A 72,089-nucleotide genomic window follows, 5' to 3' on the forward strand; every position below is an offset into this window, starting at 1 on the left:
CAGCTGAGGGTGGTGCTATATGTTTTGGGGCTGCGAGACATGCTTGACTTAGGGAGTTGTGAATTAATTGCATGGTATTTTCACTAGAGATACTCCCAAGTGAATAGAAGCTTTGTTCCCCCCCTGTGTTTGGATGATTTCCTGATAAAAAGGAAAAAGCACAATAAAGCCTATTATAATTTCACCTTATAAAGTCTCCAATTGTGTACCTCTGTGAACGTCCGTCTACACCATCCTTTTTCTTATTAGCCCCTTTTCTTTTTCCATGATGATATCTGAGTAGAGATTCCCGTTGGATTTTTTCCGCCCTTGCTAATGAGTGATCGAACAAATCCTCATTATATTGTTTAGCAAGGAATCTATTTTTAAGGAATGAAGATTGTTCATCAAAGTCTTTGATCTTTGAATCATTCCTTTTAATTCTCAAAAACTGATATTCTGAACCCATCTTTTATCATGACAACTAAAGGGGTCCAAATATGAATTAACATTTGTAGCTTTAAAATGAGTTCTAGTTTGAATAGTATTAGCTTCAATATAAATCTCTAATTCAAGGAAATGAATGCTTACATTACTATTCTCACCACTAAATTTCAAATTAAATTCATTAACATTCAAAAGAGAAACGAAGTCAAGATAAGACTCCTCACTTCCCTACCAGACGATGATAATGTCATCAATGTACCTCCTCCACAGTTTAAGCTGCGGAGGAGGACACCCAACGACCATAAGGGACTCCCTCTGTCCCATATACAAATTGGCGAACAATGGGGCAAATGTAGTTCCCATCGCCGTCCCTAAGGTTTGTAAAAAATATATAGAATCAATATTACTCAATTTAGTGGGGCACATAATAATATCATAAACGTGTTACGTAAACACTGGAATGTACTCAAAATGGACCCCATATTGGGACCCCATTTGACATCACAACCTGGTGTTGTATTCAGGCGTGCACCCAATTTGAAAAGCCTATTGGCTCCAAGTCAGATTGTTAGAAAGAACAAATCTTTTGGGGATATGCGAACTAGCCTAGGAATTACAGGCACATACAAGTGCGTTAAATGTAAGGCGTGTAATCATGTTACAAAAGCCAAATCTGTAACTTCATGTGTCACTAATCATGTCTATGAAATTAAAAGCTTTATAAATTGTCTCACTACGCATGTGGTCTGTGTTTTACAATGCAGCTGTAATTTACAGTACATTGGTAAGACCAAGAGACCATTTAAAATGCGTATGTTAGAACATTTGCGTAATGTTAAAAATATACCAAAACCTTTAGAAAAAGGTATGCCCCTTACTCCCTTACGTAAACATTTCAAAGAGGTGCATAATAAGGATCCTTGTATAAGATTTAAGGGATGGGAATGTGTACTATCCAACGTTAGACAAGGTGATAGAGATCTTCACCTATTAAAGCGAGAACAATATTGGATTTGCACATTCCAAACTAGGTATCCTATTGGATTTATCGAGTTAATTGAACTTACACCGTTCCTTAAATAAAATATGTATGAAACGGTATGTAGTAACCTTAGTAAGTTTATTAAATACGTTATTCCATGTTTTGATTGCTAATACAATGAGATATACTGTGTAGCATGCTTTACATCTGCGTTTAACATTACACCTGTTAGATTTGGATGTGATGTTGGGATATACTGTGTATAAATGTGTTGTTTTTCACTTTTCATTCTTCTGTTCTATGGTCTAGTTTGGGTATATTTGTTGCCTTTATGAAATTATAGATAGCTTTCGGGAGGACACTTACGTCTGGTATCCTATCTGTTCAAATTCACAGTCTGACATTTGATTGGCTGTTGTTCTATGTCAATACGCGTACGTGACCTTGTGCGTGACCACCTGACGAAGCAAATAGTGCGAAACGCGTAGAGGTCACGACAGGTCACTCTGCGCGTGTTCTGACAGGCTGAGACGACGTTTGCAGGAAGCTCCGGCGGTGTTCAGATCTCTGCGGTGACGTGATCCGGATCCCTATACGTTCGCCGCGGCTCCCGTCCGGAGCTTTAGTGTAAGTCTCCGTCTCCCCCTGTCACTTATAGACAGTCGTTTAACCATACTATAGTCTATTCAGATTTAGTTAATATTAACACTGTCTTTTTATTATTTTTATTGCTTATTGTGTGTTATGCTTTTGACGAACTCAGTTTTACTAGGTAGTAGTAATTAACCATAGGGTTTGGGTTCTCTGCAATCGAACTTAGTTCTGCTATGCATATGTACTGAGGTGGGGTTGGATCCCCTCGGTCATTTTATATTAATAAATAATTTACTATACTAATCCCTGGTGCGCACTGTGCGCATATTTTTCTTTAGTTTTGAAAGAACTTAGACTGGCGGTGGCTGTGAGAGTCTCCGGTAGACTGTGACTATGGCTGGGATAGTGCAGAGTATCCCAACGAATCCCACCAGATCGGACAATGAAGTCCATAAGATTTGTAAAAAACAAGACCAAGAAAAAATATATGTAAACTGTATTACATACAATAACCTTTAGCCAGTTGGTTTACAGACTTAACGTCCCCTGATGCACACGCTTATGAAGCGCTCTGTTAATTTAATAAACCTAGAATTCTGAGAATCAACGCACAGAAAGTGTAATTTTGCTTAAAATGTTTATTTCCGTACCTGTGCAGAAGGTGCCAGTGAAGAGTGGACCTCGATGCTAAAATGTTTATAGTCCACATACCCCCTCCAGGTCCTTCCATTCCCCCTCTGGGTCCTTCGATACCCCGTCCCCTTTTGCGCCGCTGCTGTGCTATGGGTTCTGGGGCGCATTTCTCTCTGCCCAATAGTGATTGACAGCCGTTAAGCAGCGAGAAGTCACGCCCCAGAATTCTTCGCGCTGACGCCCCAGCACAAGGCCCACCAGGGAAAATGTCACCAAAACGTAACATCGGGGCCCGGACAAAGAGTCACTTACGATAGTGGGCCCCAGTGCCTCGTTACACCGGATCGTGTTCTGCCCCGGAACGCATGTTAAGGTTGGTGGAGATAATTATTCAGGGAAATGCTACAAATGTATCTAACAGATAAGCACCTACATTTGATTACCATTTTTATTGATTTATTTTTCCATGTGGCACCTAAACGAATGAACAGCAACAAGAGTGCATGAGAAGTGTTGGTGTACACATCTTGGGGGTCTGCTCACATCAACCCCTATATATTTTCCATGAATCACATTCTGGCACTGAAAGGGTTATTTCCCTCAGAGGTGCAGGGGAGTGTGAAGACAAAAGCAAGAATATTACATGACATTGCAACATTACTGTAGCATGCACTGATTATACAGTAGGCAGTAAGGCAGCATGTATATTAATACTTGTTTATATGATGCAGCCAGACTGTACTGTCACATAAGCCACCTGCTGCAATGCAAAATCGTGTTTATTAACCCTTAGATGACAGATTATGATAGAACAATATTGTTTTATTTCTCCAGCTGCGTCAAAAATTATGTTTTTTCATTTGTTTTGGCGCGTAGAAATGGACTGCGCTTTGCAGACAGATATAAATAGCATTAAATGTTTAATTACATAGGTTAACCAAATGTATTATTTCCACAGTATGGCTATTATAAATTATATGACACTCCTAATTTATATTTACTAATACCAGTCATAAATAAACACAAATACACATCATTCTGTTTTATTTCAATTGTATCAGTCAGGTACAGTATTCAATATGAGAGATGCGCAGAATAATTACAAAAAATAATTTCAAACATCTATATGGAGGCTTCTACATACATACATACATTCTTCAATACATACATACATGCGTACATACATACATAATTACATCTATACTATAATTCTAAGTTGTTTGTTTGTTTGTTTGTTTGTATGTCAGAAGCATCGAAATCTCACAAACAGCACCATGTAGCACCACAAAACTTTCACTGTACATTCTGCAGCGGATTTGTAGGTCAACGCAACTATTTTGAGCTTCCAATGTCACTCACCTCCCACATTATGGGCATTCTAAGTTTCCCTCGGGTGTCCTGCAAATTCAATATTACATTCCCTGGGCGAAGCCGGGCACAAAAGCTACTACTTACCTATATATGAGACAAAAGTTACATACATGCATACATACATGCATGCATACATACCCAACGCACATTTACTGAAGTTTTGTATTGCTTTTTGCACTGACATTGTGACGCTCACATTTAATAAAAAAAAGAAATCTTAGTATGTCAGAGGTCTGGTTACTGGATAAGCCAGGCTGCCAAACTAGAGCAGAACAGGCAGCATATTTACACAAAATAAATCAAAGGAATCCAGTTGGAGTTTGTCCTTTGATACATCTGGTGCAATTATGTTACAGTAGTTTTCTCTTAATTAAAGCAGCAAAACGTGACATGTTTTTTGTTTGTTTGTTTGTTTTTTAAATAAATTGGTAAATACTTACATTTTTTTTTATTATTATTTTTCAACTCTTAATGCCATTTTTTATGGGTTTTAAAGCATCCTTTCATTTCTATAGCACGTTTAGCCCACCTCCCCAGCAGTGCAAGATAATTGTAACACTTTCCTGTTTGTGATCATTTATTGTCAATGTTCCCAGCAGTTTGAGCTGCAGACTGTAACAATAGACAATGTTACCTTAGTAATATAAGGATACATTGTAGCTGCTGAGTGACACTGACTGAAGGATTGATTGAAACTGAAAGCGGCCATTATGTTGGTCACACAATCAGGATTGTGACAGATTTATAACAGTAGCACCAAACGACTGCCAGCTTCGGTAATAAAGGAGTATTATACATTGTCACACGCTTTACATATACAGTACAAATAAGAAAACAAGGGGGAATGTAGTATTCCTGCTTTAATATTGCAACTGGGAGACATTAGTAAATAACAACCGTGGCATTGGCCGTGGTTCGGTCTGTGGTCATGTGTAAAATGAACCTTGGCCTGCCCCATGCAGATTAAGTAGCACTTCCTCCTATCCAGCAGGGAAGCCGTTAAGAGTGGGAGTATCTCACGCTCTTGCCTGCCTGTGTATTGTATAACGAGAACAGCCTGCAGTATCTGTCAGCCATGATATCCCCTGCTAGCAGGCGCTGCTTCCTCCCCCTGAGCAGGGGAAGGGGCCGCCTGCTCCTGCAGACATGGAACCAGGGGAGAGGGGTCGCAGGAGCAGCGGCAGCCACCGGAGCAGCAGAACGTGACAAGAGGATCAAGACGTTCGAGGACCTGCCGGGACCATCGCTGCTCACCAACATCTACTGGATTTTCCTGAGGGGTTACATCCTGCACTCGCATGAGTTACAAGTAAGTGTTAACCCCTTCTGTCCTGGATACAAAGAATTACACAACAGGGAAACGTACCCTGGGAGACACAAAGATCTCACCTTCCGGGGAGTTCAGACATTATAATGGGGGAAAAAAGCTGACTTGAAAGATTGAACCCTATTGGAATATATGAGAGCTGCGGTGCTGAGAGGCCTGGAAAGGGGTCACATTGTGATGGAATAGCCTCTACAGAGGTAGTAGAGCAGGGGTGGGCAACTCCAGTCCTCAAGGGCTACCAACCGGTCAGGTTTTCAGGATATCCCTGCTTCAGCACAGGTGGCTCAATCAGCGTCTCAGTCGAATACACCTGGCTTGCACAGTGTATTACCTTGTCAGGGTGCTGGGTCCGTGCAGCTGGGTGTTGAGGTAGAAAAGATGGGCGCCGGGAACTTTATAGTTACAAACAGGACAGGCTTTGTTTACAGAGTTTGAGGACGAACAACTTCCTCAGGTGAATTACTTAATTCCTGGAGAGGCACATGCTTGGAACAGTGGGGGTAGTTGTTTGGTCATAAAGGATAACTTAGTCATCATATAGCATACTCTTCTGGGTCCCTGCTTGGGCTGCCCCTTTATATCTTTAGTACAGAGAGGTCTTAGATCTCTATCTGGTTCTACGCGCACTTGATGACAAAGAGCTTGAATACTTGTTTTGCCCTTATCCTATCATTCCCATTTTTCACCATCTCCCAAAGATCCACAAGACATTGGTCTCCCCACCTGGGAGGCCAATAGTCGCTAGTATTGGATCTTTGGGAGATGGTGTATCCAAATATGTTGATCACTTCCTGCAGGCCATAGTGCAAACACTACCATCATATATCAAGGACAGCGGTGATCTCATGATTCAACTTGACTCCATCACATGGGAAACAAATTTTATTTGGCTTAGTCTTGACATCACATCATTGTACACAGTGATAATACATGAGCATGGGCTGGCAGCTGTCAGATTTTATTTACAAAAATCAGAACTTTCACCTGCACAGAGCACGTTTATTCTTAATGCAATTCAATTTTTGTTAACACATAATTACTTTATGTTCGATGGGGATTTTTATCTCCAAACACGTGGTACCGCTATGGGTACCAGCTTTGCTCCATCCTATGCGAATTTATTCCTAGGATGGTGGGAGTCGGTCCACGTGTTTGGAGAAAGAAATCCCTATAGACACTTTATCACTTTTTACAGGCGTTATATTGACGACCTTATTTTTATTTGGCACGGGGATGCACATTCTCTTTCTTTATTCACAGAATATTTAAATAATAATGAATTTAATTTGAAATTCACCTCCACTCACAATGCTCACCATATTCACTTTCTAGATTTATTTCTTTCAGTTAATATGCACAAACAAATTATCACTACAGTGTATCGCAAAGAAAATTCACGTAACACATTTTTGCGAGCTGACAGCTGCCACCCCAAATCCTTGTTAAAAGGAATACCAAAAAGCCAACTCATTAGATTAAGAAGAATTTGTACAAATGATGAGGACTTTGCAAAACAATCCGAGGAGCTGATGGAGCGTTTTGAAGCTAGAGGTTATCCAAAAGACGATCTCAAAAAGACACTCAGGGAGGTGAGAAATTTGGATAGATCTGTTTTGCTCAAAAGAGTGCAAAGTAAGAAAGACAAAAAATCTTTCCAATTTCCATATTTCGTTACTCAACATAACAATCAATCTAAAAACATTAGAGAATCCATTCACAAACATTGGGGAGTGTTAGCAGCAGATCCCTTATTAAAAACTATATACGATGAGGGTCCTAAAATAGTATTCAGCAAAGCCAAAACCATTGCGAACTTTGTATCTGGCAGCTTGTTCACTTCAGACAAATCAGTGATCAAGAAATTACCTAAGGGTAACTATGCATGTTCAAAATGTAAAATTTGCAAACATATGGATATCAAAAAAGATTTCGTTTCTTTTAAAACTGGTAAAAAATATTATGTGAATTCATTTATCAATTGTGATACCAATTTTGTGGTATACTTGTTAAGTTGCGGTTGCGGGAAACAGTACATTGGTAGGACTGTAAGACACTTGAAAGTCCGTATACTCGAGCACCTGAGATTAATTATCAAAAAAGATTTGAGTCATCCCGTATCTCAACATTTTAGTCACTGTAACATGGGTGACTCAGATAATTTGTGTGTTCAGGGTATTGAACATATATCGAATCCGATCAGAGGTGGCAATAGACTGGGTATATTAAACAGAAGAGAACTATATTGGATATTTACTTTACAAACACGTATCCCTTATGGTTTAAACTCAGATTGGGATATTGGTACTCTTCTGTTTGATACCTAGCTTTGCGCAGACACTATTTTCTGTGTGTGATTAAATAGACTATATGCTTAATATGTATTAGATTGTCAGACTCTAGACATGTATATAAATCATATTCATTATGTAGACATTGTAAAGAAGGTCTCTGTTTTCATTATCTCTCTGGGCTGTGGAGCTTACACTTTATGTATACCAATTTGTTATTATAAGATGTCTCCACTATGCCCTTACAATATCATACAACCTAACTATGAGGATCTTGAAATACTGTTATCAAAGGTTACTTCTAATTGTTTTTAATTCATTTCTTTATTGGTTTTATCATTATTATGCTTTTCCTCATTAGGAGTGTTTTTATATTTTTTTTTGTTTATGTTAATAAAGATGTGTTTGTTTTGTATAACATACTCCAGGACGCACTGGGCTCGTTGCCTAGCTACGCTTAGCATTTGACCTTTTTGGTCACATGTCTGTGACGGAGTGACGTCATGCGCTATTTTTTCAAGAAGTGGGAGGCACTAGCATCGGGTGCATGTGCTCATGCGCGTGCAGTGATTCTCCCACCTCCTTCGCGCATGGCGCGACTACCGGGGCACGCATTATGCAGCGTAACCACGCGACCATACGTCACGGGTCAGAGGTCATCTACGCGACCCGCGTGACGTATGCGGATATGCTCCGTGATTGGGCTACATGCTTGTTAAGTGAGTATAAATGGCGCTCCATAACTTATGGTTGTATTCACCTTGATAAAGGACTGTAGAGGTCCGAAACGCGTAGGTGTGTTGTTACTTTGCCTGGATCCTATTAAATAGCTTATTTTTGGTACGTATCCATGTTGGTGTTATTGCTATTCTACAGCTGAACTTGGTGCTTCGTTTTTCTTCCCTGTTCTACATTCTAGTTACAAACAGGACAGGCTTTGTTTACAGAGTTTGAGGACGAACAACTTCCTCAGGTGGATTACTTAATTCCTGGAGAGGCACATGCTTGGAACAGTGGGGGTAGTTGTTTGGTCATAAAGGATAACTTAGTCATCATATAGCATACTCTTCTGGGTCCCTGCTTGGGCTGCCCCTTTATATCTTTAGTACAGAGAGGTCTTAGATCTCTATCTGGTTCTGACCATCTTTTTAGTAGCGCTTCAATGCTGGGATGCAAGAGGTGATCCCTTTCTATTGGGCTCAATATTATACTCCCCTGGGATGCTCCTAGCAGGAGGGTGCCCACGGCTACCTGGTCCCCTGTGCTGTGAGAGCAGAGGAACCCAGGAACGGCAGGAACAGAACTCCGCAGAAGGCTCAGCCAGGACGGGTCTTCTTGACTCAGCAGAATAATAAGAGACTGAGCAGGAGCAGATATGTAATCTGTGCTACTTCATTTCACATCAATCCTGTGTTGGGTGATATTCACAGGCTTTTTGTACTGCTTCCAGTTATTGATTACTTATTTGTACTTTTGTAAAGCCCTGTGCATATATTTGTCAGCTGTGCACACTGCTGAAGCTGCAGGTTTGGTGAGGAAGGCCGTGATTATACCGGAAATCTCACGCGACGCAGCGCAGCTTCAAAACAATAAAGTGCAATGAAAGCGCACATACCAATCGCGACGGTAGCGCCACGACGTGCTGCAAAGCTTCTGTCACATGAAGAGATTTGAAATGTTGTTTTTCACAGGCGACTGTCACAGCCAATCACAGTGCATCTTAAACAAAACACACACACACGTACTTCAGTATTAGGTGATACCTTTATCACCTAATGCTGAAGTACTCATTTATTTTGTACTATCGCAACAGGACTAACACGGCTATTTCTGTTTTATAGTGATACCATCCGGTATCTCTAGGTGCTGGAACAGTGCAGTAAGTGTGCTTTCCGGTCTACACAGAGTTAATCTTCCCCAGAGTAGCCAGTAACAGCTGCTGCCTAATTGAGAAGGCTGAACTCCTGATTGCTCACAGAGTTTTAATAGTCAGGAAGGGACTACAGAGAGCTGCCAGAGAGACAATGCTGAGTCACAGAGTGAGAGATTGCTGTCGCAGAGAAGGGGACAGAGAAGTGCTCCCCAGCTAAAGAAGGAAGGCTGGCACAGCCCTTGACAGTGGACCCACAGAGGAGAATTTCTCTGAGCTCACGTGGGGCCAAGTTCCCCTAGGAGGAAAGGACGCAAGACCGTGCTGAAGAGGATACATCTGCTCCAAACAGATAAGGAAAACACTTTATTGTTGTCTACAGAGACTGTCTACATGGTTGCTTATGCCAGGGCATGTTTTGGGTGTGGGAACCAGCTTACCTGGCCATCTAAGTAGTGAGGGCGACAGCTACGGTGTAGTTAGCTTTCCATAAAGGGAATAGTTATTTTATTTTATGATTTGTTTGACTTAAAGGGCAGGTTGGTGTATGATTTAATCCCTTTAAATAAAACCCCATATAGAGAAATACAGTATTTCCGGCCTTAAATTGGGACTAAAAGATACTGCAATGTGGTGTGGGCATAAATATATATATATATATATATATATATATATATATATATATATATATATATATATATACACATGAAGGTCAGTCAGCACACTGTAGTAGAAAAGGTTGTAATAGCAGATGCTAGTCCCATAGAGAATAAGTATGATACGAACCAATCCAAAGACCAGTAAAGAGACAGCAGACCGCACGGGGTTAATCCAAAAATCTATATTCACAACATGAAATACACGTAAGCCAACGTTTCGGTCCCACAGAGAGACCTGCCTCAGGGCCGCACGGCCCTGAGGCAGGTCTCTCTGTGGGACCGAAACGTTGGCTTACGTGTATTTCATGTTGTGAATATAGATTTTTGGATTAACCCCGTGCGGTCTGCTGTCTCTTTACTGGTCTTTGGATTGGTTCGTATCATATATATATATATATATATATATATATATGCAAATATAGCTGTATGCTCATCTGCATGTCTTAGGCAGGTCTGCAACCCCGCCTTTCCCCATTATCACCCAGCATACAGCACTTCCACTGCAGCAAGGGATTCTGGGAAATGACATGCAAATGAGCACACAGTGTCACTTTTTGCCTCAATAACCATTTTTAACATGGTTCCCTATAGGCTTAAGCTTGCTGCATGGTCACAGCTTTGAGCACAGCCAGGGTTAAGGTGCATACCCAGAAAACCACCCACAGACAGCTGTTTCGACCTTGATGGGTCTCATCAGTGTGGGGTTGATTTTACTGGGATGCAAGAGAGGCTATATATATATATATATATATATATATATATATATATATATATATATATATATATATATGTATAACAGAATTCCTTGCCAGGCAGACCAGGAGATCCAAGACCTGGTCTGTCTGGTAAGGAATTCTGTTACCTATTGTAACAGGGGACTTATCCCTGTTCACAAATGTGCCTCTAATCCAGCAGTGTGGTGGTTAACTGCTGGTAGCAAATTAACTAACACCACCTGCCTGATTAGAGGTGGTAGAAAAAGCCTGCCTTTGAGACAGGAAGTAACTCCTTAGCTCTGACTGAACTTGGGAGAGAGAGCAGAGATTGTCTTTGACTCTCACAACAGTCTTGAGCCCTGCCAGAAGAAACAGCAGAGCTGCTTACAAGACACAGGGAAAACTTCTGAACCTGAAGCTGACACACCCTGAGGGAAGGGAGCTGAACCAGAGAAGATTTTCCCTCCAAGGAACAGATAAGACTTTTATTCTTAAGAGACTGCTTATATCTGCTTATTTCATGCTATATGTTTTGGGGCTGCGAGAGATGCTTGACTTAGGGAGTTGTGAATTAATTGCATGGTATTTTCACTAGAGATACTCCCAAGTGAATAGAAGCTTTGTTCCCCCCCTGTGTTTGGATGATTTCCTGATGAAAAGGAAAAGGCACAATAAAGCCTATTATAATTTCACCTTATAAAGTCTCCAATTGTGTACCTCTGTGAACATCCGTCTACACCTATTCATTCCTATGGGACAAGAACCTACCTTCAATGCTTATGTGAGTGCCACCTGTTTCTGTACCTTCTCCTCAGCGTCCAGTCATCGTGGCTCTGTGACGTGAAATGGCATCGCGTTGACATGACCCTGCGGCGTCACAGTGTCATGGCAACGTGGCCCCACAGGGTGTCCATTTGTCATAGCAGCGTGATGCCGCATGGCGTCGTGACATCCCGTTGTCATGGCAATGCGACACCATTTGACGTCACAGTGCCATGATGATAAGACCCTGCAGGAGGAGATGCCGTCGGAGAAGGTAAGAGAGTTACCAAGGCCCCGCGCCCTCCCCCGGCAATCAGTTTAATTGTTGTGGGGGAGAGCACGGACGTCTGTAACTGGTGGGGTTTGGTGTGACGGCAACGCCATCAAGCCGGCCCAGCCATCGAGCCGGCCCTGCCATCAAGCCGGCCCTGCCCTCAAGCCGGCCCTGCCATCAACCGGCCCTGCCATCGAGCCGGCCCTGCCATCGAGCCGGCCCTGCCATTAATCCAGCCCTGCCATTAACCGGCCCTGCCATCAAGCCGGCCCTGCCATCAATCCAGCCCTGCCATTAACCGGCTCTGCCATCAAGCCGGCCCTGCCATCAAGCCGGACCTACCATCAACCGGCCCTGCCATCGAGCCGGCCCTGCCATCAAGCCGGCTCTGCCATCAAGCCGGCTCTGCCATCAAGCTGGCCCTGCCATCAAGCCGGCCCTGCCATCAAGCCGGCCCTGCCATCAAGCCGGCCCTGCCATCGAGCCGGCCCTGCCATCAAGCCGGCTCTGCCATCAAGCTGGCCCTGCCATCAAGCCGGCCCTGCCATCAAGCCGGCCCTGCCATCAATCCGGCCCTGCCATCAAGCCGGCCCTGCCATCAAGCCGGCTCTGCTATCAAGCCGGCCCTGCCATCAAGCCGGCCCTGCCATCAAGCCGGCCCTGCCATCAAGCCGTCCCTGCCATCAAGCCGGCCCTGCCATCAAGCCGGCCCTGCCATCAAGCCGGCCCTGCCATCAATCCGTCCCTGCTATCAAGCCGGCCCTGCCATCAAGCCGGACCTGCCATCAGTTATACCAGACGCTCCCCCCGTCTCCAGCAGCCCATTTGCCAAGTCATGAGTACTATTACCCATTGAGGAGTGTTCTGATACTATACAGCGGAACTTCTGCCTTATTTTCTTATCTGTGAGTGACTCTTGAGCACCGGTTTCCTAGAGCACAATATGCTCTGATATCAATCCGGCCCTGCCATCAAGCCGGCCCTGCCATCAATCCGTCCCTGCCATCAATCCGGCCCTGCCATCAATCCGGCCCTGCCATCAATCCGGCCCTGCCATCACGCCGGCCCTGCCATCAATCCGTCCCTGCCATCAATCCGTCCCTGCCATCAATCCGGCCCTGCCATCAAGCCGGCCCTGCCATCAATCCGGCCCTGCCATCAATCCGTCCCTGCCATCAATCCGTCCCTGCCATCAATCCGGCCCTGCCATCAATCCGGCCCTGCCATCAAGCCGGCCCTGCCATCACGCCGGCCCTGCCATCAATCCGGCCCTGCCATCAATCCGGCCCTGCCATCAATCCGGCCCTGCCATCAATCCGGCCCTGCCATCAATCCGGCCCTGCCATCAATCCGGCCCTGCCATCACGCCGGCCCTGCCATCAATCCGGCCCTGCCATCAATCCGTCCCTGCCATCAATCCGGCCCTGCCATCAATCCGTCCCTGCCATCAATCCGGCCCTGCCATCATGCCGTCCCTGCCATCAATCCGGCCCTGCCATCAATCTGTCCCTGCCATCACGCCGGCCCTGCCATCAATCCGGCCCTGCCATCAATCCGGCCCTGCCATCAATCCGGCCCTGCCATCAATCCGGCCCTGCCATCAAGCCGGCTCTGCCATCAAGCTGGCCCTGCCATCAAGCCGGCCCTGCCATCAATCCGTCCCTGCCATCAATCCGGCCCTGCCATCAAGCCGGCCCTGCCATCAATTCGGCCCTGCCATCAAGCCGGCCCTGCCATCAAGCCGGCTCTGCTATCAAGCCGGCCCTGCCATCAATCCGGCCCTGCCATCAATCCGGCCCTGCCATCAATCCGGCCCTGCCATCAAGCCGGCCCTGCCATCACGCCGGCCCTGCCATCAATCCGTCCCTGCCATCAATCCGTCTCTGCCATCAATCCGTCCCTGCCATCAATCCGGCCCTGCCATCAATTCGGCCCTGCCATCAAGCCGGCTCTGCTATCAAGCCGGCTCTGCCATCAAGCCGGCCCTGCCATCAAGCCGGCCCTGCCATCAAGCCGGCCCTGCCATCAATCCGGCCCTGCCATCAATCCGGCCCTGCCATCAATCCGGCCCTGCCATCAATCCGTCCTTGCCATCAATCCGTCCCTGCCATCAATCCGTCCCTGCCATCAATCCGTCCCTGCCATCAATCCGGCCCTGCCATCACGCCGGCCCTGCCATCAATCCGGCCCTGCCATCAATCCGTCCCTGCCATCAATCCGGCCCTGCCATCAATCCGTCCCTGCCATCAATCCGGCCCTGCCATCAATCCGGCCCTGCCATCAATCCGGCCCTGCCATCAATCCGTCCCTGCCATCAATCCGTCCCTGCCATCACGCCGTCCCTGCCATCAATCCGGCCCTGCCATCAATCCGGCCCTGCCATCAATCCGTCCCTGCCATCAATCCGTCCCTGCCATCACGCCGGCCCTGCCATCAATCCGGCCCTGCCATCAATCCGGCCCTGCCATCAATCTGTCCCTGCCATCACGCCGGCCCTGCCATCAATCCGGCCCTGCCATCAATCCGGCCCTGCCATCAATCCGGCCCTGCCATCAATCCGGCCCTGCCATCAAGCCGGCCCTGCTATCAAGCCGGCTCTGCCATCAATCCGTCCCTGCCATCACGCCGTCCCTGCCATCAATCCGGCCCTGCCATCAATCCGGCCCTGCCATTAATCCAGCCCTGCCATTAACCGGCCCTGCCATCAAGCCGGCCCTGCCATCAATCCAGCCCTGCCATTAACCGGCTCTGCCATCAAGCCGGCCCTGCCATCAAGCCGGACCTACCATCAACCGGCCCTGCCATCGAGCCGGCCCTGCCATCAAGCCGGCTCTGCCATCAAGCCGGCTCTGCCATCAAGCTGGCCCTGCCATCAAGCCGGCCCTGCCATCAAGCCGGCCCTGCCATCAAGCCGGCCCTGCCATCGAGCCGGCCCTGCCATCAAGCCGGCTCTGCCATCAAGCTGGCCCTGCCATCAAGCCGGCCCTGCCATCAAGCCGGCCCTGCCATCAATCCGGCCCTGCCATCAAGCCGGCCCTGCCATCAAGCCGGCTCTGCTATCAAGCCGGCCCTGCCATCAAGCCGGCCCTGCCATCAAGCCGGCCCTGCCATCAAGCCGTCCCTGCCATCAAGCCGGCCCTGCCATCAAGCCGGCCCTGCCATCAAGCCGGCCCTGCCATCAATCCGTCCCTGCTATCAAGCCGGCCCTGCCATCAAGCCGGACCTGCCATCAGTTATACCAGACGCTCCCCCCGTCTCCAGCAGCCCATTTGCCAAGTCATGAGTACTATTACCCATTGAGGAGTGTTCTGATACTATACAGCGGAACTTCTGCCTTATTTTCTTATCTGTGAGTGACTCTTGAGCACCGGTTTCCTAGAGCACAATATGCTCTGATATCAATCCGGCCCTGCCATCAAGCCGGCCCTGCCATCAATCCGTCCCTGCCATCAATCCGGCCCTGCCATCAATCCGGCCCTGCCATCAATCCGGCCCTGCCATCACGCCGGCCCTGCCATCAATCCGTCCCTGCCATCAATCCGTCCCTGCCATCAATCCGGCCCTGCCATCAAGCCGGCCCTGCCATCAATCCGGCCCTGCCATCAATCCGTCCCTGCCATCAATCCGTCCCTGCCATCAATCCGTCCCTGCCATCAATCCGGCCCTGCCATCAAGCCGGCCCTGCCATCACGCCGGCCCTGCCATCAATCCGGCCCTGCCATCAATCCGGCCCTGCCATCAATCCGGCCCTGCCATCAATCCGGCCCTGCCATCAATCCGGCCCTGCCATCAATCCGGCCCTGCCATCACGCCGGCCCTGCCATCAATCCGGCCCTGCCATCAATCCGTCCCTGCCATCAATCCGGCCCTGCCATCAATCCGTCCCTGCCATCAATCCGGCCCTGCCATCATGCCGTCCCTGCCATCAATCCGGCCCTGCCATCAATCTGTCCCTGCCATCACGCCGGCCCTGCCATCAATCCGGCCCTGCCATCAATCCGGCCCTGCCATCAATCCGGCCCTGCCATCAATCCGGCCCTGCCATCAAGCCGGCTCTGCCATCAAGCTGGCCCTGCCATCAAGCCGGCCCTGCCATCAATCCGTCCCTGCCATCAATCCGGCCCTGCCATCAAGCCGGCCCTGCCATCAATTCGGCCCTGCCATCAAGCCGGCCCTGCCATCAAGCCGGCTCTGCTATCAAGCCGGCCCTGCCATCAATCCGGCCCTGCCATCAATCCGGCCCTGCCATCAATCCGGCCCTGCCATCAAGCCGGCCCTGCCATCACGCCGGCCCTGCCATCAATCCGTCCCTGCCATCAATCCGTCTCTGCCATCAATCCGTCCCTGCCATCAATCCGGCCCTGCCATCAATTCGGCCCTGCCATCAAGCCGGCTCTGCTATCAAGCCGGCTCTGCCATCAAGCCGGCCCTGCCATCAAGCCGGCCCTGCCATCAAGCCGGCCCTGCCATCAATCCGGCCCTGCCATCAATCCGGCCCTGCCATCAATCCGGCCCTGCCATCAATCCGTCCTTGCCATCAATCCGTCCCTGCCATCAATCCGTCCCTGCCATCAATCCGTCCCTGCCATCAATCCGGCCCTGCCATCACGCCGGCCCTGCCATCAATCCGGCCCTGCCATCAATCCGTCCCTGCCATCAATCCGGCCCTGCCATCAATCCGTCCCTGCCATCAATCCGGCCCTGCCATCAATCCGGCCCTGCCATCAATCCGGCCCTGCCATCAATCCGTCCCTGCCATCAATCCGTCCCTGCCATCACGCCGTCCCTGCCATCAATCCGGCCCTGCCATCAATCCGGCCCTGCCATCAATCCGTCCCTGCCATCAATCCGTCCCTGCCATCACGCCGGCCCTGCCATCAATCCGGCCCTGCCATCAATCCGGCCCTGCCATCAATCTGTCCCTGCCATCACGCCGGCCCTGCCATCAATCCGGCCCTGCCATCAATCCGGCCCTGCCATCAATCCGGCCCTGCCATCAATCCGGCCCTGCCATCAAGCCGGCCCTGCTATCAAGCCGGCTCTGCCATCAAGCTGGCCCTGCCATCAAGCCGGCCCTGCCATCAATCCGGCCCTGCCATCAAGCCGGCCCTGCCATCAATCCGGCCCTGCCATCAAGCCGGCCCTGCTATCAAGCTGGCTCTGCCATCAAGCCGGCCCTGCCATCAAGCCGGCTCTGCCATCAAGCCGGCCCTGCTATCAAGCCGGCCCTGCCATCAATCCGGCCCTGCCATCAAGCCGGCCCTGCCATCACGCCGGCCCTGCCATCAAGCCGGCTCTGCCATCAATCTGGCCCTGCCATCAAGCCGGCCCTGCCATCAATCCGGCCCTGCCATCAATCCGTCCCTGCCATCAATCCGGCCCTGCCATCAATCCGGCCCTGCCATCAATCCGGCCCTGCCATCAATCCGGCCCTGCCATCAATCCGGCCCTGCCATCAAGCCGTCCCTGCCATCAATCCGGCCCTGCCATCAATCCGTCCCTGCCATCAATCCGGCCCTGCCATCAATCCGTCCCTGCCATCAATCCGTCCCTGCCATCAATCCGGCCCTGCCATCAATCCGGCCCTGCCATCACGCCGCCCCTGCCATCACGCCGGCCCTGCCATCAATCCGTCCCTGCCATCAATCCGTCCCTGCCATCAATCCGTCCCTGCCATCACGCCGGCCCTGCCATCAATCCGGCCCTGCCATCAATCCGGCCCTGCCATCAATCTGTCCCTGCCATCAAGCCGGCCCTGCCATCAATCCGTCCCTGCCATCAATCCGTCCCTGCCATCACGCCGGCCCTGCCATCAATCCGGCCCTGCCATCAATCCGGCCCTGCCATCAAGCCGGCCCTGCCATCAATCCGTCCCTGCCATCAATCCGGCCCTGCCATCAATCCGGCCCTGCCATCACGCCGTCCCTGCCATCAATCCGGCCCTGCCATCAATCCGGCCCTGCCATCAATCTGTCCCTGCCATCAATCCGTCCCTGCCATCAATCCGGCCCTGCCATCAATCCGGCCCTGCCATCAATCTGTCCCTGCCATCACGCCGTCCCTGCCATCAATCCGGCCCTGCCATCAATCCGGCCCTGCCATCAATCTGTCCCTGCCATCACGCCGTCCCTGCCATCAATCCGGCCCTGCCATCAATCCGGCCCTGCCATCAATCCGGCCCTGCCATCAATCCGGCCCTGCCATCAATCCGGCCCTGCCATCAATCCGGCCCTGCCATCAATCCGGCCCTGCCATCAAGCCGGCCCTGCCATCAATCCGTCCCTGCCATCAATCCGTCCCTGCCATCAATCCGGCCCTGCCATCAATCCGGCCCTGCCATCAATCCGTCCCTGCCATCAATCCGGCCCTGCCATCAATCCGGCCCTGCCATCAATCCGTCCCTGCCATCAATCCGTCCCTGCCATCAATCCGTCCCTGCCATCAATCCGTCCCTGCCATCAATCTGTCCCTGCCATCACGCCGTCCCTGCCATCAATCCGGCCCTGCCATCAATCCGTCCCTGCCATCAATCCGTCCCTGCCATCACGCCGGCCCTGCCATCAATCCGGCCCTGCCATCAAGCCGGCCCTGCCATCAAGCCGGCCCTGCCATCAATCCGTCCCTGCCATCAATCCGGCCCTGCCATCAATCCGGCCCTGCCATCAAGGCGTCCCTGCCATCAATCCGGCCCTGCCATCAATCCGGCCCTGCCATCAATCCGGCCCTGCCATCAATCCGGCCCTGCCATCAATCTGTCCCTGCCATCACGCCGTCCCTGCCATCAATCCGGCTCTGCCATCAAGCCGGCCCTGCCATCAAGCCGGCCCTGCCATCAATCCGTCCCTGCCATCAATCCATCCCTGCCATCACGCCGGCCCTGCCATCAATCCGTCCCTGCCATCAATCCGGCCCTGCCATCACGCCGGCCCTGCCATCAATCCGGCCCTGCCATCAATCCGTCCCTGCCATCAATCCGGCCCTGCCATCAAGCCGGCCCTGCCATCAATCCGGCCCTGCCATCAATCCGGCCCTGCCATCAAGCCGGCCCTGCCATCAATCCAGCCCTGCCATCAATCCGGCCCTGCCATCAAGCCGGCCCTGCCATCAATCCGGCCCTGCCATCACGCCGGCCCTGCCATCAATCCGGCCCTGCCATCAATCCGTCACTGCCATCAATCCGTCCCTGCCATCAATCCGGCCCTGCCATCACGCCGTCCCTGCCATCAATCCGTCCCTGCCATCAATCCGGCCCTGCCATCAATCCGGCCCTGCCATCAAGCCGTCCCTGCCATCAATCCGGCCCTGCCATCAATCCGGCCCTGCCATCAATCCGGCCCTGCCATCAATCCGGCCCTGCCATCAATCCGGCCCTGCCATCAATCCGGCCCTGCCATCAATCCGGCCCTGCCATCAATCCGGCCCTGCCATCAATCCGTCTCTGCCATCAATCCGGCCCTGCCATCAATCCGGCCCTGCCATCAATGCGGCCCTGCCATCAATCCGTCCCTGCCATCAAGCCGTCCCTGCCATCAATCCGGCAGTGCCATCAATCCGGCCCTGCCATCAATCCGGCCCTGCCATCATGCCGCCCCTGCGATATGACCATTCCAACTGGCTGTTGTTTGAATCTGCTTCTCTCACTGGGTATGTAATTTAGTACAAGATATTCTCATTGACAGGACCAATTAAACAGTGTTCTTCACAGCTAAAAAAAACTGGTAACAAGATATTTTTAGGTCCTTAGTGGTTTACGTTAGAAGCTATTTTAGAAACACTGTAACACTTAAATAATTGTATTTATATTTCAATGTCCCCTTGTCCGCACTTGCTATTTTACTGCTGGCAGAGCTGAGCTCGCCGCTGTTATTGTGCCCGTTATCTGTCTGTGCAGCTAGACGTCAAAAACTTCTTTCAAATAGTCTTTGGCAACAGATCCGGACTCCATTTTGCTGGCAAATCTGCTTTGGGAAAAAAAAGCACAAAATGCATGTATAGATCTGCCAAATCGGAAGTAGTATAATGCATTGTCGCCGGCGCTTATTGTGGACGCGACGGAGAGACAGCGCTACCAAAATTCTGGTAGTCAGTCGAATTTGATTTTTGGAGAGACAGTCTCCACATGTGACTGGCTATAAGCCAATCAGAGAGCTTCTGCGCCCTCACTGCCTTCCCCCTTGCTGACGTCACTGGCCTTGCAGCCAGCGATGTCTCCAAAATATACAATACAACTTTCGCAATGGCGACGGCAACGGGTGACTTCATCGGTTGTGTCGCCAGCTGTATAAGCGCAGCCTAAACCTCTCCGGCTAAAAGTGTTGAGGGAAATGTTGTTAACTTGTTTTTAAATGTTTCATTTAAAGCAGCAGTAAGAACAAATAAAAGTTGGATGTGCTTATCAGGAGATGCATGATACATGGGGAGGCATTCTAGTAGCCGTGAGTTCCATGCGGAAACAGCTCTGTCCAAACCGTGCAGGAAACAGCCCTGTCCAAACCGTGCGGAAAAGGGTTTACTTTTTTTGCAGCGTTTTCATTCCAGCTGTGCAAATCCGGTGGGAATGACCAAAAAGGTTCAAACGCGCATTTGTTGACAACTAGCTGAATTGGTAGGTCCGCTAAGTGCAAAAGACAAAACCGCTTGTAATAACTTGTATTTATTTCTCGCGTCCTTCAGAGTGAGTGGCGAGATTGGTCTTGCGAGTTTCATTCAGAGCCGGAAATATGGGTTTTGCCAAGAGAGAGCAAACCCATATCTCGGCAGAACCCCATATCTCGGCAGAACCCCATAAGTCAGACTGGGGATGGAGTTAGCATTATCTCAGGTCATGCCACTTCACAAGCCCCTACAATCTGAGTGTATGGGCTCTTAAACCGCGCGGTTTGTCATTTTTAATAGACGCGGTTTAAACAATGCGATTTGTAATACAGAATATGGATTTTTGGCTAGTTGTAATCCGCTACTTTGGACCATGTCAAACCGTGTGGTTTTACAAGGGCAAGCTCGCAGTTACTAGAAAATCCCCCCACAGTTTGAATCCCCACCGCGGAGAAATGACAAGGTCTTCGTGTTCTGCTGACTTTCTTTCACTTGTATCTTTCAGTTTATCTATAAGAAGAATTACGGCCCCATGTGGAAGTCTTCTCTGGGACAGTACACAAGTGTGAACATTGCTGATGTAGAAATTCTGGAGACTTTGCTGAGGCAGGAGGGGAAGTATCCCATGAGGAGTGATATGGAGCACTGGAAGGAACATCGGCGCCAGAGGGACCTGTCTTACGGACCTTTCACAGAGTAAGTTCCCGGCATTAATATTACCAAAGCAAACTTCAAAGAGGACAGGACCTGTAAATACATAAAGAGAAAGAATCCATGTGAACAAGCACTCTTCCTCCAGTAAAATAAAATAAGAAATTGTTTAATGTGGAAAAGAAAACAAAAAAGTTCAAACCTATAAGATGCGAAAAAGCTACCACCCATTCTGTGCCAAATGTAAGTGGTACAGAAATACGGATGCCACGTGTAAATGACACTGATTTGTGTTCCTGTCTTCTATAGGATAGAGGCAGACACTGGTAACTACCACAGGTCAAAATATATTGAACACTCTTAAATATCTTACCCTGAAAAAGGATGTTTTAAGTCACTCTATATAGTGTATATGCATCACTGCATATACTGACGTGACAGTGATCTACAGATCTAATTCTGATCCCTTACAGTGGTAAATCACCCAATTGGGCAGACAGCCTCATAGACCACTGGGTTGACCCACTAATTGAGGAGAGTGATCATGTAGGTAACCAGTATGTAGTAGATTAAACAATGCTACCCCTGTTCAGGCAGTAGCTTGATGTTTGCTGCTAAGCACAGAATATATGCATGAGAGTGAGTGCTGGCACACAAGGGCTGGAACTCAGCACTGCCTCACTGAATGTCACTTCCAGGTAGAGACCGTGGACCCCACCAATATGGTAATGTAGTACACACACACACACACATATAACTAGCTAGTGGGTGCCTCCTAGGGCCCACAACTTAGTTTAACTACCTCACAGCATGCAAGAGCGGTAGTAACACAGGGCTATTTTCGCCAAACAGGAACTCTGATGGATAGTAAAAGTACCACAGCACTGTGGTCGCATCTAGTGACGTCAGAGACTTAGCGTCATCTACACCCGACGTACGTTTCGTCCCACGTGGGGAATTCGTCTGGGGTCTTCTTTCTCAGGACTGGACCTGGTCTGAGAGCCTTGGCACTTCTAATTACAGCAGGGGTGTGCAAACTGGGGGGTGTGCATCCCAGGGGAGGTGCAAAATTTTCTGGGGGGGGACGGACCACGGTGGTTGCAGAGGTCCCGCACTGTCCCCAAAGGCATTTAAATTAAATGCCGGAGGACCGCGCGAGGCCTCTGTAACTTACTTACCTTGGCTTCTAGCGATGCGTCGTCATGGTAACGTGACATCACATGACCCCACAGCGTTATTTGTCGCGGGAGCCGAGCAGGGGGGACGAAAGCAGGCAGGGGGCGCAGGGGGAAAAGATTGTGCACCCCTGCGTTACAGTATATGAGAGTAATAGGTCTCCATAGTGGCGATTTCTTGTGATACAGAGCCAAATATCTGGAACAGAATGTGTATAATTAAATGATGCGTAAACTGAGAAGGTGCCCTGCTCCACTCAGCTTGATTCAGATTACAATTGTAAAGGAGGGGTGGGATTTAGGGTGTAGTGAAGCAGAAACAGGACCCTATTTACAGAAGTGCAGTTAAAAGACAACCTCCTAACAATAAATACAAAAATAATACATCTTTATTTCATTCCAAACTCATCGTTAGAAATTGAGCTGAAAGCAAATTCTCTGGTACTAGGATATCGATAAATGCCAGGTCTCTGTAAAATAGCAGTCCTTGTATAAATATTCAGTATTATCTCTCAATAAAATATTTATATATGTATAAGTATGAATTACTGTGTTATTTGTTGAGTTATTCAGTCTCTTCTTTAAATCTAAAAGTTTGAGCCACCAATAGTTTGCAATCGATGTGTCTCCTCGCTCAATTCTCATACTTAAAGTGCAGGGAAGTCTCCAAAAAATAAATGACAAAGGAGAGACGCTCCCAATGAATAGAACGGCTTTTCTAAGCTATACAGCGTTGTTGTTATTTATCACTAGCTGACACAACGATGAGTTTTGAATGAAATAAAGATGTATTATGTTTGTGTTTATAGTTAGGAGGTTGTCGTTTGAATGCACTGCATAGGTTCTGTTTCCCTTGGGTATACACTAATTAAACGATAGCACTGTTTTGACGTTCTGCAGCTACTCTGTGAGTGTAATTGTGCTACATACACAACTGCTGATATTGGTAACAAACCATCCAGTCAAAATACAACTATAGTCCCAGCACTCACTGACTATATGAAAAAAAAAAAAAACTGATGGAATGTCACAAGCAAAAAAATGATTTAATATAAGCACAAGGTAACTCCCAATTGGAGTGATGCTGGTACAAGCGAGTATATATGGACCCTATTAATACAGTGGAAAGTGTAATATTACACAGGGGCAAGAAGTGGGGTAAACAAAACCATAAAAGTGGGGAGAGAGGGGGGGGAGAAACAAGTTCTTGGGGGGGGTGTTAAGGTTTACAAAGGGGGCAACGACCGTTTACAAGGGGGGCAAGACCATAAGGTACTTCCCTTGACCCAATACCTAACCACCGGACCAGCACACAGTAATCAAAAACACCAATCTATTACACTAATTCACGCCCAATTGGCAAAGTCCACAGTACACAGGAGTTAAATAATGAAAATGGAAAGGGTTCAAAGCGTCAGCTTTACTGCCACTAAGGGCCTCATGCAGAGAGCAGCGGTGGAATTAATTGGAGAAAGTAAAAAATAGTACCTTTTTTGGCGTGATTTAATCTCCATATGCAGAAAGGTCATAAAACTGCATTTAAAATCCTGTCTGCATATGGAGAGTTTCAACCGGCGATATGAGCGCTGTTGAAACTTGTTGTAAAAAAATCGCTTTTTTTTTTCTCCCCCACCGGCCGCCGAGCTCCAGCTTCTTGCCAACTTTTGTTGGCGAAGCAAAATGTTGAAAATCGCGCCATTTTTTTGGGCGCGAACAGCCGCTAGATGGCGATCGCGCCTCTCTGAATACGGCCGTTTTCAACACTGGAGAGATTTAGGTTCTCGCCAGCCGCGCGGCGAGATTTGCAAATAAAAAAAAATGGCGCTTCTTTCAAAACTCGCCATTACCTGCCGTTCTAAAGGCAGATTTCGCCAAAAAATGCCGCTTTTCCTGTTAGCGCTGCTCTCTGCATGAGGCCCTAAGTCTCTCTTCTCCCACCACTCCTGCAGATGTGTGAGCAGTCAATGCTTTATCCTCTCCCAGGAGGAGCATTTAGCTCTCTGTGATATTAACCTCTAGTAACCCAACTCCTCGCTGCCCCCGCTGGCAGAACATTGGAACACTTTTCATGTTTGCCAAATATTGATCAGGTCCTGTCAGTACTATTGATTGGTGCCTTTGTACTGTCAGTGCAGTGTGTAAACCATACAGTAAGTAACATGTGCGCCCCTGAATAATGTTACACGTCTCTCTCTCTCCCCCAGGGAGGGGCATCGCTGGCACAACCTGCGCTCGGTGCTGAACAAGAGGATGCTGAAGCCAGCAGAAGCCGTGCTCTACACGGGGGTCGTTAACGAAGTGGTAACGGACTTTCTGGTCAGGCTTCGGGAGATCCGAAAAGAAACACCATCTGGGGACATGGTGAATGACGTAGCAAACCACCTGTACAGATTCGCCTTTGAAGGTACTCCAAGTTCTGCAAGGCTTTGCAGGTCCCTCCAGCACTTATGGAGTTAAAATGCAATGTATATTTTATATACAGTAGTTAAAGTACATTACACATGGGCTAAGCGCCAGCCCTCAAGCCCCCCCCCCCCCCCTTCCTCTCCAACAGGGCAGGTTTTCAGGATACCCCTGCTTCAGCACAGGTGGCTCAATCAGAGGCTCATTGAGCCACCTGTGCTGAAGCAGGGGTATCCTGAAATCCTGACCTGTTGAGGGGGCTTGAGGACTGGAATTGAGCCCCCTGCATTACATTATAAACATTTTAAATATATAGCAAGCATAATATATCAATTTGATTTTCTTCTGCATATCTTTACTGCGTGACACTACATTATAAAGCAACAGCCCCCCACAAACTGAACAATGATATCTTCAGCAACCTGGAGCCTCAGACGTCTGAGATGCAAAGGCCACTGAATAGAAAGCCACGAAATCACGTCCCAAAGACAACACCACTTTCTATTGGCCAACTGAGTCACCCGGTTATGAAAATGTTTCCATTTTCTACGATTTCTTTCAGTTTCGGGTTGCATTTGTGTATCCTTCTAAGGCTGCATCCATGGTACCTGAGACCGCGCCGAAAATAATACCTTAAGGCAGTGTTCGCGTATATGCGGCGTGCGGGCGCATGCGTGTGGAGGCAGGAGGGGGCCCGCGCTACGCGAGAATTCTCGTGCGACAGGGCGGTCACGTGAGCGGTCCACCCAATGAGGGGGCCCAATGAGGACGAACCAGCTCCGTGACATCACTAGGAACGCCCCCCACGGCTGGAGTACTATGGCCAGGGAAAGCACCCGCTTTCCCTCAGCCTCCGCGCGTCTCCGCACGGGCTGCGTCACCATGTCCGCAGCCTAAATGTTGACAGCCCCTATATATGTGTATAACTCACCTGGCTTGGGGTTTGTTATCCAAGTATGTTGAACATTACTGATCTAGATGGACTTTCCAGGAGGTTGATGCATAACCCCATAATATCCGCAATGCAATCATTTGTTTTTAACTTCCTAATTCTTTTTGGAAGTCATAAGAGAGGGTTCTGCACTCGAGAAGGAGAGAATATTGCCACGTACAATGAACATAGGACATCTGACCACCTGCATTGTCCCCCTCTTCCTTCTATATTAGGTATCTCGTACATTCTGTTTGAGACCCGGATCGGATGTTTGGAGAAGGAAATCCCGACGGAAACCCAGAAGTTTATTGATTCCATTGGTTCCATGCTGAGAAATTCTGTCTATGTCACCGTTCTTCCAAAATGGACCAAGGAGGTGTTTCCGTACTGGAAACGTTACATAGACAGCTCGGACAACATCTTTGCCTTTGGTGAGCATTGTCGCATGAAGAATATCCTTTCTTAAATAATTAGCGCTGGCAACATTGTGTTTTTGAATTTGACTACCTTGTAGTCACAGATCCCCGATTGGAAATGAACAGGCCAGCTGGGCAATGTGATTCTTACCGGGCATTAAATGTTTCTGCCTTAAGTGCCTGCTCTTCACTATTTAATTAGAACTATTTTATACTTTCCTGCAGGGGGGCTCAACTCCAATCCTCAAGCCCCCCCCCCCCCATTCCCCCAACAGGGCAGGTTTTCAGGATCACCCTGCATCAACACAGGTGTCCCCATCAGTCCCGGCATCAGCATAGGTAGCTTAATCAGTCCCTGCTTCAGCAAAGGTGTCTCCATCAGTCCTTGCATCAGCACAGGTAGCTCAGTCAGTCTATGCTACGGCTCAGGTGGCTCAATCAGTCCCTGCTTCAGCAAAGGTGGCTCAATCAGGGCCTCTGATTGAGCCACCTGTGCTGAAGCAGGGATATCTTCAAAACCTGACCTGTTGGAGGGGTTGACGACTGGAGTTGAGCACCCCTGCCTTACTGTGCAGGTTTATTTCATAAGTAAAGATAAACTAAGAAAGTTGTCCCCTCTTTGGGGTCTTATTGCTTTAGGGAAGAAGCTGATTGACCAGAAAATGGAGAAGGTTCAGGCTCAATTGGAGCGTGGTGAGGAGGTGGAGGGGGAGTACCTCACATATCTGCTCTCCAGTGGCAAACTGACCAGTAAGGAGGTGTATGGCAGTGTGGCTGAGTTGCTACTAGCCGGAGTGGACACAGTACGTAGTATGATACCCTTACATTGTTAAAAGAACCAGTGTGTACAAGTGGGATGTTGAAGGGACCACAAAGAACAGGAATAGAAGCTACCATCCTCAGTCACGCAGCATTACTACCATGCCTGGAGGAGAAGGGATTTGCATAGAGACAAGCCTGGAGATATTTATTCATTGGGTTTCTCCCTTCGATATCCTTGAAAACCAGAGGGACCAGCACTCCATTGTTATACTATAGAAACTGTAGACAGTACAACAGGGAAAGATAACAAATGATCATTTTATGCATGTGTGAGTGTTGCTCAGAACTGGAATAGTTCTGCAGAGAGGGACGGAGTGTCAGAACATATTATTATTATTATTATTATTATAATATGTCATTTTTATGTAGCACTAATATTGTATGAGCCTCCCCTTGCAGCTATGGGTTTAACAAGTGGCCTTTCGTTGTGCTTACCTTGTAATTGCGCTGTGATAACGCACTCCCCTCTCCGCAGACATCCAACACATTGTCCTGGTCCCTTTATCACCTGGCAAGAAACCCTGAGATTCAGAACGCCCTTTATCAGGAGGTGATCAGTGTGGCGCCCGGAGAGAGTATTCCCAGCGCTGAAGATATCTCCAGAATGCCGCTGCTGAAGGCGGTGATTAAGGAGACCTTGCGGTAGGTTCTCTGAGCAAACTTCACCGTTTAACAGCAGCATAAACAGACAACACATTTTATCTGGGATGATACTGCTGCCCAAAACAGCACAAAGTGTCCAAAATGTTATCGTTATGCTAAAAGTAATTAGGATTTTTGACTTTCATCAATTTTGTTATTTTTGTAAATGTATTACACAAGCTACACGATCCCAGGTGTGTGAAGGAATAACGGCTTGTCAATGTGTTATTCATGGGGGAACCAGGATATCAATGTATGAGGTGCTCTTACAGAAAATCATATCACTGTGTGAGGAGCCCCCACAAGTGCAAAAGCTGCCAGCTCCCCAATGGCTGAGCCACTGATTGAGCCGCCTGTGCTGATGCAGGGATATCCTGAAAACCTGACCTGTTGGTGGCCCTTGAGGACTGGAGTTGGCCATCCCTTGCTCTAGTGGAAAGAATGGGGTATAGGTATATCCCTCCGAAGGGAGGAAGATAAAAGTGACACACCGACCACCAGATTCAGCCAGCTCAGTTACGGTTGTTAACGCCTCTTACTGACTTGACGGGAAGATAACTTGTGCGTTAACCTCTAACGGGGCTCTCTGAATAACCCATTGAGAGAGCTATTTATCGATGTCTCCTTACTGAAAAACTGGCACAAAAACAGCATCACATTTGTCAGAGAATACAGAAAAAATATGATTTATTTGCTTCAATAACTCTGGAGCTATTTTCTTGCATCAGATTGCTAGATAATTGATCGCCTAATTTGCTCAATTGTTAAGACGAGAAACTTGATATTTGACTAAGGAACCTGCGCACTGTGGAGATTTTGAGCCATGTTTACTAAGCAGTGCTAAACCATATGGCACATTACGGCATGCACACTTTAATGGGCCTACAGGTGCCTTACTGCTTAGCACTACCTAGGACATTTGTGTCTTTAATTAGCTACTTTCAAGGGAAACAACATGGCATCCGAGTGTGCAACATTGCATGAAGAGGAATATGGCGGAGTATCACTAGTGAAAGGAAAGTGATATTTGCTCTGAAATAGGTTGTGTATGAGGTGTGGGCTACTAAAATGGAGGAGCTTCCCATTGCAAATGAGTAGGATGTTAGTTTGTGTGAATTCACGCCCATTGCACCTTCCGGCTGTATCATTTTACGATGGTAATATTTATTGAAGATTTTGGTGTTGCCATATTATTAACATGCAATCAGGATTATGAAAGTACCTTTCGATTGGTCTAAAGTTTTGATGGAATCCGTCCTGTTCCACTTTACTTCCCTTGTAGGATGTACCCCGTTGTGCCAACCAATTCCAGAGTCGCCGTTGACAAGCCGATAATCATTGGAGACTATTGCTTCCCGAAAGATGTAAGTGTGGCACTTTGAGGAGTTACGGCTGAGTTCGAGCCAGTGGTCAGAGCGTTGACAATGGTCAGCAAACATACAGAGCTCGAAGGTACTACCATTCAAAGCTAAAGGGCGGCGGAGAGGGAAAGGGAGGTTGATAGAAATATTTTGCATCATGATAAGCCAAGGAAGGGACTAACACATAAAATACATACTGTAAAGCTGCAGGGTACTTCAACATAAAAATAATCCACAATTACACTTACATAGAGTAACAAATGAGGGAGGGGGAGTACTGTGGGTAGTATTATACCTTTAATTGGACCACCAAGTAGTTTATATGTTACAAGCTTTCCAACCTGTCCGGGTCCTTCATCGGAGAACCCTGACCCTGAGAGGTTGGAAAGCTTATAACATACGTGTTATTGGACCAACAAGTCATTATCATACCTCCTACTCCTTGTCACAGGAGACCAGGACTATTGCACCAGGGATCAATTCGCCAGACAGAAACACAGAGTTTATCAAATTCATTTATTGGAAAAAGAAATATACACAACTGTACAGATACCCAACACACATACCCACTCCCCACCTTTTTTTATACCTTATATGCCACAATATTGAAACATTCAATGCCAGGTGCTGTCAATATGCACAGCCCCTGATTGGTGGGTTTAATAGCAACAGAAAGAGAGTTACTTGGAAAGGTCAGGCACCTTTGCAACATTCCCGCTGAACATAACATTAACCCCTGGTCCCTGACGTGCTGGAACCAGGCTTCATAATACATAGATATACATAATACGACTATTACTGACAGGTAAGGGTAATGGCAGGCTTGACCTTTATTAAAAGCAGTCCCGTTTACCCCTACCGCCACACTCCCTCCCCCTCCTTTGTTACTACATGGAAGAAAGGAGCGACACGGCCCCCCTTCTCTGCCCACGTTACACGGAGAAGCATTTTCTGACTACCGGAAGAAGAGCGAGAGAGCCTGTTTACATCTGTGTCACCGAACATGTAACAGTTTTAGCTGCAGTGAAAGAGGAGGCTAGTCTGTAAGAGAGGAGTATCTCATTCTGTCCCGGGTGGCTTACACCTCTGAATCACGTTCCTCCTTGGCCTGAATGAACTGAATTTGATATATTACGCTATGTGTCACTGTTGGGGCACATGATAACGATTTATTTCATATTGGCAAATTAACTGAATGTTAAATAAATATATTTGTCATTTTTACCTATCTGACACTACGTAGTTACATTTTTACATTGCTTAACCAAGGGCTCCCAAAGTTAATTATTGTAAGATTTCTCTAATCAACACTTAATTACCCAATTGACCTAAGTATCAGTAAGATAACTTGCTCATATACAGTGTGTGTTGCCCTGAAAACGTGGCCTTTCGTTTGCTCGAGGGCTTAACCGCTTAATTCCCAGAGGCATCTGCTTCACAATGAATTAAGTCAGATTAGCTTTTGAGAACTACGTTGTCCTGTTTTCCCATTTGCAGACGCTCTTTGCTCTGAGTCACTATGCCATATCCCGTGATGAGACCAATTTCCCCGAACCAAACAAGTTTAATCCCCAACGCTGGTTTCGGGACGGTCAGATGAAGCACCATCCCTTCAGCTCAATCCCCTTCGGATACGGGGTCCGAGCTTGCGTTGGGCGGCGGATCGCTGAGCTGGAAATGCACATGGCGTTATCGCGGGTGAGTTTTATGATGGTTCTAAGGGCTGAGACTGACCAGTCAAAATGTCCCTTTGAGGACCAATCACACAATCTTTTCACCAGAGGTGTCTGAACCACAGAACATTCACAAGTGGACTACACTGTTTCCTCGCACAGAAATAATGTTTTCCAGCATTGGTGATTAGGGTGAATTAGAATACAGAAGGTTACATATTTTCAAATGTATACATTCGTTGTGTTCTCCCCAAAAGTATTCTTGGAGCACTTTTTGAAGGTTTAGTCCCAAATGAACTCATTGCAGTGATAGATTTAAAGCTGCCGTTCAAGCTGCCGTTTAAATAAATAAATATATTTCCCATTCAATATGTGCATCAATACAATCTGCACACTGACAAGTGATTAGCTAAGCTGCAGATCGATCCGCTCTCCTGTAATCGTCGCGTGCTCGGGGTTATTTAATTCAGTTCTTGCACAGCATTGTGGGCAATGTAGTCCAGCAATATTATGTGATAGAGCAATTACTAGATACAATTGGTTCACTGCTAGAAAGAGGGCGGGGCTCCAGAGCCTGTCAGAAAGGGATTGGGGCTGTCACTTTGGAAATGCTTCCTACATTAGAAACATTAAAAATGTCTTTAAAACATTTTTTTTTAAAAAATTAAATGCTACAAGTATTTTCTCATAGTACAGAACTGATTTATTTAAAAAAAATACACGTAGGATATTGCCTGAACGGCTGCTTTAAAAGGTAAAATTCAGATGCCTAATGCCAATTAATTAACTTAATCAAATATGTGTTCAAATAATTATGTAAAGTTGCCCTTGAAATATCAGCAAACATTGTACAGTACATGGTTTTAGTTGCGTTATATTTTTCTTTGTGTGTTACTGCATGTTAAGTACCTGTCACCTTTCTTAGTTATCTGACAAAGGAGCAGTATGTCTCACTCTGGTTTTGTTCTGACTGGGCTGGATCACATAACAAGCAGTATCCTCCCTCTCAGAGTTCCTACCGTCAATGTGAACTTTGAAACTTTACTGTAAGATTGTAAATACTCAGACTGGGCTCACCCCCATCGCAGGCTGTAACATTACCTCCGTACAAATATAATAGGGAGGGTAAGATAAACCTGAATTAACATTAAAAGATAACTGAGTCTGAAGTATATTTTCTTAGTAACTTAGCTCTACACCTCGTGACTCTACAATATGCTTTGTGACGAAATGACAAGGCTGCTGGCTCCTGCCTCTTACTGATTCGCACGTGCATCGCTTGTGACATTCATGGAAGGCAGAGATCTCGTAATCATTGTCACTGGGGGTATTCAATACCACGTATGTTACATTGTGTGCAGGTATTACTGCACACTGCATTTTGGCTAGTGACACCGAGCTGTAGTGCAGAAAATACAAAGTCTGCACTAGGACACAACCACACCGGTTATATGGATTTACTTTTCCTTCCCTCTACCTTCGTCCTCAGATAATCCAGAAGTTTGAGCTCAGACCCGAGCCTCTGGCGGGAGAGATTAAAGCCATTGCCAGGATCGTCCTGACCCCTCAGAAACCCATCAACCTGCAGTTCCTGGAGAGAACAGCTGCAACTCGCCAATCGGCTTGACCATCCTCTTACTGCGCTGCTATAGAACAGACCTGGAACCAAGGGGTTAACAGTGGCACTTAACGCTTTCACAGCCACAGACTTTAACTCGTTTGGTGCTGAAGAGACCGTCCGTGAGGAAAACGCACAATAAAACAAAGCAATTTAAATGTAAATAACAAGTAATTTAAAAATTAGAAGTAATAAAATAAATGTATAATGTCTCTATGAGGGACCAGCCCCCTATGTAATAGGCCCCATCAAATCTGACAGATGTTTGGAAACGCTAAGTTATGGGTTTCCCCTTTCACTGCATAAACCCCCCTGTAGTGAAGGGCTAAATCCCTAACCCCCACTTAGATTGTGAGCTCTTCAGGGCAGGGATTTCCTCTTCTTTTGTCTGATTTTGTTTATCATATTGTATTATAACTTCCTGCTCTGTCTCTTTTGTAAAGCGCCGAGTATACCGTGGGCGCTATATAAATAACGATATATATATACGTCCCAACTCATCACAAATGGATGCATTTTATTAGATATTGAATTCACAGATTTAAAGTGACTTCCGGGGTGTGTGTGTATATAACAGACTAAGGAAATGGGATGCGGTAAATAAATGTGTTCATTTTAACAACGTTGGCCTTTATTCCAGTAATAATAATAATAATAAGTAGTAATAATATGATCTGCTGTGTGTATAATGGCCAGTCCTGAGGAGAGGGAATGTTCACATGGTCTTCTACAGAAATAAAGAGCCTGAGTTCAGTCTTTGACTGAGCCACTGATTGAGCTAACTGTGCTGAAGCAGGGATCTCCTGAAAATCTGACCTGTTGGTGGCCCTTGAGGACTGGAGTAGCCCACCCTTCTTAATGACATTAGCCCCTTTGATACACAGCAACTGGAATAAACCCAGTTAAAAAACTGCGCCAAATGTTACAAAGTAACACATGGCATTGCTGTTAATGTGTCGCTGTAAGATCAGTGCTGCTCTTTGAACTGGTTTTGCCTGAGTTTTGCAGTCACTTCATGAATCGGGCATGGGGAACCAACTTTACTTACGGGATATTACACCAAAAAATCACAACTTGCCTATCATGGTTTGCATGCTTAATACTGTACATAGAGATCTACCTGCTGGATCTGCTGAGCCCAATGCTGTGTGTTCATACAGCAGTGAAACGTCTTGTAGAGAGGTGCGCTGCCGGTTTCTAAGGCTACGCTTATAGTGTCGGTGATGGCGCGTCAAAACAAATGCATTGTCGCCGTCGTCGGCGCTTATAGTGCACGCGACGGCACGACCAAGTGACAGCGCTACCAAAAATCTGGTACTCACTGATTTTTTTCAGCGACGGTCTCCCCTTGCGGCCAATCAGAGAGCTTCTCCACCCCTCTGCCTTCCCCCTTTCTGACGTCACTGGCCTTGTAGCCAGCGACGTCGCCAAAACTTAAATTACAACTATCGCGACGGCGACGGGTGACGCCATCGGTCGCGTCGCCGGCAGTATAAGCGCAGCCTAAAGCAGGGTACGAGTTGGAGGTGCAAGGCACTGAACGGGTGTATATCAATAAGACGTGACTGTGGTAGTAATGCCCGGGAGAAGCTCCGAGCAGGGAAGGGGTTACTGCGGAAAAGCATCGCAAGGCTCCAGCACAGAGATAGTTAATGGGGCGAGACACCCAAGGGGGGGCTATTTATGAAAGTGAGAATCGGACAAAATTCTTGAAAACCAGGGCAATTTCCTAGAGCACCTTGTGTTTCTGCCTATCAGCATGTTCACCGCGTCTTCTCATGACTTCCCCCCTTGTTTGCCCCTGTTGCCCGAGCTAAGGCTAATTGAACCATTAGGTGATTTACTAAATGAAAAACGAGTGGTTTTGTGGGCGTAATTCTTATTTTGCCCGCTGCTGAGGTGTAAATCCTTGGGTACTTTATACAGTTTCACAGCTTTAATGTGCCCTTTGTGTGTGCCACCTCTGAGATGGTGTTAGGCTTCACTCTTCTAATATTCAGAAGTTTAACTCAGATATACTGTATGTAATGAGCTTAATATGAGTGCACTGCTTAATATGGAACAGTGGTAGGTCCAAGTAATGGAAGATACATGTGTGTATATATGTGTGTGTGTATATATATATATATATATATATATATATATATATATATATTTACACACGATAGTAGGCACCCCTCAGCATAGCAACTGTCATAAAAAAAAGCAAGTGCAAGAATCATAACAATAAAATATAAAAATACTTCACCCAAACCACATTGGAAAAAGAAGACTCTGCAATGATGGGAGTCAAAAAGATAGACATCCAACGTTCCAGTCCCACACACACCCTGAGGAAGGTCCCACTGTGGGACACACACCACCCTGTGGAAGGTCCCACGGTGGGACACACACCACCCTGTGGAAGGTCCCACGGTGGGACACACACCACCCTGAGGAAGGTCCCACAGTGGGACACACACCACCCTGAGGAAGGTCCCACGGTGGGACACACACCACCCTGAGGAAGATCCCACTGTGGGGCACACACCACCCTGTGGAAGGTCCCATGGTGGGACACACTCCACCCTGAGGAAGGTCCCACAGTGGGACACACACTACACTGAGGAAGGTCCCACGGTGGGACACACACCACCCTCAGGAAGGTCCCACGGTGGGACACACACCACCCTGAGGAAGATCCCACTGTGGGACACACACCACCCTGAGGAAGGTCCAACTGTGGGGCACACACACACTGAGGAAGGTCCCACAGTGGGACACACACAACCCTGAGGAAGGTCCAACTCTGGGGCACACACACACTGAGGAAGGTCCCACAGTGGGACACACACTACCCTGAGGAAGGTCCAACTGTGGGGCACACACACACTGAGGAAGGTCCCACAGTGGGACACACACTACCTTGAGGAAGATCCCACTGTGGATCGAAACATTGGATGTTTATGGTTCTTCCAATACAATCTTTTTGACTCCCATCATTGCAAAGCTGAGTCTTCTTTCTCCAATGTGGTTGGGTATTAATACTAAACGGGTCAGTTACATACACATGTTCACATACAGTTTATATAATATATAACATGTTGATGATGGTATATTATTGAAGGAAAGAACACACACACACACACACCTATATATATTCTGTGATAGACTAACATTGACATCACTACCTATTGAATAATATGCTATGTGCTCTCACTACTTTCATTATCATTATACGTCACACAATACAATGAAGTCTGCACTTAGCACTCCGTGTAAATGTGATACAAGCGCAGGGCATTTTCCTATTTACTCCGAAACAAGTCTCCGCTAACCGTGAACGCTAAAACTCCATCTCAGTAAATAGCCCCCTACGTATCCAGCAGTGACAGAGTTAATGCAGGGGCTCTCAACTCCCATCCTCAAGACCCCTAGACAGGTTAGGTTTTGAGGATATCCCTGCTTCAGCACAGGTGGCTCAATCAGTGGCTCGGGGATATCCTCAAAACCTGACCTGTTGGGGGGTCTTGAGGACTGGAGTTGAGAGCCCCTGGGGGGTTAATTTTAAAGTCTGCAGATCAGTTCTCCCCACATTAGAAGAACTATATCCAAACCCCTTACCCCCAAATGCTCAGTGTGTGATACAGAGTGCAGCCAGTCTGGCTTCATGTGCTGCTCCTAACACAACCTCAATAACCCCATGCCCTTTACAGTTTGGGTTTCGCTGCCCCAAGGTTTCACCCCCATTGGGTCCCAAATGAAGACTTGCTGATTGAGGAAGAGTCTTCGGTCGGGTCCCGTATTAAATACTATGTCAGAGGCAACGTTGTTTTTTTTTGCTCTTTGCTATGGTTTTTAACCCACTCGCTGCCAGAGCAGTTCTGCGCAAAGTAACAGAAGGAAAGCGGATTTCTCTTTTGCTACAATTAATGTTTAACCCGTTCACTGCCGGATACATAGAGCATGGTTACCTTAGTCTGCCCCCAAAACGATATCATACTTTCTTTGTAATGATCCATTAGCCGCCCAAGGTCATTACTAACTCTTGTATCAAAAGCGACGCTGTTTTTACAACCATATTTAACCCCTGTAGTGCCAGAGATCTGCAGACCCCCCCCCCCCCCCCCGTCTGACTGAGTAGTTAACGTTGTTCCTCTATAATTAGAATGAACCCTTTACAGACAGAGATATGTATCAGCACTGATACCCAGTTTATTAGCAAAGTTTTTTTTCTCCCCCCTTTTGCAATTAAATGTACGTTCTCTATTGCTATATATCATTTCAAGGTATGTTTCTGTAAATATATTTAACTCCTCATTGCCTGGGGACAAGCAATCTTTGCACTTCAAACAGGGCACATTGCAATCATGATGTACACCATCGGTATCAGAGATCTGCAGATCATTACCTGCAGGGAACTGCAGATCATTGCTCCGCAGCCCATCAACTGCATAGTAGATTATAAAAAAAAAATCGGCAATCATATTTAATCCCATAGCTGTCAGAGACCAACAGAGCATTTCTCCCCAGTCTGTCAACAGCCCCTCTGTCTTGTTCCTTTGCAATTATATTTAACCGCTTTGCTGCTAAAGAAAACATCTGCAGCAGCAAATGAGTTAAGTTGGGTTGACAGGCACATAGAACACTCACCCTGCTACTGACAAAACATTCAGGACAAGGCTAACCCTAAGCAGATCTCTGCTTGCTGTGTGCAATGTGCACAAAATATCTTGTGCATGTAGAGTGAGGCAAGTGAGAGCTTGTGGGACAAGTCAGCCAAGGGTTATCCTCTAAGGTCAGAGTCTCTTGGGCTACTCACCACCACAGTCCAATGATGTTTGCTGGACACAGGAGGATAAAGAATAGCCCCAGTTGAGTCCTGGACAGGGGCAGCATGCTTGCTCTGGGAAAGGTGAGTGAGGGAAAGAGCTAGGTAGGTGACCCTTCCCTCCTGATTCTTCAATGCAATCAAGGGAGGGAGCCAAGAAGAAAAAAAAAACCACACAAGGAGCAAGATCAACAGGTAGGGATCTCCAGGGATGCCAGGGTCGTTCAGTTTTTCCCCCCCATCTATGGGGATGGAGGAGAAGTGGGCAGGTAGTGGCAACTTTTAGCATGTGTGAGGCAGGGCATCTGCTCTCACCGGCTCCAGAGCGCAGTCAGCGGGCATGGGCAAGCCGAGAGCAAGGAAGGGGGAGCCCGGCTGGGAGGGACACAGAGGGGCCGGGGGAGGAGTGAAGGAGGTGAAGAGAGGGAGAGACAGGGAGGAGAGAAAGAGAGGAGTGGAAGAAGAGATAGAGGGGGGTGAAAAAGAAGCACAAGGGAGGAGGAGATGGATAAAGAAGAGAGGTGAGAGAAGTGTTGGTGTAAGGGGTACCCCTGCAGATTAAACCAAAGGGGGTCACTACATATGGATTTTAGATCTGTGACCAGAACTTTTTGGGATGGGTTGTTATATTGCATACATTGTAATAATCCTGAATTGGGGATGTGTTGGCATGTAGGGCAATATGTATTCTGAATGGATGGTGAACAAGCGCCCCCTTTGTAAGAACGTCTGAGAGCCCAAGACCAGTGGGTACAATACAGAAGGGAAAAGAATACATTGGGGATGGGGGGATTAGAAAGGAGGGAGCAGTGCAGGTGTGTGGTGGTGTAGGAAGGGACAGGGTTATTGCGCACTCTCCCCATTGGGTAAGTCACAGTACACTTGTTCACTCAGTGCCCTTGATGCCCTGACAACAGGCAAGCATGGGAGTCTGGGGAAGGGTCTCTGAATAAGACTGTGCACACACATGTCAGGTAAAATGCCTCCCCCCCCCCCCCCCCCTCTATCATCCACTCCCTCTGGGCCAGAATCTCTCCTGTCATTCAAAAGTATGCAGAAGAATGTAGGATAGACTTGGCAGTGTCATGACTGGGGGATGGAAAGGAGGATCGGGAAAGAAAAATAGAAGAAATCAAAGTGGAAATAGAGAGACGTTGAAAGGGAAGAGGAGAGGGAGAAGGAGAAAGACAAACAGAAAGGGAGCCAGGTGGAGGGAGAGAAAAAAAAGAAGGAGAGGGAAGTTGGGTGGCTAGAAAAATGTCAAGAATAGGTCACTGATAGGAAGTTGAAGGAAGAAGGAAATAATAGAGAGAACTGAAGCACAGAGGAATGGAGGTCTGGAAGGGGTTGGACCGTGAGATAGCTGAGGAAGATACTTGTTTATTGTAACGAGAGGACATTTCTGAGGCATGAGGTTCCTGCAGGTGACAGCCTCTGGGCAGAGGTTATCAGCTGATAGGAGAGAATGGGAGATAGCAGGCAGAACGTGGGACCTAACCAGGGGATGGGAGACACCACAAGCAAACCTTCAGAGAGACCAGATGTAAGAGAATACAACGCGTGCGGGGAGGGGACAGCATGCTATAATAAAGAAGGGTGACAGGGAGGCTCAGGGTTATTAAGGAAATGCAAGGAGAATGAGAGTGAATGGGAGTGTCATACAAATAGCAATTTATTGGTTATGTTTCAAGGTACTAGAAATGCTGTTTGCCATTTCTCCAACTTGGTGTAAGTATGTCACTTTAACCCATTCCGTGGGAAAGGGCCCTTATGGTCAAAGCATCAAACTATTTTGCGGGACTGGCCTGCCCCCATCAGTGACCCATTTTAATGGAAGGAGTTTAGTTACACACACATATGAATGAATGCAGATTTGTTTCCTACTTCTTAACATTAAGAGCCAAGTCCACCACTTGTAATGTTACATAATCCCCTTTGGCTAATGATCAGCGTCAAATTAAAATAAAATCTCCATTGGACTATTTCTTACATTTGGGGCAGAGGAAGCATAAAGAATAAACTGAGTTCTTCCCTGGTTGAAAAGTGGAGCAAAACTGTGCTGAATGGCAGCCCCCAAAACACCAAGCGATTAGCAGCTCCAGCTTCCCAGAGAACAACTGTATCATTCCTGTGAATAGATTTGGGAGATCATGCGCTGAAGTCTCCCGGCTGCAAACCTGGGACAAACCTAGTGCAGGAGAACCAGACCCAATTCGTTTGAATGGGCTCCCATTCCCTTGCTCGGTATGGTTCTGTTCCTTGTGAGGAAGTACTTCTTCACTGAAAGGGAGGTGGAGGCGTGGAACAGCCTCCCTACCGTGCTGGTAAAGGGTAGTGCTGAATGGTCATTCGAAAATGCTTGGGATAAACCTAAAAAGAAAATAGCAAAGAAAGCAAAGGATCGAATAAGACAGGGGGGCTCAACTCCAGTCTCAAGCTCCCCCTCCCCCCCCCCCTCAACAGGTCAGGTTTTCAGGATATCCCAGCTTCAGCACAGGACGTTCAATCAGAGGCTCCGATGAAGACTGAGCAGAGGCTCAGACTGATTGAGCCACCTGTGCTGAAGCAGGGATATCCTGAAAATCTGACCTGTTGGGGGGGGCTTGAGGACTGGAGTTCAGCGCCCCTGACATAGGTTCTGGGGTATTACAGCAGATAGGACAATGACTGGACTTTGTGGGCCCACGTGTTTATCTGCCATCAAATTGTATGGGGCATATTCTATAAGCGCCGAAAACCAACAATCCATGCGGTCTGCGCATTGAACTGAATGGGGCTTTCCGTGCAGACCGCGCTGTTCTGCACTTTTCGGAGCTTATAGAATATGCCCCAATGTTTCTCTTTTTTTGCCCCAGACTTTTATGAATCTCCCTTTATTTTGAAGATGCACATTACCCCATAAAGTTAATGCTACAGTATCTCAGAGCGTGCAGTTCAGTGAACCTCATATTCAAAAGCCTTCTGCTATGCAAACACTATATGAACCTACAGAAAGAGATCTTTATTTATTTATTTTTTAACACTGCTTGTAAATGAAAAAAGCGCTGGTACTCAGCACTTCTTAGTACCATTACTCATACCACTGCAGATCCCTCCTACTGTCTCTGTACGTTCTCCCTACCTACCAATTAGACTGTAAGCTCCTCGGAGCAGGGACTCCTCTTCCTTAATGTCTAAAGAACTTATTCCCATGATCTGTTATTTATATTATCTGTTATTTATTGGATTACCACATGTATTACTGCTGTGAAGCGCTATGTACATTAATGGCGCTATATAAATAAAGACATACAATACAATACAATACAATCCCTCAGTACTATATTGATATAACGGAATGGATACAACCTCTGGAATGCCCTTCAATATCCGACTAGTACCCTCTCTATCCACCCATCTTAAAGCCCACCTCCTTAGCGAAGCACATGGCAGGTCCATGGATGATACAATACACTGACCGTGGCCCCTTGCAGAAGCACCTACCGGAACACCTTCCTGCTGTCTCTGTGCGTTCTTCCGACCTACAATCTAATTGGTAAACTCTTGAGCGCAGGGATTCCTTCTCCTATTGTTACTTTTAATTCTGAACCGCTTCTTCCCATTATGTGTTACTTGTTGTAATTTATATTATTATGTCACGTGTATTACTTCACTGAAGTGCTATGTACATTAATGGCCCTATATAAATAAAGATATACATACACACAGCACACACATACAATACCGACTTTCGCAATCACAGCCTGCACAGATTCCAGTTTCTAGTTGTTTGGACCCGTTTAGCGAATAGGATCCGATGCGTCTCTCTAATACAAACAGGGAGGCGCAGTGAGCGAGAGAGGAGTGAGCGCCTGCCCGCAGGGCATCAATATTTCCTGAGTTCAGGATTTATTGCCCACAGCTGAAGATTACGAAATATTAATATGAATTGTTTATGCCTCTTGGCCATGTTCACAGTCAGAATATGTTTTATAATCTCTTGTGATATCTTTTTTTTAACCCCTCTTCCAACTTAACAATATCTCAGTGGTATGAGTTACATGTACTTTCCCGCAGAGCTTACAATCGAATTTGTAATGCAAAGAGATAAAGTGGCCGGTCCAATCTTATTCTACTCTTCAGCGATCGGTGCCTAATGGAGAAATACAGTTTAACCCCTTGGCTGTTGCATGGGCTTTTTATGCTTTCCTCATTGAATCTCCCCCTTTTTTAAGGTTCTAACACACTGGATATATCTGCTTTTGTCTTTAGGCTTCGAGGAATGTATAATAGGCTGTGATGGGGGAAGAGTGCATAAGGACTGCATTTGTTTTGTATGATTTTTAAAGAGAATTTGTCAAGATTGTAAGCTCTTCGGAGCAAGGACTCCTTTTCCTACGTTTATTTTATTTATTTATACAATGTGTTACCCGGAAGTAATACATTGAGAGTTACCGCTCGTTTTCAAGTATGTCCTGGGCACAGAGTTATGATGACAGATACATGGTTACAAATACATAGTTACATAAGTGACCAGGGTTATACATTATATACAATACAAGACATAGCATGCACAGTTAGAGGTAATATATATTATAGGCGTATGTAACAGTTACTGACAGGTTAAAATGTGAGACAGCTTTAGTTTTGAAAGAACTTAGGCTGGTGGCGGCTGTGTGTAACTTTTATGTCTGAAGGACTTCTTCCCATTGTGTTATTTGTATTATTTGTTATTTATATGATTATGTCATGTGTATTACAGCTGTGATGCGCTATGTACATTAATGGCACTATATAAATAAAGATATACCGTACATACAAGGCCCAGAATATTTATAATGAAAAATTAAATACGTAAACATGTTTTTGGAGGGATGTAATAGCTTTGTAATAAAGTGAGGTCACTCAACAATGTGATATCGTCTCTGCCAGTTTGCAAAATGGTTATTTAACAAGATGACATACGTAAAATACAAGTTATGCCCAAGGAAGGGCCTTACTTAACCCATTGCTGCCTGCGCCGCATTGCAAAGCGTGTTGTTACCCGCCTCTCTGGAAGATAAGGGGTTAATTAAAAAAAGGTCTGTAATTTCACATGCACCGTTCCACACAGTGACACTTTAGGGGTTCTCATTGAAGTGCTCTTTGTAAAGCACCAACATATTCCACAGCGCAGTACAAAGGGGGTACAGAGTGACATCAGTTATGAAAACTGAATGACATACAAGTAAGGACAAACAAGCGCAAACAGGTACAGAAGGTAATGAGGCACTGATCCCAAGAGCTTACAATCTAGGAGATACATATCTGTGTATTATTTGGTACTACAGTCTGCACCAAACAGACAGTGACTACAAGGAACTGTGGGGATTATCATGTGGGAATTTGCATTTGTATTAAGCACCAATATAAAAGACAATTCACTGCATAAAACACCAGATTTATTTCGTTATTAAATGCTGTTTTTACTTTGGTTCAGTAGATGGGGACATGTGATGCATAGATCCCACTAACCGCAGCACCAACACATGTCATGGTCCATTTGCACAAACAGCAACAACAAAAAGACAGAAAAGAAGTGAGGTGCCCAAGTTCCCATGATTATGGGATTAGAGTCACTGCTGTGTCCCCAGGGACCATGACCTTGTCTCCGGGTTACAGCTCAGTGCATGGCAGGGACGGATCTCATGGTGTAACCCCAACACTGCAAAAGTAGACTACAACACGAGGTGAGAGTGAGTGTTCTACAGTGTGTATGTATGTATGTATGTATTTTATTTATATAGCGCCAAAAGTGTACTCAGCGCTTCACAAAGAATACAGTACAGTACATTGGAGAGCAATGCTTTTGGGCTGCTCCAGCAATGACTGAGTTAATATGCTATAATATCAAGGTGTAGCAGGTAACAATGTATCTCCTGCTGGGATATTCTGTGGCAGAGTTATGCAGAAGGGGAATTCTTTGTACTGGTGCGTGTGTGTTTTGGCAACACAGCACATAGGCAAAGCTACACCTGGCTTTCCTGCCTGCTAATCTTCAGCAGAAGGTCCAGCGCTGTGGCCACAGGTCATTTCTGTCACTCTGTGTCCATTCAGCTGACCGCATGCAGAATGTGCCACACCAGCGACTTTATTTAATATAATAATGGTGAAATACAGGGACTACATTCCCCTGCTTTATCACTAGCACTGACCTCTGGATACAGTAGGTCAGAGGTGCACAACTCCAGTCCTCAAGCCCCCCAAACAGGTCAGGTTTTCAGGATATCCCAGCTTCAGCACAGGTGGCTCAATCAGAGGCTCAGTCAAAGACTGAGCCTCTGATTGAGCCACCTGTGCTGAAGCAGGGACTGATTGAGCCACCTGTGCTGAAGCAGGGATATCCTGAAAATCTGACCTGTTGGGGGGGGGGGGGGGCCTTGAGAACTGGAGTTGAGCACCCCGCAGTAGATCATAATGAATGTAACTAAACAATGAAGGGAATACCATCAGTAATTTACATTTGTCAAAATCAAGCTACATTTCAGCCACATTCCCCTCCTCCTTGGGCCCCTTTTCCCTATTGACAAATGACCCCCACTGGTGCCTGTAAGTTTTACACCGCACAGCGCTGGTTACACTGGCGGAGCTACCCAACAATAAATGATTGAAGGGTTGCGGGTGGGCCAGTCTCCCTTCTCCTGCTCCTGAATCGGCTTTGTGCACCTGAGCTACAATCCATCCGCAGCTGTCAGATAACCCTGGCACGGTGTGGGGGCTGCGAGTGCTGAAATCCCGGGATCTCTGGTGAAGGTTTCCTTCTCACTGCGCGGCAGCGGTAGAGACAGAGGAGCAGGTGTAAACGTTTATCAGATCTACAGGCGAGCAGTGGGGTGACATGAAATAATCCCTTTGATTTTCTCCAGAGAGGTTTTTGTACAGTTTTGGGGGGAGGGGAGGGATGGCGGGCAGAAGAACCAAGACAAAAGTGCAGAGCCAAAGAACATTGCAGGTGTAGGAGACCCTGGGAGGTTAACATTTGTTCTAATCAGCTTAGAGCAGGGGTGGGTAACTCCTGACCTCAAGGGCCACCAACAGGTCAGGTTTTCAGGATATCCCTGCTTCAGCACAGGTTGCTCAATCAGTGGCTCAGTTGAAGACTCAGCCTCTGTGCCACTTGTGCTGAAGCAGCGACTGATTAAGCCATCTGTGCTGCAGCTTGGATATCCTGAAAACCTGACCTGTTAGAAGACCTTGAGGACTGGAGTTGGCCACCCCTGGTTTATAGGGTCCCAAGCCTTGTATGTCTCTGGGGAAGGCACTTCACGTCACTGTGATGATAGTTTAGCCTTATCCCCCAGGGAATGGTGTCAGGTACATTGATGGTATCTCTCTGTTCAAAATAACTGTTACCAGGTAGAAAATAGTTAGCTTCTTTTAAGGACAAAACAATGGGTTTCACTCGGGTAGAAACAAAATAGTAATCGAAACACCATATTACTTTCACTGCCAGCACTGTCACCTCTCGGCACCCAACATTAGAAAGGTTCTCAGTGGATAATGTCGGTGTCACAGTTGGAGACGGGCGCATTTTTTTTATCTGAATTGGATCCGCAGCGGATCGTCCGGTTCCTTTGACCCATGGATTTCCGTGGATCGGTCTCAAAAAGGGCGATTCGCGGATTTAAAAAAATTATTATTACCAATACGCTCCGTGGATTCCGCAATTCGTGGACGGATTTGCAGAATACCATTCCCCGGATTCAACAATTAGTTGGCGGATTTGTAAGAATCCGTGAATCGAAAGCTCAATTCGTGGATTGGATTCTACAGATCCATCCACGGATTGTATCCAGTGGTGGATTTGGATGAATTCACGTGGATTAAAACCAACCAAATCCGTCCGTGGATTTTACACCACGAAAAGGATTTTGGGGGGGGGGGAGGAATTGCGAGAAAATTTGGGAAACAGATTTGGGTGGATTTGCCCGTCTCTAGGTACAATGTGTCTGTCGCACGTTAGGAAGGAATCTTGGTCCACCAATATCATATGGCTAATAATTCCTATTTTTAGCTTTATCTGCCTTACAATGTCCTGCCCGGAATACATATGCCCCTTAAACTTAATAATAAAAAAATTAGGCAAGGCAATAGAATATGGGGGTAAATACCACAGCTTTTTAAATTAAATTCAACATTTCATATTGAATCATAACCAACCTTAGCCATCCGGCCGTACGTGATACATCGTGATACTGTATAGACATCTCACTAAACTCTGCGTCCAAGTCAAGAGCTTACATCCCAGCAACCATCACTTAACCGCCACGTCAAAAAGCTGTGACAACCATGCAAAATAAATGATGCCTATATATATATTTACATTTCTACATAAATAAATACTGTATGAATGCAGCAAAAACAAGGAAACTATAACAGGATTTAACACAATGTTACTATACTTAGATAAGGAAACCCCACAAATAACCACCTTCAAGTTAACATATACCATTAAACAAAACACGAGGGGGGCTAAAGGTAACATTCAAATAACACCCCCTAACCGCTGCTGAACCCCTTTTATAACCTACTAACTGCCAACCATGTGCTAGCCAGGGTCTCAGTGGATAATGTGGGTGTCACAGTGTGTTGCACATTATGAGGGAGTCTTGGTCCACCAATATTGTGTGGCTAATAATTCCAATTTCTATCTTTACCTGCTTCACAATATGTTACTGTCCCCTCTGGCAGCCAAGTGGTTAATAGATGCATATATGCTACATACTGTACTCCACGCAAAAAAAATGTTTCAAGTCATTTTAAAGACCAGAAACCCGGACTTTATACAAAGACACCAATGGTGCCAATTAAAGTAAGGATGGGTAAGGTCCCAGGTTTGAAATCCGAACTTTGGTCAACTTCTGAGCTCGTTGGGATGATAAGATCATTTTCCAATCTCAGCTGGAGTTGAGACAAAACCTGAGGCGGGCTCATCCCCGGATTCGTGCTATTATTTGGGGTTTGAAAACAGAAAACACAGAATCTTTTGCATAAAAGTTTGAATTTTGATAATGAAAATAAAAAATCCACCTTATTTTGACATTTTTCCCATAATTTTTGACAAATCCAAACCGAAGCTAAAAAATCAGAACCAGAACCGCAAGACCAGTAAAAGTGCCCATCCTTAATTAAAAGATCAAAGCCCCATACAGTTATTTTGGTTGAAAACATGTAGCAGAGAGGGAAATGTGTGTCTTGTCGGTTTATTTCTTAGTTGTATAATGCATTTCACAATATTAAAAGGTGATAACGCATATCTCTGCAACAAAACATTATCCCCCTGTGACTTTTTAATCATTCCTCCTAATAAATCTACATTAAGCAAAGAGACAAACGGGGAGGGATGGAAGTCTACATGATGCAAAACAGATGTTTTTATTAGCACAGACAGGACCAAAAACATAGCAAGCTAAACGGGGAGTGGGGAAGATTGTCAATTTCTCAATCTCAAATTTCTAATCTAAAGCCTGAGAATCAATCCAAATAAATCCGCTGAAATACATGATGTGTGTGTATGTGTGTATGTGTGTGTGCATGTTGTGTATGTGTGTGTGCGTGTGTGTGCATGTGTATATGTATGTATGTATGTATGTATGTATGTATGTATGTATGTATGTATGTATGTATGTATGTATGTATGTATGTATGTATACATACATATATACCACACTTACTTAAGTTATGGTGGGTAAAAAAAGTGACAAAAACCCTCCACAGTAAAGCATATAGCAAATGGAAATATTACTGTGTGCTCATTTGCATGTCTTAGACAGGTCTGCACCCCCGCCTTTCACCATTATCACCGAGCACACAGCACTTCCACTGCAGCAAGGGATTCTGGGAAATGACATGCAAATGATCACACAGTGCCACCTTTTGCTTAAAAAAAATATAACATGGTCCCCTGTAAGCTTATGCTTGCTGCATTTCACAGCTTTGAGCACAGCCTAAGTTAAGATGCATAGCAAGTAAACCCACCCACAGACAGCCGTTTTGACCTTAATGGGGCTCATCAGTGTGGGGTTGGTTATACTGGCTGTGCAAAATTAATCTTAGGATAGGTTTCACCACACTTAGTTAAGTTATGGTGGGTTTTTGTGCTCATTTGCATGTCATTTCCCAAAATCCCTTGCTGCAGTGGAAGCACTGTGTGCTGGGTGATAATAGTGAAAGGCAGGGTTGCAGACCTGTCTAAGACATGCAAATGAGCACACAGTAATATTTCCAATTGCTATACATATACATATATAATGGTGGTGTGCATTGTATCATTTTACAAGGAGTCCTGAACTGCACTTTTATGCTCATCCCACTGGATGGCGAAAGAGAGCACAAACGTAGGTATCTTATCTTATACTATATTAGTGAAAGCACTGCATGCATGCCTGCCTGCTGGATGTCCGGTGTCCCTAGCGGCAATCTCATTGGTCCCTTGGCCCGCCCGCCCCCGCACACCTCTCATTGGCCTCACACACTCACACCACCCCCTTGGCCCGCCCCCCACACCTCTCATTGGCCTGAGGCGGAGTGACGGGCCAAAGGTCCAAAAAAATAAATAAAACACACACACACACACACACACACACACACACACACACACACACACACACACACACACACACACCTCTCTCCCCTCTCCAAATCACCTTTTCCCCCTCCCCAGCGGCATCACCTCTTCCCCCTCCCCAGCGGCATCACCTCTTCCCCCTCCCCAGCGGCATCACCTCTTCCCCCTCCCCAGCGGCATCACCTCTTCCCCCTCCCCAGCGGCATCACCTCTTCCCCCTCCCCAGCGGCATCACCTCTTCCCCCTCCCCAGCGGCATCACCTCTTCCCCCTCCCCGCTCCAAATCACCTTTCCCCCTCCCCAGCGGCAACACCTCTCCCCCCTCACCGCTCCAAATCACCTCTCCCCCTCACCGCTCCAAATCACCTCTCCCCGCTCCAAATCACCTCTCCCCGCTCCAAATCACCTCTCCCCCCTCCCCGCTCCAAATCACCTCGCTTCCCGCAGCTGCCACGCGGCGCGTAAGATGGCGGACCCCCTTCCTCCCTCGCGGCGCCGAGTCAGACGGTGGCGGCGCCCGGAAGTACAGGTAGGTGTCGCTCCCCCACCTCCGGCGCCAAACGGAACTGAGAAAGGGCGCATCAACTGAGGTGTGTGTGTGTGTGTGTGTGTGTGTGTGTGTCACTGTCCACTGCCCCCCCCTCCTATCCACTGCCCCCCCCTCCTGTCCACTGCCCCCCCCTCCTGTCCACTGCCCCCCCCTCCTGTCCACTGCATCCCCCCTCCTGTCCACTGCGTCCCCCCTCCTGTCCACTGCCCCCCCCTCCTGTCCACTGCCCCCCCCTCCTGTCCACTGCCCCCCCCTCCTGTCCACTGCCCCCCCCCTCCTGTCCACTGCCCCCCCTCCTGTCCACTGCCCCCCCCTCCTGTCCACTGCCCCCCCCTCCTGTCCACTGCCCCCCCCCCTCCTGTCCACTGCCCCCCCCCCCTCCTGTCCACTGCCCCCTCCCTCCTGTCCACTGCCCCCTCCCTCCTGTCCACTGCCCCCCCCCTCCTGTCCACTGCCCCCCCCCTCCTGTCCACTGCCCCCCCCTCCTGTCCACTGCCCCCCCCTCCTGTCCACTGCCCCCCCCCTCCTGTCCACTGCCCCCCCCCCTCCTGTCCACTGCCCCCCCCCCTCCTGTCCACTGCCCCTCCCTCCTGTCCACTGCCCCCTCCCTCCTGTCCACTGCCCCCCCCTCCTGTCCACTGCCCCCCCCTCCTGTCCACTGCCCCCCCCCTCCTGTCCACTGCCCCCCCCCCCTCCTGTCCACTGCCCCCCCTCCTGTCCACTGCCCCCCCCTCCTGTCCACTGCCCCCCCCCCCTCCTGTCCACTGCCCCCCCCCCTCCTGTCCACTGCCCCCCCCCCCCTCCTGTCCACTGCCCCCCCCTCCTGTCCACTGCCCCCCCCCTCCTGTCCACTGCCCCCCCCCTCCTGTCCACTGCCCCCCCCCTCCTGTCCACTGCCCCCCCCCTCCTGTCCACTGCCCCCCCCCTCCTGTCCACTGCCCCCTCCCTCCTGTCCACTGCCCCCCCCTCCTGTCCACTGCCCCCCCCCCTCCTGTCCACTGCCCCCCCCCTCCTGTCCACTGCCCCCCCCCCTCCTGTCCACTGCCCCCCCCCTCCTGTCCACTGCCCCCCCCCTCCTGTCCACTGCCCCCCCCTCCTGTCCACTGCCCCCCCCCTCCTGTCCACTGCCCCCCCCTCCTGTCCACTGCCCCCCCCTCCTGTCCACTGCCCCCCCCCTCCTGTCCACTGCCCCCCCCCTCCTGTCCACTGCCCCCCCCCTCCTGTCCACTGCCCCCCCCTCCTGTCCACTGCCCCCCCCCTCCTGTCCACTGCCCACCCCCTCCTGTCCACTGCCCCCTCCCTCCTGTCCACTGCCCCCCCCTCCTGTCCACTGCCCCCCCCCCCTCCTGTCCACTGCCCCCCCCCCTCCTGTCCACTGCCCCCCCCTCCTGTCCACTGCCCCCCCCCTCCTGTCCACTGCCCCCCCCTCCTGTCCACTGCCCCCCCCCTCCTGTCCACTGCCCCCCCCCCTCCTGTCCACTGCCCCCTCCCTCCTGTCCACTGCCCCCCCCTCCTGTCCACTGCCCCCCCCTCCTGTCCACTGCCCCCCCCTCCTGTCCACTGCCCCCCCCCTCCTGTCCACTGCCCCCCCCCCTCCTGTCCACTGCCCCCCCCCCTCCTGTCCACTGCCCCCCCCCCCTCCTGTCCACTGCAGGAAATGCAGGGGGACGAATCCATGCCTTTGAGGCCCCCCCCCCCTCCCTTTGACGCCCCCCCCCCTCCCTTTGACGCCCCCCCCCTCCCTTTGACGCCCCCCCCTCCCTTTGACGCCCCCCCCTCCCTTTGACGCCCCCCCCCTCCCTTTGACGCCCCCCCCCTCCCTTTGACGCCCCCCCCCCCCTTTGACGCCCCCCCCCTCCCTTTGAGGCCCCCCCCCTCCCTTTGACGCCCCCCCCCCTCCCTTTGACGCCCCCCCCCTCCCTTTGACGCCCCCCCCCCTGCCTTTGACGCCCCCCCCTGTCTTTGACGCCCCCCCCTGCCTTTGACGCCCCGCGCGCACACACTGACTGACTGCCGCACGCACGCACACACTGACTGACGCGCACACAAAGCCTGACTGACGCACGCACACACTGACTGAGGCACACACTGACTGTGTGTGCGTCAGTCAGTCTGTGTGTGTTTGTGTTTCTGCCTCAGACTCACTGACGCGCGAGCAAACACACAGTGACTGACGCACACACGCTACATGAAGCTGTAAAGGAGGGAGGGGGGGGACTGGATTGATGTGAATGGGGGACAAACAGAGAGAGGGGGGAGGAGAGAGAGGAACGGGAACATTACATCCCGGGCAACGCCGGGTCTCTCAGCTAGTATATATATATATATATATATATATATATATATATATATATATACACATACACACACATACACATACACAGAGACACACACACACACAGAGACCACACACACACACACATGTAGGCGCACACACACACATGTAGGCACACACACACATGTAGGCACACACACACGTCCACAGACACACACATGTAGACACACACACACATGTAGACAGACACACACACACGTAGACAGACACACACGCACACACACACACACACACACAGACACACGTATACACACACACACGTATACACACAGGCACACGTAGACACACAGGCACACGTAGACACACGTAGACACACAGACACACCTATACACACAGACACACACCTATACACACACACACACACACACACACACACCTATACACACACACACACACCTATACACCTATACACACAGACACACACGTATACACACAGACACACACGTATACACACAGACACACACGTATACACACAGACACACACGTATACACACAGACACACACGTATACACACAGACACACGTTTACACACAGACACACGTTTACACACACGTATACACACACACACACACACACACGTACAAACACACACACGTACAAACACACACGTAGACACACGTGTACACACACACACGTAGACACACACACAGACGTAGACACACACACACACGTATACGCACACACACGTAGACACACACACACACACGTATACGCACACACACGTATACACACACACACGTAGACACACACGTATACACACGCACGTAGACACACACACATGTACACGTAGACACACACACACATGTACACGTAGACACGTACACACACACACACATGTACACGTATACTCACACACATGTACACGTACACACACACATGGAGACATACACACACACATGGAGACATACACACACGCACATGTACACATACACACACGTACACACACACACATGTATACATACACATAATGTATACACACACACATGTATACACACACATGTATACACACACACATGTATACACACATGTATACACACATGTATACACACACACACACACACACACACACATACACACGTGTATACACACACAAACATGTATACACACAAATGTACACACACACATGTATACACACACACACACACATACTATGTATACACACAAACATGTATACACACGTGTATACACACGTGTATACACATGTGTATATACACGTGTATACACACACATGGAGACATACACACACGCACATGTACACATACACACACACACGTATACATACACATAATTTATACACACACACATGTATACACACACACACACACACACGTGTATACACACACACAAACATGTATACACACACACAAACATGTATACACACACAAATGTACACACACACACATGTACACACACACACATGTACACACACACACACACATACTATGTATACACACAAACATGTATACACACATGTGTATACACACATGTGTATACACACACGTACACATGTATACACACACACACACACAATATATACATACACACAATGTCTACACACACATGTGTATACACGTCTATACACACATGTGTATACACATCCGCACCCCCACATCCGCACCCCCACATCAGCACCAAACCCTCCAAAATCAGCACACCGATACAATCACCATCAGTACAGCCACAGCAGCACTACCACCGCACATGGGCCGCGTTGACCACTCCTCACCCAAATGCCACACCCACACCACAAACATCCCGGGCAACGCCGGGGCTCTCAGCTAGTGTTTCTATAGAATAAAGTGTACAGCAAATACAAATACTACTTGTGAGCACATTCAGATATCTCAGACAGGTCTGCAAACCCTGCCCTTCCCCATTATCTCATAGCATACAGTGCTTCCACTGCAGCAAGGGATTCTGGGTAATGGCATGCGCATGAGCACTCACAGTGTATAGAATAAAGTGTAAGCATATCACCAAAACATAGACCAAATTCCTTAATGATTGGCCCCAATTCAATAATGAGCCTTCTTCTCCTTGCTAAGGAACCTTTTAACCCTATTTGAATAAATTGATCAAAATGGAGAAGACAGCTTCCCAACATTCTGATTAGGGGCCAACGTTCTTGATTTCCCTGCATGGCCCAGCTGGAGTCCATAGCTCGTCTTCACTAGTCAAGCATCTGATATCTGGGGTGGGAGATCAGACTCAGGGGGGAAGAAGGGGTTAAGAAAGATTCATCCGCTAATATCAATAACTGGGAGAAAACCAAGTAGTCCAAGCTAAACAGGCAAGAGAAAACAAGAGGACCTGCCAATTCCTTACAACACATGCAGTGCTGCATACATTATCTCATTCTTGCCACCCCGTCCTCCTTTGGGTATGAACAAGGTTCTCCTACATGTTGTGCCTGCACAGTATCTCTATGTGTGTGACCCAAGAATTAAACAGGACACCGAGGGTAAAAGGGATTGCCAGTCTATGGAAGAAGCAACCAACATAAGTGAAATAGCAGAAAAGGAGACCCTAGCTGTTACAATGCTGCGTTCCATTCATCCAGCATGGGAAACCACAAGAAACATAGAACCTGCTATATACCTTTGCAGCCATGTATAATTTCGGCAGCACAGGGCAGGAGTAGGTAGCAGCCGGATGAGTGCCGTATGATTCACCACCTAGTCTGGGAATTAGTGGAGAGACTAATAGTCATGATGGGGTCTTTGTACCCAGGCAATTTTGGAGCCCACTCAGGGCATTTGTACTGAGCGTCAGTATATCAAAGGATTTTGCTCCAATTTTGCCCCGCGTGCACCTAGCTACACGGGGAGCGTTGAAGGAGTTACATTGTGCACATTGTGTAACGAGATGTAGACAATGTGGAGTCTCTGTGGGAAATGTATTTTCTTTTCATTTTGCGTAAAATAAACAAATCCACCAAGTTTAAGGGGGTGTACATCGTCTAACAATCTGCACCAGATGTAACAAACTGCATATATCCTGGGAGGGCAGGGGGGGGGGGGGTCTGGGTTTGCAGGCGGGATCGAAGGATACGAGCCAGTATTGAAAAAATACAATTATCTTCTAATATCTACTACTAAATTCAATTTTTTAAATGGTACGTTTTTATAGATAAGAACATATTAATCACCATCTAAAATCAAATTTGCAGTCGGGTTGTCTGATTTGTTTTGACAGTTTCCTTTATTAAAACGCATTGATCTTCTAATCCAGGGGGGGGGTTTACTCCAGTCCTCAAGCCCCCACCCCCCAACAGGTCAGGTTTTTAGGATATCCCTGCCTCAGCACAGGTGGCTCAATCAGTCCCTGCTTCAGCACAGGTGCAGGTGGCTCAATCAGAGGCTAAGTCTCTGACTGAGCCCCTGATTGAGCTGTCTATTCTGAAGCCGGTATATCCTGAAAACCTGACCTGTTGGGGGGGGGAGGTGTTGGGGGGTGAGGGGGGGAGGTGTTGGGGGGTGGGGGGGGGGGGGCTCGAGGACAGGAGTTGAGCACCTCTGCTCTAATCTTAAATTTGTGAAACATTTCCAAACATTTAGATGAAAAGATTCATTGAAACCAAATAGGGTTAAGAGAGGGAATTCAAATCAGTAAGAAGAGCCACAGTTCTCCAAATCAGGATCCAGAATCCATTCTTTCAGTGATCACTCACCTCCGTACAAATGCATGAGATTCCCTTTTCAAAAGTTAACTTTAGGGGTTTAGTGATTAGGGTAGGGGGTTAACTTTAGGGGTTTATTAGTTAGGGTAGGGGGTTAACTTTAGGGGTTTCATTAGTTAGGGTAGGGGGGTTAACTTAAGGGGTTTTGGTAGTTAGGGTAGGGGGTTACGTTAAGCAGTTTTCGTGGTTATGGTAGGGGGATAACTTTAGGGGTTTTAGTGGTTAGGGTAGGGGGATAACTTTAGGGGTTTTAGTGGTTAGGGTAGGGGGTTAACTTTAGGGGTTTAGTGGTTAGGGTAGGGGGGTAACTTAAGGGGTTTTAGTAGTTAGGGTAGGGGGATAACTTTAGGGGTTTAGTGGTTAGGGTAGGGGGATAACTTTAGGGGTTAGTGGTTAGGGGTAAGGGGATAACTTTAGGGGGTTTTAGCGGTTAGGGTAGGGGGGTAACTTTAGGGGTTTTAGTGGTTAGAGTAGGGGGATAACTTTAGGGGTTTTAGTGGTTAGAGTAGGGGGATAACTTTAGGGGTTTTAGCGGTTAGGGTAGGGGGATAACTTTAGGAGTTTTAGTGGTTAGGGTAGGGGGTTACCATTAGGGGTTTTAGTGGTTAGGGTAGGGGGTTAACTTTAGGGGTTTTAGTGGTTAGGGTAGGGGATAATGGGTTAAGATTTTATGGGTAGGCTGTAGGGTTAGTATTAGGGGTTAATATTATGGGGTTTAGGGTAAGTGCTAAGGTTAGTGACTTACCTTAGTGGCGTAGTGGGCGGCGGATAAAAGTCTCGGCGGCGAGGTGAGCAGCAGCTAAACACCGGCGGTTATTTGGTCGCGGAGAAACGGCCCGACCAAATGTTCTAGGACGTACTTTTTGACCTGAAGAGCTCCCTATTTCCCATTTCCCTATTTCCGGGTGTCCCAAAGGGGTCAGCGGGGTGTGGATCTGGGGACAACCTGCTGCAAAAAATAGAACCACGTTTGTCAAAGAAGAAATCCCAATTAAAACAATGGAGCTTTAATGTATCGGAGAAACTTGGTGCTGTTTTGCAGGAGTATTTTATCCTGATGCTGTTTTGCAGGAGTATTTTATCCTGATGCTGTTTTGCAGGAGTATTTTATCCTGGTGCTGTTTTGCAGGAGTATTTTATCCTGATGCTGTTTTGCAGGAGTATTTTATCCTGGTGCTGTTTTGCAGAAGTATTTTATCCTGATGCTGTTTTGCAGGAGTATTTTATCCTGGTGCTGTTTTGCAGGAGTATTTTATCCTGGTGCTGTTTTGCAGAAGTATTTTATCCTGATGCTGTTTTGCAGGAGCATTTTATCCTGGTGCTGTTTTGCAGGAGTATTTTATCCTGGTGCTGTGTTTTGCAGGAGTATTTTATCATGGTGCTGTTTTGCAGGAGTATTTTATCCTGGTGACATTGATCCACCTGAACCTCGGGATCCACCCTGGTAATTAATGGAAGCCAGGTCAGCCATATGAGGATGACCCTCAGGAAAGCAGCGTCTCGGGTTACTCCTTTGCTTCCATAACCTTACTCTCCTCTCCCCTCAATGTTACAATGTTATTATAAATTATAAAGCCATTATTTCCCTTCCTCGCTGCATTCTTTGGCCCAGCAGAAGAATTTTAATGTATTTATTTTTTAGGACTGCAGGGTGAGCAGGTGGGACACCCAAGTCCTGTAGCATGCACAGGAGGGTCACCCAAGTCCTGTAGCATGCGCAGGAGAGTCAATCAAGTCCTGTAGCATGCGTGGGTGGGACACCCAAGTCCTGTAGCATGCACAGGAGGGTCACCCAAGTCCTGTAGCATGCGCAGGGTGGGACACCCAAGTCCTGTAGCATGCGCGGGAGGGTCACCCAAGTCCTGTAGCATGTGCAGGAGAGTCACCCAAGTCCTGTAGCATGAGCAGGTGGGACACCCCAGTCCTGTAGCATGCGCAGGAGGGTCACCCAAGTCCTGTAGCATGCGTGGGTGGGTCACCCAAGTCCTGTAGCATGTGCAAGTGGGTCACCCAAGTCCTGTAGCATGCGTGGGTGGGTCACCCAAGTTCTGTAGCATGCGCAGGAGAGTCACCCAAGTCCTGTAGCATGCGCAGGAGAGACACCCAAGTCCTGTATCATGCACAGGTGGGTCAACCAAGTCCTGTAGCATGCGCAGGTGGGACACCGAAGTTCTGTAGAATGCGCAGGTGGGACACCCAAGTCCTGTAGCATGTGCAGGTGGGACACCCAAGTCCTGTAGCATGCGCAGGTGGGTCACCCAAGTCCTGTAGCATGTGCAGGAGGGTCACCCAAGTCCTGTAGCATGAGCAGGTGGGACACCCATGTCCTGTAGCATGCGCAGGTGGGACACCCAAGTCCTGTAGCATGCGCAGGTGGGACACCCATGTCCTATAGCATGCGCAAGGTGGGACACCCAAGTCCTGTAGCATGCGCAGGTGGGTCACCCAAGTCCTGTAGCATGTGCAGGAGAGTCACCCAAGTCCTGTAGCATGAGCGGGAGGGACACCCAAGTCCTGTAGCATGAGCAGGAGGGTCACCCAAGTACTGTAGCATGAGCAGGTGGGACACCCAAGTCCTGTAGCATGAGCAGGAGGGTCACCCAAGTCCTGTAGCATGAGCGGGAGGGACACCCAAGTCCTGTAGCATGAGCAGGAGGGTAACCCAAGTCCTGTAGCATGAGCAGGTGGGACACCCAAGTCCTGTCCTGTAGCATGCGCAGGAGGGACACCCAAGTCCTGTAGCATGAGCAGGAGGGTCACCCAAGTCCTGTAGCATGTGCGGGGAGGGACAACCAAGTCTGTAGCATGAGCAGGAGGGTCACCCAAGTCCTGTAGCATGAGCAGGTGGGACAGCCAAGTCCTGTCCTGTAGCATGCGCAGGAGGGACACCAAGTCCTGTAGCATGCGCGGGAGGGACACCCAAGTCCTGTAGCATGAGCGGGAGGGACACCCAAGTCCTGTCCTGTAGCATGCGCAGGAGGGACACCCAAGTCCTGTAGCATGAGCGGGAGGGACACCCAAGTCCTGTAGCCTGAGCAGGATGGTCACCCAAGTAATGTAGCATACGCAGGTGGGTCACCCAAGTCCTGTAGCATGTGCAGGTGGGACACCCAAGTCCTGTAGCATGCGTAGGAGGGTCACCCAAGTCATGTAGCATGAGCAGGAGGGTCACCCAAGTCCTGTAGCTTGAGCAGGAGGGTCACGCACGTCCTGTAGCATGTGCAGGTGGAACACCCAAGTCCTGTAGCATGTGCAGGTGGGTCACCCAAGTCCTGTAGCAATGTGCAGGTGGAACACCCAAGTCCTGTAGCATGTGCAGGTGGGTCACCCAAGTCCTGTAGCATGTGCAAGTGGGTCACCCACGTCCTGTAGCATGTGCAGGTGGGTCACCCAAGTCCTGTAGCATGCGCAGGTGGGACACCCAAGTCCTGTAGCATGCGCAGGTGGGACACCCAAGTCCTGTAGCATGCGCAGGTGGGACACCCAAGTCCTGTAGCATGCGCAGGTGGGACACCCAAGTCCTGTAGCATGCGCGGGTGGGACACCCAAGTCCTGTAGCATGAGCGGGAGGGACACCCAAGTCCTGTAGCATGAGCAGGAGGGTCACCCAAGTCCTGTAGCATGAGCAAGAGGGTCATCCAAGTCCTGTAGCATGAGCAGGAGGGGTCACCCAAGTCCTGTAGCATGAGCAGGAGGGTCACGCAAGTCCTGTAGCATGAGCAGGAGGGTCACCCAAGTAATGTAGCATGCGCGGGAGAGTCACCCAAGTCCTGTAGCTTGAGCAGGAGGGTCACGCACGTCCTGTAGCATGCGCAGGTGGGACACCCAAGTCCTGTAGCATGAGCAGGAGGGTCACGCACGTCCTGTAGCATGCGCAGGTGGGACACCCAAGTCCTGTAGCATGCGCGGGAGAGTCTCCCAAGTCCTGTAGCATGCGCAGGTGGGTCACCCACATCCTGTAGCTTGAGCTGCTAAAAACTATTGATAAGAGAGATCATGTCAACTTAATGTACAGATTTAACTTTAGGGATCTATGAGGCTGCTTTAATCCATGAAATTGTTCAGAATCATTGATACTGTCTCCCGGAACACTGTCCACACTTGCACTTTTGAATCTGATTATTACCAGGACAGGCCTAGCCCTGCTTTAGTAAGCCATTTTCCCATATAGACTGTAAAATGCAATTCCCCCTACAGAAAATTGGCATGAGCTGTGTATATACCCAGGAATTAAGTTGACCCTGACAACTCAGATAAAGGGACCCCAGCATGGTTCCATGCAGCCTGGACAGTGGCAGAGGGAGCAGAGACACATACAGAGATGTGGGAGACCGCATGGAGGATTTGCAGAAAATGCCCTTTCAGTGCTGCCTGGAAACAACCATTTTTGGAACACCTGTCACGGTCACGGGCAGAGCAAATTCCTGTGTTGCTGTGCACGAACCTATGTGCACAATCAGAAGCCAGCTGCAGAATTCCTTTCCAAAGGCAGACGATTGTGTGCAATCACCTCGGGGCTTTAAAAGCTGGAACTTTATCAGGAGGTGCGAGGCCTTTTGATGTTAAGCCCCTGAGAGGCAGACGAGCGCTGCTCATCCTCAACATTCCCTAGATCCCAACTTCAGTATCAATGGGCCATGGTAGGAGACTGCTCTTGACCTCTTCGGTGGCTGAGGGGGTCCAGTAACTCATTGCAGAGCGTATTCAGAGTATGACTGTGTGGGCTCCCAGTTTATTCTGCTTGGGGGACAGAGACCCCAAAGCATACCTCTATTAACTACAGCTGCTGAACCTCACTGCACCTCTTTTTGACATCTATCCAATAGTAAATGTGAGAATTGAGTGAAGGACCTTTCTGCTGGGTATAGTACTATAGGTCAAAGTGAAGGTAGTAGAATTTGCAGACGGAGCCAAATGAAAAGTACAGATCCAACGAATGGGTATTGTAAGTAGGGATGGAAGATGTAAAGCATCAGCCAGATGGATGTGCTTATGGAGCCAGTCACATATTAAATGAGAAGTATTTGCCAAGGCATCGTTTTACATCTCTTGTTCTAATAGGGGGGGGGGGGGGTGAAATGACATTGTCTGAAGCTGTCCATTAGAAATGCACCAAGAATTGCACCTCTATTACCTCCACGCATATACCTCTATGGGAAGATATGTATCCATGTAAAAAAGAAGCTTGTTTTGACGCATTGCTTCTTCTTGTGCATAAAACCTAAACTTATTTTTTTTTTAATTACTTTTTCTAAAGCGCTACTCACCCAGAAAACGAATTACTAGGGCGCGTGTCGGAACTCAGGGAGGACACCCCAATGCAGGCGTTAACAGTACAACTGTGTCTATAACGCGTTCTTCTCACGGCGCCCTGGAATGCTTTGCTTGAAGGAGTTAACAAGGGAACGTAAGCGATGGATCTGCGCGGGATGAAAGGGTCAGATAGAGATTATTACTGTTCTTTGGATGGGAGGGAGAAACTTTGGGCACAAGACAGGGAGTTAAATAAAATCAGAACGGGCTATTGGCTCTTGTGGACCTGCAGTGTGTTATCATAGGGACCCTGACTGATCTAAACCCAGTGAGTCCTGTCTGCACTTCTGATCCCACCCCTAGGCTAATAGTAATTAATATTGCTGTTGTTGTGACTGCAGAGTCCTGGTGTTAGCACTAAATGCCCACCAGCTTCTTGCCATCCTTGTTCTGCACTGACAGCGACACCTACTGGCAAGACAAAGAACAGCAATGCATGTGTCTTTCCACGAGTGGGCATGGGGAGTTCATAAGAGTCCAGTCCTGCAAACAGTGAATGTGAAATGACGTCAGTCTCTGCATCCCTGCGGGAAACCCGAAGTCAACCAGTCCCACCCATGTCACCCTTCCCTCCTTCAGCAAGTCCCACTATTACTTACTCCATGTCTAGAGGTAAAAGGCTACGTCTCCCAGTAATTATATAATAATACAGGTATTGCTCCTGCTCAGCAGCCAGTAAACTATTCCCACCCGGCCTGATCTAAATCAAGGTCACAGCATGTTTTTGTGCCTCCCTGTAACCATTGCTTGAGCTTTCCAAGCAAGGAGGGGACCTGGTGCCTGTGCTCGGAGCCAGCCGACCCCAGAACTAACATCCGTCAGCTGAGGAGGCAGCAGTCTCTGGGTCTTGGGCATCGCCCCATGGCCTGCCCACCCCCCTGTCTATCCCAACACTTTCCCCATTAGCTGTCAATCTCCAGAGGTAACAAGACCTGTATTACAGTGACCATCCTCTCAGGTGCTCATTACTCTTCATCGCTAGGGGTGACAAACTCTGTATCTCTGCACCCCCCTCCCCCACCTTTAGCTGTGCACCCTTAGAGGTAACTCACTCTGTATCCCTGCACACACCTCCCCCCCCCCACCTTTAGCTGTGCACCCTTAGAGGTAACACACACTATATCCCTGCACACACACCCCCCTTTAGCTGTGCACCCTTAGAGGTAACACACACTATATCCCTGCACACACCCCCCCCCCCCCACCTTTAGCTGTGCACCCTTAGAGGTAACACACACTGTATCCCTGCGCACACACACACCCCTTTAGCTGTGGCACCCTTAGAGGTAACACACACTGTCTCCCTGCACACCCCCCCCCCCCCACCTTTAGCTGTGCACCCTTAGAGGTAACACACACTATATCCCTGCACACTCCCCCCCCCCCCCCCCACCTTTAGCTGTGCACCCTTAGAGGTAACACACACTGTCTCCCTGCACACTCCCCCCCCCCCCACCTTTAGCTGTGCACCCTTAGAGGTAACACACACTATATCCCTGCACCCCTCCCCCCCCTTTAGCTGTGCGCCCTTAGAGGTAACACACACTGTATCCCTGCACCCCCCTCCTCCCCCCACCTTTAGCTGTGCACCCTTAGAGGTAACACACACTTTATCCCTGCACCCACCCCCCCCACCTTTAGCTGTGCACCCTTAGAGGAACGCACACTTTATCCCTGCACCCCCCCCCCCCCACCTTTAGCTGTGCACCCTTAGAGGTGACACACACTGTATCCCTGCACCCCCGCCCCCCCCACCTTTAGCTGTGCACCCTTAGAGGTAACACACACTATATCCCTGCACACCCCCCCCCCCTTTAGCTGTGCACCCTTAGAGGTAACACACACTGTATCCCTGCACACACACCCCCCTTTAGCTGTGCGCCCTTAGAGGTAACACACACTGTATCCCTGCACACACACCCCCGCCCCACCTTTAGCTGTGCACCCTTATAGGTAACACACACTGTATCCCTGCACCCCCCTCCCCCCCCCCCCCCCACCTTTAGCTGTGCACCCTTAGAGGTAACACACACTTTATCCCTGCACCCCCCTCCCACCTTTAGCTGTTCACCCTTAGAGGTAACACACACTGTATCCCTGCACCCCCCCCCCTTTTAGCTGTGCGCCTTAGAGGTAACACACACTGTCTCCCTGCACACACACCCCCGACCCACCTTTAGCTGTGCACCCTTAGAGGTAACACACACTGTATCCCTGCACCCCCCCTCCCCCCCCCCCCCACCTTTAGCTGTGCACCCTTAGAGGAAACACACACTTTATCCCTGCACCCCCCCCCCCCCCACCTTTAGCTGTTCACCCTTAGAGGTAACACACACTGTATCCCTGCACCCCCCCCCCCTTTAGCTGTGCGCCCTTAGAGGTAACACACACTGTCTCCCTGCACACACACCCCCGCCCCACCTTTAGCTGTGCACCCTTAGAGGTAACACACACTGTATCCCTGCACCCCCCTCCCCCCCCCCACCTTTAGCTGTGCACCCTTAGAGTAACACACACTTTATCCCTGCACCCCCCCCCCCCACCTTTAGCTGTGCACCCTTAGAGGTAACACACACTGTATCCCTGCACCCCCCCCCCCCTTTAGCTGTGCGCCCTTAGAGGTAACACACACTGTCTCCCTGCACACACACCCCCGCCCCACCTTTACGCTGTGCACCCTTAGAGGTAACACACACTGTATCCCTGCACCCCCCTCCCCCCCCCCCACCTTTAGCTGTGCACCCTTAGAGGAAACACCACACTTTATCCCTGCACCCCCCCCCCCCACCTTTAGCTGTTCACCCTTAGAGGTAACACACACTGTATCCCTGCACCCCCCCCCCCTTTAGCTGTGCGCCCTTAGAGGTAACACACACTGTCTCCCTGCACACACACCCCCGCCCCACCTTTAGCTGTGCACCCTTAGAGGTAACACACACTGTATCCCTGCACCCCCCTCCCCCCCCCCCCCACCTTTAGCTGTGCACCCTTAGAGGTAACACACACTTTATCCCTGCACCCCCCCCCCCCCACCTTTAGCTGTGCACCCTTAGAGGTAACACACACTGTATCCCTGCACCCCCCCCCCTTTAGCTGTGCGCCCTTAGAGGTAACACACACTGTCTCCCTGCACACACACCCCCGCCCCACCTTTAGCTGTGCACCCTTAGAGGTAACACACACTGTATCCCTGCACCCCCCTCCCCCCCCCCCCCCCCACCTTTAGCTGTGCACCCTTAGAGGAAACACACACTTTATCCCTGCACCCCCCCCCCCCACCTTTAGCTGTTCACCCTTAGAGGTAACACACACTGTATCCCTGCACCCCCCCCCCCCTTTCTGTGCGCCCTTAGAGGTAACACACCACTGTCTCCCTGCACACACACCCCCCGCCCCACCTTTAGCTGTGCACCCTTAGAGGTAACACACACTGTATCCCTGCACCCCCCTCCCCCCCCCACCTTTAGCTGTGCACCCTTAGAGGTAACACACACTTTATCCCTGCACCCCCCCCCCCCCCCCACCTTTAGCTGTGCACCCTTAGAGGTAACACACACTGTATCCCTGCACCCCCCTCCCCCCCCCCCCCACCTTTAGCTGTGCACCCTTAGAGGTAACACACACTTTATCCCTGCACCCCCCCCCCCCCGCCCACCTTTAGCTGTGCACCCTTAGAGGTAACACACACTGTATCCGCTCAGCTGGGCAGACACCAGACATCTACATACTTACTGAGCTGTGTGTCTGATAATTTGGGGTCTCTTGTGAAGAGTGCTGGGTTACTGGCTCTTCCTGCTCACAGTGTGACACTCGCCTAACACCGTCTCCCAGAGTGTGATCCCCGGTCTCCTGATAACCTCCAACTACCCCCAGCACATTGTGCCAGGGGCTCTTAGCCTGAGAGAATATTAACCCCTTCACAGCTGGATGGGTAATGCATGGTTCCCACACATGCTTTAGCTAAGCTGAAACCTCTACCTTTGCAATGAATCTTTGGTGCGCTATGTTCACATAACACCTGTTTAATCATGATTTATTACCGTCTCCTCGGTGCACATTCTACCCGTACAGACCTCTCACATCTTACACCTTCTTTGCTCATTTCTGCGCACCTACCGAACTCTTCCTCCTAATATTCAGTGACTGCTGATTCCAGGTGCCCTTGCCCGCTCTTATTTGCACTTTTAATAAATGCACCTGTAATCCTCCCTACGCGGTTCTTAAGGAGTTTGCATCAGGTGATGCACATGGCTTGTCTCAGTCTCTCATACCTCGGGTGCTGGGTCCGTGCAGACTTGTCTCAGTCTCTCAGACCTCGGGTGCTGGGTCCGTGCAGGCTGGGCTCAATCTCTCAGACCTGGTCAGGGTGCTGGGTACGTGCAGGCTGGGCTCAGTCTCTCATACCTCGGGTGCTGGGTCCGTGCAGGCTGGGCTCAGTGTCTCATACCTCGGGTGCTGGGTCCGTGCAGGCTGGGCTCAGTCTCTCATACCTTGGGTGCTGGGTCCGTGCAGGCTGGGCTCAATCTCTCAGACCTGGTCAGGGTGCTGGGTCCGTGCAGGCTGGGCTCAGTCTCTCATACCTCGGGTGCTGGGTCCGTGCAGGCTGTGCTCGGCGTCTCATACCTTCGCAGGGTGCTGGGTGGGTGCAGGCTGTGCTCGGCGTCTCATACCTTCGCAGGGTGCTGGGTGGGTGCAGGCTGGGCTCAGTGTCTCATACCTTCGCAGGGTGCTGGGTCCGTGCAGGCTGGGCTCAGTCTCTCATACCTCGGGTGCTGGGTCCGTGCAGGCTGGGCTCAGTCTCTCATACCTCGGGTGCTGGGTCCGTGCAGGCTGGGCTCAGTCTCTCATACCTCGGGTGCTGGGTCCGTACGAGCTTGGAGTAGATATACTGATGGAATAATGAGGGTACCAGGAACATTTATAGTACAAACTTGCGCTTTATTAACAGCCGTTGATAATGCTCTTCACATAAAGACATTCGGTACTATATACACTTTAACTGGTGAGCAACCATGTTTGTTCTCTTTAATTCTTCCCTGGGCAATCCTTACTCTCCCATGCCAGGGAGGTGCTTGGGCTTGTTTCTGTTACTGTCATCTTAAGTGACCATCTTCTGCGTAGCGTCCGTAACTCTTTATCTCAACAGGACCTCATCTTAGGTTACCCTCACCACCATGAATGGTGGGAGCACTATCCTGGTGCAATGTACTTCGTGCTTCTCTTAAGCTCTCTGATTCAGAGACAACAGGGGGACTCCCAGCAGGGCCGCGCCGATTAGATCCCTGGGCTACTATTCTGAAAACCCCTATAAGACATAGGCTTCCTCTGTAGGAACCTGTCCGCTTCTGTACTTCCATGGCTATGGATAAGACACTTTCCCCAACTATAAAACAACAAACAGGGACAGGACATTACCTATACAAAATACACAGGTACATATACATACTGTATACATTACCAACTGTGAGGCTCCTCCAACTGTCACTCCCAGGAACTTAAGTTCAAGAAACATCAGTCTCAGTATCTATACCCTGATAGTGACATCACTGGTCACCATGCATAGAGTGGGAGGAGGGGCTTCTTTCCTGCTACGTCACTCTATACCATGTGATGGGAGAGGAGCGTTACTCTGCGTGGGCCCTCACAGGTTAAAGCCCCTTAAAGCTGCAGTTCAAGCAATATCCTACATGTGCATTGTTTTAATAAATCAGTTCTGTACTATGATAAAATCCGTGTAGCATTTAAAAAAAAATTCAAAAACACAATTTTAAAGACATTTTGTAGGTATTATAATGTAACAGGCATTTCTGGTACTATAACATCAGGACATGGAAGAGAAGTAAAATACCAAATAGTGCAATATTGTCAACCCCAACAATGAAATCAATGCTGAAGGCTCTATAAAATTTGCACTCACGTGTACCACGTGATAGTAAGGCGTTGTAGTTATTAGAAGTTACCAACTTTAGTTTCCAGATAGGTACTCCAGATCCATAGAGAAGGAAGGGATATCCGTATACAAAAAAGGAAAAAGGAAAATAGTATAATACTGCTCTTAATATTAAAAACACAAAGTATTCCACTTACATAAGTGCCTTTGTGGTGAGCATTCAGACCACCCTGGGTCATATGGACAGACAATTGTTTCTCACAGCAACAGCATCTGCTCCGCGGCCGTCACAGCATACACTGGGCTGATGTAGTTGTCCTCCACTCTGGATGTCACCAACAAAGTGCCACTCTGTAGTCAAATGATTCACCCAACGCGCGTTTCCACATAAATGTCTTCCTCAGGGAAGTAAGGGAAGAGCTAGGACTGCTCCTGGTGCCCTAGGCTGGGAGTGAAGGTCCAGGGACATCCTGAGGGTGAAGGCCTAAGCTCTGTGTGCTGTTCCTGTGTATGCTGTGAAGTATACAGTGAGAATAAAGTGTTCCAGTTATTCAATATACCTCCTTGCCTGAGACTGAAATCTATCAGGGGGGAGAGCAAAAAGTTACCTTGCAGGGATTTCACCCTATCATCACCTGGGGTCTGCACGAGATGGAGGCGCTGTCACCGTGAGTACGAATCAGTTATACCCCAGAAGCCTGTTCTGATATCCCTACCATCATGCGGGAGACTCAGGACAACTGTAAGCCAGCAGGTATGCACCACACACCATGTAGCAGCAGTGTAATCTCCCAGAGGCAGTGCTGTCTTAACGCATGGGCACACTGGGCAGTTGCCCGGGGGCCCCACGAGCTTAGGGGCCCCATGCTAATCTATGCACAGACCAGAATTTAACACAAATTTTCCAATCACCCGCCTCAACATTCAAATCTCCCGCTAACTCGGTAGGAGAAAAATTACGACTTGTAGCGGAGAGTTGGCGGGGCCCAGTGCACTGCTTTGCCCGGGGGCCTAGAATGCTGTTAAGACGGCCCTGCCCAGAGGGTTGGGGGGGGGGGGATTGGCTACATATATATATTACCCATTGCATTGCAGTACTGTCCTAGAAAGCATGTTTGCGTATGAGAGACAATGCGTGCGAATATTCAGCCCGTCAGAGGTTTGCACATCCCTCACGCTGGAATATTGCTGCAGTAAGCTGCATCTATGTAATCATTTTTGTCATTTTCAGGTATATCCGTGGCGGCCTGCAACAAGTGGCAGGAGTTAGGGCGGAGGTATGTGCGTCGGTTTCATCTGTGACCTTAAAGATGGCGTAAAGTACCAAGAACATGCAGACTGTCCCACACGGGATAAAATTGGAGCCCGGCACCTGAACACCTTTATGCAGAATGCAAATGATCCTAATTGCTCCACGTGTGCCTTGATACATTCCCCTGTTAGCCTGTCACCAGCTTGTCTCTTCGGAAAGGATCACGGGAGGTGTGAATGTGGGAACCGACACAGACCCTCCTCTCGCCACTAAGCGAAATCCCTCCGTCCGGATCTTCAATGTGTTTCAGAGTCTGAACGCGGATGTTATTCGCGGAGGAACTTTATCAGCACTTGATGCCAGTGAATCAGTAGCATCTCATTGCTGAACCAGCCAGCAACATGTGTGGCCTGATCTGCCCCTAGCCCCTAATCTCTGCTGCTCGGGAAGCAACCCTTTAACCCACTCACCTCTGTGTATCATAGTTATCGCCCCTTGCAGGAGCATGCTTGCCATGTCATCCTTATTATGATTGCTAATACCTGCTCGCTCATACCAGGGGGTAAATGAGTTACTGGGTTTTTCAGTTAGGCTTTAAATCCTAAATGTCCAAAGCTGTTACACATATGAATTATAGAGTAGTTGTTAAAAGTAGTGGAGAAGAAAAAACCTAGAATCCCCAGAACAGTAATGCTCTCGTCAAAAGAGAGAGGAGGTCTGGGTGTCCCCAACATAGTTAAATACTACCAAGCGACGCAACTGAAGCAGGCTGTAGTTTGGAATTGCGACCCGGCCTTGACTTCTTGGCTTGAAATAGAGACCCACTATGCGCGACACAACCCCCTTCAGGTGGCAATGTGGTCCCAGAGCAAAAGCGAGATGGGTTCACAGAGGTACGAACTAGGAGCAATGAGATGCACGTGGAATGTATGGCTTAAAAGCAAAGGGAAGTACGGTCTGCTAGCATCCCCCTCCCAGCTCACACCACTCTTCGGGAACCCCAACTTCCCACCAGGGTGTTCCCCAAGACAATTTGACCAACTTCAGGGTCACAATATTAGCCTGGTTGCTGATCTGCTGCAGAAGGAAAGGATATTGACCTATCAAGAGCTAAAAGATAAATATCAGATAGAAGACCTACACCTATTTAAGTACCTCCAGGTACGCCACTTCCTGCTGGCACTCGCCCCAACCGCCAAATTCCCTCCACTCACCAGATTTGAATCCCTCTGCACTAAGACCACCCATCAAAGGGGACTGATATCAGAGATTTACAAAGGTCTGGAGATTACATCTCACGACCCAGACCATAGATATATGCAAAAATGGTCAGAGGACCTCCAACTCCAAATAGATAGAGAAGACTGGACAGAGATCTGGGAGCAAGCAACAAAAACTTCAATCTGTACAATAACAAAAGAAAACATCAATAAAATTATGTATCAGTGGTACCTGACTCCAGTCAGACTGAGCCAAATCTACCCCGGCACGCTGGACCTCTGCTGGCGGGGATGCGGTGAAAAGGGGGACATGGCCCACATTTGGTGGTCATGCCCGGAGATACAAAGGTTCTGGACCATGATCCAGGCGCTTATTTTTGGAGTGACAGGAATCTCCTTACCCCTCGACCCACTGACTCTGGTGCTGAACAAACCAATAGAAGATATCCCCTCCCCAATGTCCAGGCTCATCATGGCCATACTAACGGCAGCCAGGTGTTCTATAGCAGCAGCCTGGAAACAAATCAGGGCCCCCTCGAGAACCTCAGTGATCAGGAGAATAGAGGAAGTGATGTCTATGGAGAAGCTGACTGCCATGCTCCAGAAGAGGATGCCTCAATACCAAAATACCTGGGACCCTTGGATAGAGAGATAAGTTCTAAGAACGACAAGCGGAGGAAACCCTGAGCTAGAACAAATCTATAATGATTCTAAGGGGAGGATCCTGGAACGGGCTCGGGGCCCCAAATTCCCACCCCCTGTTACCCTCTGTTAGTCTGCCCCCCCCCCCTCCCCCTCCTGCCCTCTACATCTTTTCCTTGCTCTTTTCTTTCTTTATCACCTCTTTTCTCACACTAGAAAAACGAGAAAAAAGATGTTGGTCATGATGTACCTAAACAATGGTAAAGGTCATGGGCCCATGACAACAATGTATGTATACTAATATGTGAACATGACCAATAAAAAGAAATTGTTACAAAAAAAAAGTAGTGGAGAAGAGGTTACATGGCTAAATGCTTGCACTTATTGGTTACATTATTAAAGTGGTGCTAACCTTCGAAACATGGATTGTCTGCTGGTGTTATGTGACTGCTAATGAAATCCCATCACATTCCATTTGCATCAAAAGACCTCTGAAGGTGAACCAGTTATTGTTCTTTAATTCTATGGCCACATTTATAGCAGCAGCTATTATAGTTTGGGATCACCACTGTGCATTCACTATGACCACTTCTAAAGACCCGCAAACAGCAATGGACTATTCCTATTTGTTATCAACATGGGTTCAAGGCAAGTGGCTGTGGCTACTTCACAAACTCCCTGGAAAAGGTCTGTGAGTGGTATCTGGTTAAGGTTACTCCATGGGGCTTTGTATCAAGGGAGGTTATGTATCGAAGCCTGAGAGCTGAACACACACACCACACACACACACACACACACACACACACACACACACACACACACACACACACACACACACACACACACACACACACACACACACACACACACACGTCTTGTAGTCCTAAACAGGCCTCAATAAAAGTGTTATTGGAAAACCACACACATTTTTCCTGGCTCCTGGAGCACCTGGCAAAGGGAACGTGTGTTGGCGAAAACCAGATGCAAAACACAGCAAAGAAACTGCACCAGATTTAGCACCTGTTTTGCAGGCAGGAGACCAGGATAAATAAACTCCAATATCTCGTAGTCAACATACGATAGAACCAGGAGTTAAAGAGTAGCACTGGGGTTTATTTATGACCCTAGCAACAGTACTTTTTTTATTTACAAACTTACTAATCCACTTCCTTTTCAAAGAAAATTGTATATATTTTAGAAATCCTTCTTATTTTTACAACATAAATGTTTCTTTACATGCCCCCCCCTTTTTTATATATATGTAAAACATGTGACAATGTATCATTCTACATTCTCACCTAAGCGGGCGATTGTTTGGTGTTCCTGTTATAAATCTGTAAAAATCCTGATTGTGTGCCTAACTAAATGGCTGCCTTTCAGTTCCAATCAATCCTTCAGTCAGTGTAACTCAGCAGCTACAATGTATTCGGATATTACTAAGGTAACATTATCTATTGTTACAGTTTACAGCTCAAAACTGCGGGGAATATTGGCAACTATTATCCAGTACTACAGAACTGATTTATTTTTAAATACAACTATAACTATAATTACAGCAGGGCCCTGCTTCTCAGCGTCCCGCTTTTCGGCGATCAGCCGATACCGAGAAGGGGGCCACCTTGTCTACGCATGCGCAGAACGGGTAAGTCAGAGGTCACGCATGCGCAGAACGAGTAAGTCAGAGGACGCGCATGGGCACAACGGAGGTCACGCATGCGCACAACGGAGGCGGCGCAAGCGGACACTGGGGAATTTCAGGTCTGCGCATGCGCACAAGCCAAAAATCGTCGGTTCCGCTTTCCGCCAATTTTCGCTTTGCGGCAGGACCTTAGAACAGAACCCGACCATGCCCGGGGCCCTCCTGTATAACTATATATATATTTACACGATTTCACATGTTTTGCTGCTTTAAATCTTTCTAAAATACAGTCCAAGAAGCGTTGCCCTGATGTTTAATAACCGCGGATCTTACTGTATGAAAGTCAGCCACAGTATCACTGTGTATATCAGGAGGGCCAACTCCAGTCCTCAAGGGCCACCAACTGTCCAAACTTTCAGGTTATCCCAGCTTCAGCAAAGGTCGCTCAGTGGCTCAGTCAACGACTGCACAAACTGTGCTGAAGCAGGGATATCCTGAAAACCTGACCTGTTGGTGGCCCTTGAGGACTAGAGTTGGCCACTCCTGGTCTATATTGACTATGTATCTTCAAGGAGAAGGGCATGAAGGGTATAAAGATACTCGTTATCATTTAACAGTCTAGCAGGGGTGAGGCAAATACCGTATTCCTCTCAAATGTTAACTGCTGCTGGAAGTAAGAGGATTAGCACCTTGGATAATACCATACACGATACATAAAGCTTGGGCCCTGCAGATGCACTTACCTGAATGCCCTCCAACTGTCTCTGTACGTTTTCACCATCAATTAGATTGTAAGCTCCTCGGAGCAGGGACTCCTCTTCCGAAATGTTACTTTTATGTCTGAAGCACTTATTCCCATTGTGTTATTTGTATTATTTGTCATTTATATGATTGTCACGTGTATTACTAATGGGAAGCGCTGTGTACATTAATGGCGCTATATAAATAAAGACATACAATACATACATACAAATGCAGGGACCGAGAGCATACAGTACAGACATTGTATAACCACATCGATATCTTCTGTGTATAGACAGTACTCTGAAGGGGTTAAAAGGGCTTCATTTGGTGGTAGAGATACCCACTAATGGACACTCCACTCACCACATTAAACAGAACTCAATAACATGTCTCAACACCTGCAAATATATCCCATTTTCTTCAGCAGTTCCATGGCTATTTATTACAAAGTCCTTAAAGTAACATGATATAAGTGTAATGACACCAATGCAGTATCACGGATTTCTGCTTAACAAATCTGCTCTTCCGACCGTACCTGTGGCGCGCCCTCACCCTCACTATACACAGGGTTGCCACCTTCTACTGAAGGCCAACCCGGAGAAAAATGTTTTTAAATGCCGTGCTTACCTTCGGCGGCGTCTCCCGGCATCTTCCCCCTAAAACTCTTCTCAATATGGCTGCGCGGGGTCACGTGGCGCTGCGTTGCCGTGACAACGAGGACGCTATGTGACGTCACGCGGCATCAAGTTGCCATGGCAACGGGACGCCTTACGACGCGTTGCATCAGGACGTCACGTAGCGTCTTGTTGTCATGCCAATGGGCGTCACGTGATGCGGATACGTTGGCATGGCAACGTGGCGCCATTTGACCAAGCACCCTCTCTCCCTGCCTGTAAGTCAAACCTTAACACTCACCTCTTCAATGAAGCATTTCAATAGCCTAGGCTCGTGGCTACTGTCCCACACCCACGGTCACTCTACTAACCAAGCACTGCCATCTCCTGCACTTAATCCCTCACCTGCTGTCTCCCAGCAAACCACTTAGATTGTAAGCTCTTCGGGGCAGGGATTTCCTTTCATACTCTCTCATTTTGTTTGTTGCACTTATTGTATGTATGATAATTTCATGTACTGTATTGTCTCTGTTGTAAAGCTCTGAGAACACTGTGGGTGCTATATGAATAAATATATATATACATGTATACATACAGTCATACATACATACATACAAGGGTTAC

The 72,089-nt window shown here is 48.3% G+C and overlaps 1 protein-coding gene and 1 long non-coding RNA gene across 2 annotated transcripts; one reads left to right on the forward strand and one right to left on the reverse strand.

The window, feature by feature from the left end:
* The first annotated feature begins 4,997 nt into the window (after positions 1 to 4,997).
* On the forward strand, positions 4,998 to 32,814 carry LOC142499782 (sterol 26-hydroxylase, mitochondrial-like). The gene is made up of 9 exons (XM_075609645.1): positions 4,998 to 5,315; positions 21,003 to 21,193; positions 24,528 to 24,727; positions 25,894 to 26,091; positions 26,716 to 26,879; positions 27,374 to 27,540; positions 28,823 to 28,904; positions 30,399 to 30,599; positions 32,064 to 32,814. Exons 1-9 carry the CDS (start codon positions 5,082 to 5,084, stop codon positions 32,199 to 32,201), a joined length of 1,575 nt encoding a protein of 524 aa, XP_075465760.1. The 5' UTR covers positions 4,998 to 5,081; the 3' UTR covers positions 32,202 to 32,814.
* On the reverse strand, positions 20,540 to 37,977 carry LOC142499783 (uncharacterized). Its single transcript, XR_012802738.1, has 2 exons — positions 36,994 to 37,977; positions 20,540 to 21,244 (listed from the first exon to the last, which is right to left on the reverse strand). It is a non-coding gene; the product is annotated as an uncharacterized LOC142499783 (long non-coding RNA).
* Positions 37,978 to 72,089: the final 34,112 nt, after the last annotated feature.

This window comes from Ascaphus truei, chromosome 7 (genome assembly GCF_040206685.1).
Source record: "Ascaphus truei isolate aAscTru1 chromosome 7, aAscTru1.hap1, whole genome shotgun sequence".
Taxonomy (NCBI): domain Eukaryota; kingdom Metazoa; phylum Chordata; class Amphibia; order Anura; family Ascaphidae; genus Ascaphus; species Ascaphus truei.

Coding starts and splice junctions, on each gene's coding strand:
- LOC142499782 (XM_075609645.1), top strand. CDS start 5,082: ATGATATCCCCTGCTAGCAGGCGCTGCTTCCTCCCCCTGAGCAGGGGA. Junction 26,092..26,715: donor GGACAACATCTTTGCCTTTG/GTGAGCATTGTC, acceptor TTATTGCTTTAG/GGAAGAAGCTGATTGACCAG. Junction 30,600..32,063: donor TGCACATGGCGTTATCGCGG/GTGAGTTTTATG, acceptor CTTCGTCCTCAG/ATAATCCAGAAGTTTGAGCT.